At 35.6% G+C, this 70,463-nt stretch overlaps 7 protein-coding genes across 13 annotated transcripts; 3 read left to right on the forward strand and 4 right to left on the reverse strand.

The window, feature by feature from the left end:
- Positions 1–6,734: 6,734 nt before the first annotated feature.
- LOC110624264 (probable serine/threonine-protein kinase PIX13) lies at positions 6,735–8,344 on the forward strand. The gene is made up of 4 exons (XM_043960703.1): positions 6,735–6,867; positions 6,985–7,166; positions 7,342–7,474; positions 8,331–8,344. Exons 1-4 carry the CDS (start codon positions 6,735–6,737, stop codon positions 8,342–8,344), a joined length of 462 nt encoding a protein of 153 aa, XP_043816638.1.
- A 331-nt stretch (positions 8,345–8,675) lies between these two features.
- On the forward strand, positions 8,676–15,507 carry LOC110624265 (serine/threonine-protein kinase PBL13). The gene is made up of 4 exons (XM_021769373.1): positions 8,676–8,828; positions 8,954–9,056; positions 12,859–13,152; positions 14,990–15,507. The coding sequence occupies exons 1-4, from the start codon at positions 8,676–8,678 to the stop codon at positions 15,505–15,507; spliced, it is 1,068 nt and encodes a 355-aa protein (XP_021625065.1).
- Positions 15,508–21,529: 6,022 nt separating this feature from the next.
- On the forward strand, positions 21,530–31,835 carry LOC110625381 (dynamin-related protein 3A). Of its 2 annotated transcripts, none has more exons than XM_021771012.2 (20): positions 21,530–22,218; positions 23,886–24,168; positions 24,245–24,273; positions 24,388–24,489; positions 25,445–25,513; positions 25,608–25,667; positions 25,926–26,039; positions 26,532–26,580; positions 26,696–26,805; positions 27,896–27,988; positions 28,095–28,187; positions 28,270–28,407; positions 29,077–29,148; positions 29,280–29,375; positions 29,503–29,545; positions 29,720–29,880; positions 30,024–30,170; positions 30,476–30,528; positions 30,638–30,737; positions 31,251–31,835. In XM_021771012.2, the coding sequence occupies exons 1-20, from the start codon at positions 21,826–21,828 to the stop codon at positions 31,524–31,526; spliced, it is 2,481 nt and encodes an 826-aa protein (XP_021626704.1). In that variant the 5' UTR covers positions 21,530–21,825; the 3' UTR covers positions 31,527–31,835. The 2 variants fall into 2 exon arrangements, with proteins under 2 accessions (XP_021626704.1, XP_021626703.1); XM_021771011.2 differs by having other exon boundaries at positions 21,531–22,218; positions 29,077–29,190.
- A 466-nt stretch (positions 31,836–32,301) lies between these two features.
- LOC110625382 (GATA transcription factor 28) lies at positions 32,302–39,046 on the reverse strand. Of its 3 annotated transcripts, XM_021771014.2 has the most exons (8): positions 38,765–39,044; positions 38,060–38,322; positions 36,971–37,048; positions 36,739–36,872; positions 35,620–35,742; positions 34,608–34,713; positions 34,438–34,509; positions 32,302–32,721 (listed from the first exon to the last, which is right to left on the reverse strand). In XM_021771014.2, the coding sequence occupies exons 2-8, from the start codon at positions 38,315–38,317 to the stop codon at positions 32,623–32,625; spliced, it is 870 nt and encodes a 289-aa protein (XP_021626706.1). In that variant the 5' UTR covers positions 38,318–38,322; positions 38,765–39,044; the 3' UTR covers positions 32,302–32,622. The 3 variants fall into 3 exon arrangements, with proteins under 3 accessions (XP_021626706.1, XP_043816480.1, XP_021626705.1); XM_043960545.1 differs by having other exon boundaries at positions 36,971–36,987; positions 38,065–39,046; XM_021771013.2 differs by having other exon boundaries at positions 38,060–39,044.
- A 1,393-nt stretch (positions 39,047–40,439) lies between these two features.
- LOC110625091 (KH domain-containing protein HEN4) lies at positions 40,440–49,911 on the reverse strand. Of its 3 annotated transcripts, none has more exons than XM_021770623.2 (7): positions 49,010–49,911; positions 47,301–47,744; positions 46,914–47,189; positions 45,956–46,426; positions 45,801–45,883; positions 45,411–45,522; positions 40,440–41,523 (listed from the first exon to the last, which is right to left on the reverse strand). In XM_021770623.2, exons 1-7 carry the CDS (start codon positions 49,652–49,654, stop codon positions 41,485–41,487), a joined length of 2,070 nt encoding a protein of 689 aa, XP_021626315.1. In that variant the 5' UTR covers positions 49,655–49,911; the 3' UTR covers positions 40,440–41,484. The 3 variants fall into 3 exon arrangements, with proteins under 3 accessions (XP_021626315.1, XP_021626314.1, XP_021626313.1); XM_021770622.2 differs by having other exon boundaries at positions 40,440–43,697; XM_021770621.2 differs by having other exon boundaries at positions 40,440–44,368.
- Positions 49,912–52,676: 2,765 nt separating this feature from the next.
- On the reverse strand, positions 52,677–57,314 carry LOC110625135 (fructose-1,6-bisphosphatase, chloroplastic). 2 transcript variants are annotated; one of them, XM_043960633.1, is made up of 4 exons: positions 56,608–57,314; positions 55,245–55,641; positions 53,135–53,488; positions 52,677–52,702 (listed from the first exon to the last, which is right to left on the reverse strand). In XM_043960633.1, exons 1-4 carry the CDS (start codon positions 57,016–57,018, stop codon positions 52,692–52,694), a joined length of 1,173 nt encoding a protein of 390 aa, XP_043816568.1. In that variant the 5' UTR covers positions 57,019–57,314; the 3' UTR covers positions 52,677–52,691. The 2 variants fall into 2 exon arrangements, with proteins under 2 accessions (XP_043816568.1, XP_021626370.1); XM_021770678.2 differs by lacking the exon at positions 52,677–52,702 and having other exon boundaries at positions 52,857–53,488.
- A 1,118-nt stretch (positions 57,315–58,432) lies between these two features.
- On the reverse strand, positions 58,433–66,533 carry LOC110625134 (protein EXECUTER 1, chloroplastic). The gene is made up of 12 exons (XM_021770677.2): positions 65,883–66,533; positions 65,103–65,219; positions 64,918–64,983; positions 64,258–64,364; positions 63,821–63,902; positions 62,266–62,985; positions 62,023–62,146; positions 60,693–60,862; positions 60,192–60,266; positions 60,026–60,118; positions 59,767–59,909; positions 58,433–58,930 (listed from the first exon to the last, which is right to left on the reverse strand). The coding sequence occupies exons 1-11, from the start codon at positions 66,321–66,323 to the stop codon at positions 59,820–59,822; spliced, it is 2,085 nt and encodes a 694-aa protein (XP_021626369.1). The 5' UTR covers positions 66,324–66,533; the 3' UTR covers positions 58,433–58,930; positions 59,767–59,819.
- Positions 66,534–70,463: the final 3,930 nt, after the last annotated feature.

Genomic DNA, 70,463 nt, shown 5'->3' on the forward strand with positions numbered 1-70,463 from the left:
GCCTCTTTAGCTGTCTAGAAGCATAAGCGATCACCCTACCATTCTGCATCAACACACAACCCAAGCCTACTCTGGATGCATCACAGAATACTGTGAAGTCCTCATTGCTGGTTGGCAGAGCTAACACCGGTGCTGAAGTCAACCTCTTCTTGAGCTCCTCAAAGCTTTCTTCACATCGATCGGTCCACTCGAACCTCTGATTCTTTCTGGTCAATCTGGTTAAAGGAGCTGCAATTTTGGAGAAGTCCTGTACGAACCTCCTGTAATAACCAGCCAAACCCAAGAAACTTCTGATCTCTGTCACTGAGGTGGGTCTGGGCCAGTTAGTCACAGCCTCTACTTTCTTGGGGTCTACCTCTATTCCATTCTCTGACACTATATGCCCCAAGAATGAGATGCTCCTTAACCAGAACTCACACTTGGAGAACTTGGCATACAAGCCATGTTCCCTCAAGGTCTGCAAAACTATCTTCAGATGATGGGCATGCTCCTCTGCATTCCTGGAATACACTAGGATATCATCTATGAAGACAATAACGAAGTGATCCAGGTATGGTCTGAATATTCTGTTCATGAGGTCCATGAATGCTGCAGGGGCGTTGGTTAACCCAAACGGCATTACAAGGAACTCATAGTGCCCATATCTGGTCCTGAAGGCCGTCTTTGGCACGTCCTCCTCTCTGATTCTCAACTGATGGTACCCGGATCTCAGATCTATTTTGGAGAAACAACCCGCTCCTGCTAGCTGGTCGAATAGATCGTCGATCCTTGGCAATGGGTACTTATTCTTGATGGTGACTTTGTTCAACTGCCTGTAGTCGATACAAAGCCTGAGGGATCCATCCTTTTTCTTCACGAAGAGTACTGGAGCACCCCAAGGTGAGGTACTCGGTCGGATGAAACCCTTGTCCACCAGTTCTTGCAACTGTTCCTTCAACTCTTTCATCTCGGCTGGTGCCATCCTGTAGGGAGGGATAGAGATCGGTCTGGTACCAGGCATTAACTCAATTTCGAACTCTATCTCCCTAGCAGGTGGTAACCCTGGCAGCTCGTCTGGGAAAACGTCTAAGAACTCACTCACCACAGGCACTGAGGCGGGCTCTCTAACATGACTATCCAACTCCCTCACATGAGCTAGAAACCCCTGACATCCCCTCCTAAGCAACCTACGAGCCTGAAGAGCGGAAATTAGACCTCTAGGTGTACCCCTATTGTCTCCTCTGAAGACGACCTCTGACCCATCCTGACATCTGAACTTAACTACTTTGTCCCTGCAGTCCAAGGTAGCACCATGGGTAGATAGCCAATCCATCCCTAGAATGACGTCAAAGTCTGTCAAATCTAGAACCACAAGGTCGGCGGACAAGCATCTTCCCTCTATAAAAACTGGACTACACTGGCAGACTGACTCTGCAACTGACGGGTCACACTTGGGTCCACTGACCCATAGGGGACACTCTAACCCAGAGACCATCAATCCTAACCTCTGAACGGCTCTCGGTGCAATAAAAGAGTGAGATGCACCCGGGTCCATTAATGCATACACATCAGAACACCCAATGATGAGATTACCTGACACCACGGTGTTGGATGTGTTAGCCTCCTGCTGTGTCATGGTGAAGATCCTGGCTGGAGCTGATGGACCTTCACCTCTGAATCCTGCTGAGGAAGAAGCTGACCCTCTCCCTCTGCCTCTGCCACTGGCCTGTGTAGCAGCTAGAGCTACTGGCTGTGCCACACTTCCTGAAGCTGTCTGCTGTGTCTGTGCCGTAGGAACTGCTTTAGGGCATTGCCATGACATATGCCCCTCTTGCCCACATCTGTAGCAGGTCGTTGTCCCATACCGGCATAAACCCCTGTGTGGCCTACCACACTTCGCACAAGCTGCATTATCCGCCCCAGAACTAGAACCACTGCCAAACCCCAGACTAGACTTGACCTTGTTCCAGAACTTATTCTTCTTACCCTTGGGCTTACCCCATCTCTTACTGCCTGAAGCTGCTGCACTCAAGGTAGAGGGATCTAACCTTCCCCCTCCCGGAGTTTTAGAACCAGAAGCTTGTGCCACTGTCTGTTTGACTGTCCCCTGAACGATGGCACTAGCCTCCATTCTCCTAGCCATGTCTACTATGGCGTGAAAACTCTCTCTATCTGCTGACTGTACCAAGGAGGAATACCTAGGATGGAGCTTCATGATATACCTCCTCGACTTCTTCTGGTCTGTGCTAAGGTCTTGCCCAGCAAAAGGCAGCAACTCCATAAACCTGTCAGTATACTCGTCTACACCCATGTCATCGGTTTGCCTCAACTGCTCGAATTCTATCATCTTCAATTCCCTTGAACTATCAGGGAAAGCCCATCCTGCAAATTCATTAGCGAACTCCTCCCACGATAGGCTATCCACCCTCGGCTTCACATAGTTTTTGAACCACTCACGGGCCTTTTTGCATTTCAAGGTGAAACCAGCCATCTGAATGGCTCTACTATCATCAGCTCCGATCTCCTCTGTGATCATCTTGACCTTCTCCAAATACACAAACGGGTCATCACCTGACTCAAACTGGGGAGCACCCAACTTCATGTAATCTGTCATTTTAGCCTTACTTCTCCCAGATGAGCTAGGCTGAGGTATCTGGGTATCTGGGCATGTAGGTGCTGGTGGTGGTGGAGGTACAGCATCCCCTGAGGTAGGGTTTGCTGGATTTGGATAGTATGGTGGAGGTGGGTACACTGGGTACTGTGGATATGGTGGGTAGTATGGTGGGTATGGCATCTGTGTGGGGTAGGGGTTAAAACTAGGGTAATCCGATGTACCTCCCATCGAATACCCGGGATTTTGGGTGTAGGGCGGATAGTGAGGTGGCTGAACAAATCCCGAGGCCTGAGTGCCTCCTTGGGATTCTCCCATACCCTCTTCTGACATACTGACGCCCAAACTGCCATCCCTCCTTTGATCAACATCCATCTGATCCCCCATATCCTCTGACATACCTCCCTGCACTGTTCCTCTGACTGATCTGCTTCTTCCCAGATCTAAAGACCTTCTAGGGTCTCTCACTGCTCGGTCCCTGTTGGACCTACTCGACATTGCCCTAGGCAATGTTGAAGGACGGGCATCAATGCCCTCGTCCTGAGGTGGTATTCCAGTCAATCGTGCAGATCGACGGGTTCCTCTCATCCTGTTTTCTGAGAAACAGTAAACATCACATAAACATTAGCATTAAATGGTTCATGTCGGCAAGCATGAACCTCACAGCTACATTACACACATAGCATATCATCATGGCATATCATACAATCATAGCAAGACAGGACTCTACATCCTATCCTAGTGGACATGATTTTTGCCTATTGTGCTTGACCTTCTATAACATCTATGAGCCCGACACTCTAGGTCCGACCATATGAACCTAGGGCTCTGATACCACTCTGTAACGCCCCGGAAATCCGGACCGTTACCGGCGCTAGGATTCAGGTCGGCTTAAGGCCGCCGGAACCCGTAGCAAGCCTACATACATCCTGTTCACCTGTTTAATCCCATACATGATCATCAAACATACATAAGAATTAAAAACTTTTCTTTTCTTCATTCACCAAACTCAACCTGTGCATGCACTATATTCATCATATACATAAACATTAATCCCTCTGTGGGATTTCATCAAAGCCTCAAGGGCTATACATCATATGGTGAGTTGGTTTACATCAATATCAAAACACAAGATCATGTACATACCAAGGGATTAACATATACTATGGTCAAGCACAACTCTATCCTCAATAACATAATTACATTACATTCTTATCATTTTTCATGTCCACATACTCTAGCTATTACATACATATGACTTTTCTCTTCTTTTCTTCTCTATCAATCCCGTACCTGCAAACCTGGGGTTAGGGGAGAGGGGTGAGCTAAAAGCCCAGTGAGCAGAAACTAAAAACATTATATTAAGGTTCATGCTTTCATGAAATGCATCATATCACAGACAATCCACATCAAGGGTGAACCTGTCACCAATTAGTCCCAACATAGTCTCATGCCAGGCCGTAGCATGGGGTCCTGGTCTTCCTGTCATAACATACATAAAGTCTCGTGCCAGGCCGTAGCATGGGGTCCTGGTCTTCCTGTCATATCATATATAAAGCCTCGTGCCAGGCCGTAGCATGGGGTCCTGGTCTTCCTGTCATATCATATATAAAGCCTCGTGCCAGGCCGTAGCATGGGGTCCTGGTCTTCCTGTCATAACATACATAAAGTCTCGTGCCAGGCCGTAGCATGGGGTCCTGGTCTTCCTGTCATAACATACATAAAGTCTCGTGGACTAATTGGATCATACAGCATTCACCCACAACCACAAAATAAAATGCAGTGCGACATATTCGTGAACTAATGCAATCAGCCTATTACATGTCATTATGATGCATGAAACATGCTCAAAACATTTAATTGCTTGATTTAAAACATTAAGCTTGTTTCCACTCACCTCTGGTTAGCTCTGACCAGACACTGAAGCAGCTCACTCACTGCTGGGGTCCTCGGTTCCTCGGGTCCGAACCTACACAGGTGGACTCCAATGAGGGACCAAACATATATAAACACAACTCTAATACATCCCCCAAAAACCCCCTAAAACATCATGAAAACATCACAGAAAATATGCATGAAACGGCTGAACAGGGCACCTTCGGCGGCACCTTCGGCGGCCGAAAGTCCTGGACAGAGACGAAACTCAGCTAGGTTCGGCGGCACCTTCGGCGGCCGAAAGTGCCAGACAGAGACGAAAGTCTCTTTTCGGGGGCACCTTCGGCAGCCGAAAGCTGCCTTCACAAGAGGGGTTCGGCGGCCGAAACTCCCTTCGGCTGCCGAACCTGGGTTCTGCCAAACGGCAGAAACTTGGTTCAAATGAACCTCCTGCCTCCCAAAACCATAGATCATGCATATTTCTCAACCAAAACACACATACAAGTTCCTAGGGGTCTCAAACATGCATATACCCCATCTACAACACTTCATTCACACATAATCAAGCTACATTGCTCAAACATCATCAAAACCCCATAAACTCAACATATGTCCTAACATGCATTTCTACCCATAGATCTTACTTAAAACTTGTTTAAAACATAAAAAGGGTTCAAGATCGACCCTTACCTCTTGAAGAAACGAGAGGAAAGCGATCCTAGCTTGGAGATGGAGAGATTAAGCTCTTTGAACCTCCAAGCACTCAAAGCTTGCTCAAAGCTCACAAATCTTCAAAACAAGGTTATAAACTTGTTAAAACCATGAAAGATCTAGAGGAAACACTCAAGATCGAGGGAGGAACGGTGGAGACTCACCTTGGCCGACAATGGGAGAGAAAAAGCTCGCCCGTGCGGACCAAGGGGACCCTTTTATAGTGGCTGGCCAGGCCACGTTCGGGGGCCGAATGTGCCTCCGCATCCATGCAATGTTCGGCGGCCGAACATAAGGTTCGGCGGCCGAACCTGCACTTCCCTCACTTAGACTTTCGGGGGCCTAACGTGCCTCCCAAAGTCCATGCATGTTCGGCGGCCGAAAGTGAGTTTCGGCGGCCGAACCTGAGTTTTTCCTTAAAGAATTTTCATGCAAAAATTTATTTAAAATCATACTTAAAACATTAAAATACATGAAAACATTTTATAAAAACATGCTTTTACCCTTCTAGAGGTATCCGACACCCAAATTCCACCGGACGGTAGGAATTCCGATACCGGAGTCTAGCCGGGTATTACAAGTGACTTGTTATTACTCATATAAACCTTTTTCATGGGATCTCCAATCACAAAGGTAGGGTTTCTATTAGCTCAAGTCTCATTCTCCTCGATATTTCATCTATCCGTTTTCTCCCTAAAGATTTAGTCAGAAGATCAGCCAAATTCACTTCTGATTTCACATAATCAATGGAAATAATTCAATCTTTGAGTAGCTACTTAATGATATTATGTCTTAGACGAATATGTCTATTATTACAATTGAAAGTTTTATTTTTTATAATGGCTATTGCCACTTGGCAATCACAATGCATTAATACAGATAGTATTGGATTTATTTCTAACAAAATATTTGTTAAGAAGTTTCTTAGCCATTCAGTTTCAGTTCCAGCTAATTCTAGAGCAATAAACTTTGAATCTATAGCGGATTTAGCAATAATATTTTGTTTGGTTGATTTCCGTGTAATTGCATTATTCCTAGAGTAAATATATAATCACTGGTGGATTTTATTTTATCTGAATTTGAAATTCAGTTAATATTACTATATTTTTCTAATACAATGAAAAATCTACTATATAAAATACCATAATTCATGATATCTCTCAAATATTTCATTAATCTAATTAATCTAGTACAATAATCGTTATTATTGAAATTATGCATATACTTACTCCACCTCCACCTACATACGTAAGCTATGACAGACCGCTTTCTCTAAAATGTCATTTTCCTTCCTCCCAATGCTCCACAGCACTTTCTTTATATAAAATAAACTAATTTTTCGATTTCTGGACCCCACACTCACTTTTCTTCTTCCGTCCGCTTGGAGAGAATCGTCCACCAAAGTCGCGAATATCAATCTTGTGGGGCCTGGTTTTTTCTTGTTCTGACCACTAAAATCCGGAGCCATAGTGCTTTACTGAACTCATACATAGATATCCCTGGTAAAATTTTGGCTTCACACAAATTCTTGTACACTTAATGACAAAACAGCAACGCTATGAAACGGCAGTTTCCTTACAGACAACCTTCATTCTTTAGCTTTTACACTTCTACTTCAATGCTTTGCTCTGCCACTGTGAGCTATTCTGAAGCTGTCAAAGAGGAGAACTTTACCTTTTTGCTAGAAATGGGTAATTACTTGTGTTGTTGCTTTGGACATGAACAGGGTAATATTTCATTGTTCATATTGTTCTGCAGATGTCTGAGATGAATACAATACTAGTTGAATACTCGATGTTTTTTTACAGATTCTTCTGCTGTGATATCGTTTAGCTCGTCGGAGTTAAGTGCATACACTGATGGGTTTAGTGCAAGAAATTTTCTTGGAAATGGAGGATTTGGCAGTGTTTATCTTGGAACCATTAATGGTGAACAAGTAGCTGTCAAGGTCTCTCGCAGAATAGATTCAAAAACCAGGCTTCAATGGCAGGTGAGATGTTTCTGTTTGATCATCAGCAACTCCCTTTCAAAATCATGCATTTTATGTCCATTGAAGAATGGTCTCTTAGTAGTTTCTTGGACTACAAGGAATTCATTTTTTCTTGCAATTGAAGAGAATTCTGATCCTCTGCTCACTTCAATTCTTAATTTTATGCAATTTTCAGGCTGAGATTAATTACTTAGCCAATATGATGCATCAAAATATCATCAAGTTGATTGGCTATTGTAACACTCCAGAGAAATTGTATCTGGTTTACCCATTTATGCAACATGGAAATGTCAAGAATAAATTATTAGGTAATCTTTAAAACTTACACTAGAAAATTTATGATACAACTATTGTATATATAATAATTATATTATAGTTATTTAACGACGCTCGTCTTATAATTTTTATTTATCTTTCATTTTATTATTATTTTAAGATTATTGTCCATTTTCTTTTTTTAGATTATAATAACATATAAATTAACTATTATAATCCTATTTAATTTTATTTCATTTTCAAGAAATCTCTAAAATCATCTTTTCGTGTGATATCCTGAAATAGAATAGAGGGTGGGCTCAAAATGTATTTTGATAAATTTGGTGTGGTTGACTCATGCCTTTCTTCTTTTATTATTTTTTGTTTTGTTCTCTACTGATATATAACCATCTGTCGTACGTCCTATTATTATCACGTGGGACCGTACCTACGATATACTGTATTTTTTTCTATCGTTAAATGATCATTTAATTACTTTCGAAACCATGTAGACATGATTCCAGATGTCTAGGATTCTACTGCTTTATAAATCTATTAAGTCAATTGGGTTGGACCTCCTTTACTTGGACCTGAATTCTGTCATGTCCTGTTTCTCCGAGCGTGACCTAAACTGTGTATTGGAGGACAGAACTATGTATTGAATAGTTATGGTATAGCCTTTCAGCATGGACTCTCAATTATAGTCTGAGTGTATAATCAATCATAGTATTTAATAAAATGGATATAATTAAAAATTTAATAAAAAATTATATTTTTTAATACATATAAAAAGTAAAATAAAATAAGATAATAAAAATAATTATATGTAGATCCCATCGTAATCAATCACTTAACTCATAATCATTGTGCAATTGCATTGAATAATTTACCTTTGTTTTTGTGAAATAGGGACTGGGGATTGAAGAGTAGAGCTAAAATCTCTCGAATTTATTTAAATACACTTACTATCAAATTAAATCTGTGAATGTAATAATTTACCATTTATATACTATGTTTGTTCCTTTTTTGCATATCTAATCACTCAATCACTTTTATTGATCTATTTTTATTTTTCAGTTTTCATCTTCATTACTATATTTTCAACATTTAGATCATTAATTTTATAAAAATTTAATTTTATTATATTTTTTAAAAATTTTATATCTCAAATACAAGAATTCAAATTTTTTATTTAAAACAATTAAAAATCTCGTGTAATTTATATAAAAATATATTTGAATTCTTTTATTAAGAATGAATTTCGTAAAATCTTCTGGTACAAGACTAAACTGGAACAAAACCCTAAAAATTATAAGGGGAGCAGCACGTGCAATACAAGAGCTGCATAGTCATTCACCTCCACTCGTCTATCGCGATTTAAAGCTCGACAATATTTTATTGGATAAGGTTTGATTAGAAGACCACCTAAATTATGAATTTAATATAATTAAAATCCATAATTTATTTTTGCATTAATTTGTTTTTTTTTTCAATTTCATGCATAATTTTTTTTTTCTAATGAATGGCCACAGAATTTTACCCCTATACTGGCTGATTTTGGGGCAGTCACACCTGAGGGAGAAACTTTGAGACTTGGTACCTCTGGTTACACGGATCCATCAATTATGAACAATGGTAATTCAAAACTTTAATTTTTTTTTTATTTACTAGAGTAAGGGAGAGTCAAATCGAATATAATTATTAATGTATGAATATTGTTCAAACTCTTTTTTAAAATAAAGAGATATGGAGATGGAGAACTTGAGAGTTTTATATAAAAAGTGTTTGTTGAATCTCACATCGGTTTGGAATAGGAGTAATGTACCTCTTATAAGTGGTTTTGACACTTCTCCCCTTGAGCTATCTTTTGGAATGAATTAAGTCTGATTCAAATTTAACATAATATTAAATTGGATTAGAGTTTCTACCATGTCCCTGTTCTCTCCTTTCTCTTCAAAAATCAACTGACCTTGGTATAGCTCTATCTTGGTATGGAATTCATAGAAGAAGACACTGTGAATGTAATGGAACTATGATCTATGAATTACGTAGAAAGATCTCCTTAATATCTCAAGACAATGCATTTGAGTATGTGAGAGACTAGATTTTTGGTATGGATCTGTTACCCTCTATAGATAAGACCCATTCCATAGTACTCAAGTTTGAGTTTTAAAAGCAGATATTAGGGAGTATGGGCAGGAACATTGAGCCCCTTGTCTTGCTTAATAGAACACGGGGACAATACAAAGGACAAAAAGGGAGGCGGAAGAAGTTTGACTCTAAAAAAGAATTGCTCCTATTGCAATAAGGATGGCCATGTTAGGAATAGTTGTTTTAAACTTATAGGATACCCTGAATGGTATAAAACCAAAATCAAGACTAGTGGACAATCTTTCAAAACAATCAGGAACATAAGGCATGAGAAAAATGTGGTAGCTGCTATTGAGCGTCTTCTGATAGAACTACTAAAATAGATGAACTCAATGCTATGCTAAGCTCCTCATTAACTTTAAAAATATCTCTTATGCACATTCTGCAAGTACATTAACTGGATTTTGGATACTGGTGCTACTGGCCACATGTCTTCAAATAAATTCCTTTTTAAATCTTTAAATTTACAGAGTAAACAAGTTTCACTTTACTTACCTGATGGTAATGCTGTGAAAGTTTGTTATGCTAGTTTAATTATGCTTTTCAGAATGTATGCATCATGATAATGTTCTGTATGTTCCAAAGTTTAATTACAATATTCTTTCTGTTAGCAAGTTCATCAAAGATTCTAAATTAAACTTTAATTTCTCTTCCTCCCTACTTGTTGCATCTAGGGGTGAGCATTCGGTCGGTTCGGTTCAAAATCGAATCGAACCGAATAAACCAAATATCAAAATTTTAGTGTTTATGAAAATTGAACCGAATCGATTTTGGTCAGAAATCGAATCGAACCGAATCGGTTCGGTTTGATCGGTTTCGATTTTTAATAATTTTTTTATTTTTTACACTTTATTTTTAGTATTTAAAAATTTAATTAAAATATTTTAATCATAATATAATTTAATTTCTCTATATTATTGAAAAAACATATTATTATCACTAATCGGTTCGGTTCGGTTTTTTCGGTTTTTTCTGATCAAAATCAAATCGAACCGAAATAACCAAAATTTATGAAATTAAAAACCGAACTGAACTGAAATGTATAAAAAACCGAACCAATCAAACCGAAATAACCAAAATTTATGAAATTAAAAACCGAACTGAACCGAAATGTATAAAAAACCAAACCAAAATTTTAAATCGGTTCGGTTCGATCGATTTTTTCGGTTTGAACTGAATACTGCACACCCCTAGTTGCATCATTCAGGATCCTCTAACTAAGAGAGTAGTTATTGTAGGAAAGGAAGAGGCAAGTTTATACAAATTAAACCAGATGAGTTTTCTACTTGCTGAGATTGACAAATAATTACTTGAAACTGTAAATATCATGTCTAGCATACAATCCTTTATGAATGCTATGCTTTCTGCATCTTTTGTTAATAAAGAAAGTCTTACTTTTAATGTTGAATCATCTATGCCTACTATTGACATTATTGACTTACATGATAGACTAGGACATGTATCCCTTGGGAAAATAAAATACATTGAAGGGATTAAATACGCTGAGGGTGCCTAACTACAATATCAAACAGTCCTCAGGCCAAACAGATCAGGTTGTCTTTCTCCATTAGTCACACTATTGCCAAGCAGGCCTTTGACCTACTACATATAGACATATGGAGACCTTATAAGATAGAGAGCATTACAAGAGTCAAATATTTTCTTACTATAGTTGATAATCATACTAGAGATACCTGGACCTTCTTGATGCACCTTAAGAGCCAAACAATTCATGTCATGTCTACTTTCCTGAATATGGTACAAACTAAATTTAATACTCATGTTAAGGCAATCAGAATAGATAATGGATGTGAATTTCTCAGTGATGACTGCTCTAAATTGTTAAATGAAAAAGGTATAATCCATCAATGTTCTTATCTTCACACTCCTTAATAAAATGAGGTGGTTGAGAGGAAACACAGACATATTCTAGATATGGTAAGAGCTTTCAAAATTCATTATAATGTCCCCAAAGCCTTTTAGTCTGAATGCATTCTCACTGCTACCTACTTGATTAATAGGCTTCCCATGGATCAATTTGGGTGGTAGAGTCCTTATCAGTGACTCTATGAGAGAGTTCCTTATTACTTCCACCTTAGAAAGTTTGGGTACATTTGTTTTGCCACAAAAACAAATATTCAGAAAGACAAGTTTGGCACTAAATCCATTCGGACAACTCTAATCGGCTATGCCAACAATCATAAGGCCTATAAGCTCTATGATTTAGCTACTGGAAATATTTTTGTTGGTAGAGATATTGTGTTCTATGAACATGTCTTTCCTTTTACAACATTTCAAGTTGTTCCAAATATTGTGATATCATAATTACCCTTAGTTTCTCTTGAACTAGTTTTTAGGGTGAGTTAAGCCTAATCCAAATTTAATATGGTATTAGAGCCTTCACTGATATTGGACTTCCCATAAATATGTCACGCTCTAGTATAATTCTGTGTGTGAAGGAATGCGTTAAATCCCATCTTGATTTGGGATAGAGGTAATGTGCTTCTTATAAGAGTTTTAGATACTCATTCCCCTAAAAATTAGAATTAAACCTGACCCAAATTTAATAATATTTAAAAGTTTATTTGTAGAGGAAAAGGTAGAAGACGTTATTTGTATAATAGTGATGAAATTTTATATTTAGAAGAGAATGAAAAAGATGATTTTTTTTTCCTTGCTAGAAAAGAATTTTTTACTCTGATTTTGTTATCTATCAATTGGACATCCATTGTTGACGGGCAAATTCCACTTTTATTTTATAAATAATTTTTTCTATTTCTCTCCAAAATTATGAATTACTCAGATATATGTGGGTGAGACTTATTTGGGTCATGTTATAAATGGCCTAACTAAACCTATTAATGATTGAGGTGAAATTTCAACTTCTAAATTTCGATTAATTGAATCTCCTGCTCCAAGTATTATTTTGAAATGTTATGTGTGAACCTCTTCAAACGATACTTATTGCTATTGATTCAATGATTCTCATAGGACAAATAATTTTTTTAATGAAAGTCCTGAGAATTTGAACGTCACACTACCAATTTGAATTTAACTTTTTTGTAAGGGTTCGATTACGATTTAAATGCTAGTGACGCGGTCATCACAATTAATAAGTTTTTATATATTATAAAGATTAAATAATAAATTTTTAATTGTGAAAAATTCTAAGTGTATAAAATACACTATTATTTATTTAAATTTGAATATATTTTAGTTAAAATCACTTATTTATTAAGGGAATGTATATATAAGAATTTCCACTGCTAAATTAAGCAATTTGCAGGAGCTGGAAGCAGAGCGAATGACATATACAGCTTGGGAGTGATGATACTGCAGCTAATTATGAAGGAAAAGATAGTTTCATTTCCAGGCTGCAGCGTGACTTGGCATATTGCTGATCTGGCAAGCAGAGTCCACTCTAGCAAAGGACATGCTGTTCATCCAAAATTAACAACCACTGGCTGCTCCAAATTGGCTGCAATTGCTATTACACAGCTTGGATTGGACTGTCTCCATCCTAAAATGTCTCATCGTCCCAATATTACTCAAGTCCTATCTAGAATTCAAGATTTAGAAAGTTATCAGAAAATAATTAAAAAGTTAAATTTAAAAAGGTTATGAATTATTTAATTCTTATTAAAAAGGTATTAAATGTGTACTAGTAATGATTTTTTTTTTTTTTTTACAACGAGACAGATATGAAAATAAATCACAACTTCATCAGTCCAATACAGTGAATCTCCCTCCATCTCGCTCCCTCTCTTTTTCCCTCCTCTCTTGATATCTTTCCCACTTTATCTCTCTCTTCCATGCCTTTTTCCCCCTAGTTGTGTCACTTATCATCCCTTCTTTCTATTTCAAAAAATTTTCCTCATATATTTAAAATTTAGTTTTTAGTTGTAACTTTATTTTATTTATATGTATATAATTTAATAACATATAAAAAATAGAACCCGTTAAGATTATGACATGTTTACATGAAATTTAAATGAGACGTACAAATATTTTCATCTGGTTCGATCACAAACGGTATGAAGATCAGACTAACAACACTCCTGACTTTATTAATATCTGGAATGAATAGACCAACCACTTCAAGACTTAGTACCACAAACGGAAATTAAATATGGAGACTACTGATCTCAGTAAAGGCCGAGGCAGGCCAAGCACGATTTGATACAATCTGGAAATAAATACAAACTTTGACCGGTCTCTTCAAAACCCGAAGCGGACGGACAAATATCTTCAAAGCTCGTATTACAATGAAGTATTGAATGCAGATGCACCGACCTCAGTAACCGGAAGGAAATCACCTCTATATAGGTCGGATGAGCCATGCATGACTTGATGAAATCAGGGTAAGGTACTGATGTCTAACACGATGGTCATCTCCACGGTACATCACCGGGATCATAAAATGCATGTGCGATAAAATTGATTGATGTGACGTACACGATAGACAGGGTATGGGCTAACCGATTGCCAACCATTAATGAGCCGCCAGACATACCTACTACAGGATGTCCCTATCCAATTTGACGAGACGTAAGACAAAGAATACCAGAACGATTGGGGTATAAATACATCTGAACCAACCATACTTGGAGACTCTCTCTCATTACCTCTCCTGACCGGGATCTCTCTCTTAGGCTCTCTCTCCTCTCACTCTCATGCATGCCCTCCGGAATTTCGTCTTTCTCTTCAATGCTCCATTATTATCATTTATTTTCTCTTTGTATTAACGCATCTCTCAAATAATCCTAGATCTAACTTGAGCGTCAGAGGGTCTCCATTGGGGCATCTCCGATAGACCTCTGACCGTCCTCTCATATTTTGTAAGTCTCATTCCTCAAGATCGAGTATGGAGGGACCTATACGAGATCTCTAAAGCATCCACTCCTCATCAAACCAATCATGGATCAATGATCAATCCATCGAATCAAGCCACTGTCTAGGTATCAGCATCTGGCCACCCTACAAGATCTCAATTCATCAAGTGGCACTGTCTGTGAGAAATGAAGGAAGATTATGCAATCATTGGAGTTTTCTAAACAAAACCCACTGAAATCCATATAGCTAACTAAGAAAACAACCCACTAGCACCCGTTGGAAACAAAAACCCAATCCTAGAAACTCCCAGTCCTCAAGGATTCCTTATGACATTATTCCCACTCTTCTCCGCCCAAACAATGTCCAACATACCTTCTATCAGCAACTCCACTCCAACAAATGTCATTCCTCAAACTCCCCTATCAAATCAAGACTACAAACCATGTCAATGAAACTACAATAAATCATGATGTAAATGAACCAAATCATACTGCAAAACGGCCTCACCCCATCAACGGTTATGAACTCGATACCTAACACAACTTCTAGCTAAATACCCACACCTACATTCATCCCAAAAATAGAAAACCGTGAGCAAGCAACCACAGTCCATACAACCAGAAGAAGAAGGGAGGACAAACTAGCCAGGGAACCCACGAATAAGACTAGAAGCTGTGCAGTGAGAAGCCTAATAGAGGAGGAGGATGACGTGAGTAAAAGCGCAACACTAGAAAGATATGAAATGAAGAGTGAGGAAGAAGGAGCCAATTCAAAAACCTTGGCAAATGTCGAAAAAACTTACTTGAAAGATGAAGGAATGGTCGAGAAACTAGAAAAGCTGAAAGAAGAACTACCAGCCGAGCTAAAGAGCCAAGCAGGAGCACATACAAGTCTGAGAATGTCTTCCCTGTTCGTGGCCTGCATTCAAGAAGAAACCATCTCTAAAAAATTTTTGATGTTAACCATGGGAGCATACAATAGTGCAGAAAACCTCAGAGACCATGTAATTAATGACAAGACTTTTATGGAGCTGCAAACCCACTCTGATGCCTTACTCTGCAAGGTATTCCCAACTACTCTAACTGGGGTAGCTTTGACCTAGTTTAGCAACTTGGAAGCATAAAAGCATCAGAACCTTTTATGTCATGGCCAACTCATTTATAGGAAGATTTATAGCAAGTGTTTCGGCTCAAAGAAAAAACAGCTATATGGATATAGTCAGACAAAGGAAAGATGAAACATTGCGAGGATACGTGGCTCATTTTGATGCAAAAGCCCTCCAGATTCTGAACCTTGATGAGTCCAGAGTTGTAGAGGCGATACAGAAGGAAACCACCTCGACTGATTTCTTTGGATCTTTGAGTAGGAAGCCACCGACCACATTAGCAGACCTTATGCAACAGACTGAGAAGTATATTAGGTAGGACAGTGCCATGATGACCAATAGGTTCACTAAGGAGTCCCGGGAAAAGGATCTGACGAGAGGGCGTCCGAAGGACGAGTAAAAGAGAAGGTTAGGGAAAGCTCGCCCCCAAGTGGGAAGGACCATTCAGAACCATTAAAATAGTTAGGCCGGGAGTATTCCATTGAGAAGACTTAAGCGAAAAAAGAGAACCGCATGCATAGAATGTACAACACCTTAAAAGGTACTACATGTAAACTTTATGATTTATATGAAATGAAAGTCTTTTGAATTCTTCCCAAACAAAATAGTTATAAGTCACCAGTATTAATGTGACTGAATATTAACTTGAAAGCATATAGTGCACAAGTCTTATTTTTGCATAATAACTTTGAACAACCCTTGAAATCGCTAGTAAAGCCACGAGCCTGAATCCTTGAGATTGTCAGCAAGGCCACGAGCTTGAATCCCGGAATCACCAGTAAGGCCATGAGCATGAATTTCGAAATTGCCAGTAAGGCCACGTGCCTGAATCCATGAAATCGCCAGTAAGGCCATGAGCCTAAATCTCGAAATCCCCTATAAGGCCAGGAGCTTAAATCCATGAAATCGCCAGTAAGGCCACGAGCCTAAATCTTGAAATCACCAGTAAGGCCATGAGCCTGAATCTCAGAATCGCCAGTAAGGCCACGAGCCTAAATCTTAAAATCGCCAGTAAGGCCATGGCCCGAATCTTGAAATCGCTAGTAAGGCCATGAGCCTGAATCTTAAAATTGCTAGTAAGGGCCACGAGCCTGAATCTCGAAATCGCTAATAAGGCCATGAGCCTGAATATCTGAAATCACCAGTAAGGCCACAAGCCTAAATCTTCAGAAAAAGAATTAGGGCCAAGAGCTCGGAAGCCAACTAGAGAGCTAAGGAGCTGAGATAAAAATCAGGTAGAGAGCCTAGAAGAGGCTTGAGAGCCAAAATGATTGGAAGTAGACTCATGGCTAAGAGCCAGTAACACACCTAAAGAAAAATGCTCAGAAACAGACTCAGGGCAAAGAGCACGAAAGATGACCAGAGAGCGAAAATGCTTGGAAGTAGAATTAGGGCTAGGAGCCTAGAAGATACTTAAGGGCAAAAAGCCTGAAAGATGTTCAAGAGCAAAATGCTCGGACTAAATCCCAAGGCTAAGAGCCTAGAAGATGACAAAAAGCAAAAGAGGTCGAACAAAGAATAAGGGCTAAAGAGTCTAGGAGTCAACCAGAGAGCAAAATGCTCAGACTAAGGTCAAAGGCAAAAAGCCTGGGAAAAGCATAAGAGTGAAAATGCTCGGATGTTGAATCAGGCTAAGAGCATGGAAGGCACTCAAAAGCCCAGGATACGATGGAGGGCAAAGAGCCCGGATGCCAACTAGGAGCCAGAAAGAGCTCGGACAAAGAATCAGGGCTAAAGAGCTCGGAAAACAACAAAAGCAAAAGTGCTCGGATAAAGAATCAGGGTGAATAAGCCTAGAAACCATAAGAATCCTGAGAACTCGGACGAAAGATCAGGGCTAAAAAAGCCCCGTAAAGAGCTCAAATGCTCATAAAAAATGCTCAAGGTTAAGAGCCCGAAAGATGCACAAGAGCCAAAATGCTTGAAATAAAAATCAGGGCTAAGAAGCCTGGAAGATGCATAAAGGCAAAGATCCTGGAAGATAACAGAGCAAGACGCTTAAACTAAGGTCCAGGGCAAAAAGCCCGAAAAACCATTTAGAGCAAAGCGCTCAGATGGAAACCCAAAGCGGAGAGTCAGAAGATAACGGATCAAGATGCTCATACTAAGGTCCAGGGCAAAAATTTTAGAAATTCCTTAAGAGCAAAGCGCTCAGATGGAAACTCAAGGTGGAGAGTCGGAAGATAACAGAGCAAAAGTGCTTCGGACAGAAACCTAGGGCTAAAAGGGCCCGAAAGACAAAGAGCTAAAAGCACTGGGCCAAAGACTCAAAGCTAAGACCTCAAAGAAGGAAAAAGAATAAAAGTGCTCGACTGAGATTCAGGGCTAAAGAGCCCAGAAAATGACCAGTGAAAAAGCGCTCGAATGAGATATAGGGCAAAAAGCTTAGAATACTCTTAAGAGAAAAAGGGCTCGAACAAGAATTAGAGCTAAAAGCCCCGAAAATGACAAGAGCAATAGCGCTTAGATAAAGAATCAACACTAAGAGTCCAGAAGACGTTCATAAGCAAAATGATTGGACTAACTCTCAGGGCTAAGAGCCCAAAAAATTATAAGAGTAGAAGTGTTCGAAAAAAGAATCAGGGCTAAAATTCTAGCAGATGTTGAAGGGCAAAAAGCTCGAAAAATGACCAGATAGCAAAATGCTCATACTAAGGTCCAAGGCAAAAAGCCCCAAAGAAGCACAAGAGCGAAAATGATCAGAAGTAGAATCAAGGCTAAGAGCCCTGAATAATACAGAGAGGCAAAGAGCTTGGATGAAGAATCAAGGCTAAAGAGTCTGAAATAATGCAGAGAGCCAAAAAGATCGGATCAAGAATTAGGGCTAAAGAGCCCGGAATAATATAAAGAGCCAAAAAATTCAGGCGTAAAAATAATCAGGACTAAAGAGCTCAATAAAGAGCTAAAATATTCATAAAAATAATCAGGATTAAAGAGTCAAAAAAAAAATGAAAACGCTCATAAAAAATACTTAGGGCTAAAGAATACCAAAGTTGATATAAGTGCTAAAAGCACGGAAAAACAAATTCAAGCCCTAGAAAACCTAGAAAGTCCCTCCTAAAAGGAATAACTTGCGATAATTTTTATATCTTTGTCAAATAGTATGTCTATTACTCTTTTTGTTTACATGAATCTTAAGTATCGTTATACCGATACACCATCAGGGCTAAAACAAGTCATAAAATAGCCTGCCGACATAATAAGACATTAATGTTTCATCTAAACGACAGGACTGAATACGCTCAATAAGAAAAATCAAAATAGAAGGGCAAGAAATATCAAACATTGAATTGCAATCAAGAAACAAAAGCGATTTCATTAAAATAAAAATGTATATTATAAGGAATTGGAGACCCTTTACCAACAAGGGCAAGGCAAATACAAGTCTGCCACATATTTACAAATAAAAAACCTTTTGAAAGGAGGAATCCTTCAACCCTCCCCGAAAGAAGCAAGGTCACCAATCAGGTTGGGCTCAACTCTAGAGGCAGTCTTTGAAATATCAGCAGCTGCGACAGTCAAACTTGCTACAATATCCCCTTCTAAAGGAGGATCTGTATGGGTATTTGCAGCCTCAAGAATAGGTGGACCATCACCGACTTGACTAGTACCCTAATCAAACTCGATTACCAAATGGGCTAAGGTCCCTTGAGGAGTAAGGGGACGAACTTTGGGGAGAGCTCGGTCGTCAGGGCCATATTGCACCTCCTCGTCATCGTAATCATACTCTACAGCACGGAGAGTATTGACCGATAGGGGTGATCAATATTCAGTTCAAACCAAAAAAATCGACCGAACCAAATTAATTTGAAAATTCAGTTCGGTTTTTTATTCATTTCGGTTCAGTTTTTTATTTATTTCGATTCGGTTCGATTTTTAATTTAAAAAATTTTAGTTATTTCGGTTCTATTCAGTTTTGATAAAAAAAATCAAAAAAATCAAACCAAACCGATTAGTAATAATAGTATATTATTTTCAATAATACAGAGAGATTAGATCATATTAAGGTTAAAATATTCTAATTAAATTTTAAAATACTAAAAATAAATTGTAAAAAATAAAAAATTATTAAAAATTTAAATCGATCAAACCGAATCGAACCAAATTAGACTGGTTCATTTCGGTTTGATTTTTGATCAAAATCAATTTGGTTCGATTTTCATAAATATCAAAATTTTAATTTTCGATTTATTCAGTTCGGTTCGGTTCGGTTCGATTTTGAACCAAACCGACCGAATGCTTACCTCTATTGAGCGAGACAACAGGAGACTCCCAAGATTTTTGAAGGCCGTCATTGAAGCCTGTCGCATAGAAACAAGTAGACTGCTAAAAAACTTTGCCATTGAATTCATCTGACTTTAGATATTTGTTGACATGACTCATGGCCACCAGCTCAGTACTTTCACGAGCATCCACAATCTTTTTCTCATAATCTTTGCATGTAACAGTAAGACTATGGACCTCGCTCTCAAGCTAACTCCTCAAAGTTCTAGAGTTCACATTTGGCAATAAGGCACTGAACACGATTCGCTCCTCTGACTGTCATAAACAACCCTCAGATAAGCGAAAGGGTATCTGATAATATATAAAAAAAAGGACCCGTTAAGATCGTGACACGTGTATACGAAATTTGGAAGGGACGTGCAAACCTTTCCATTCAGTCCTACCGAACGGTAGAAAGCCCGACCTATGGAGTACGAAGATCAGACCACCAGCATCCCTGACTTTACAATTACCCGAAACGGACAGGCCAACCATTTTAAGACTCGTACCACAAACAAGAATCAAATATGGAGACTACCAACCTCAGTAAAGACCGAGCAGGCCGAGCATGATCTAATATAATCTTGAGATAAATACAAACATTGACCAACCTTTTCAAAGCCTGGAGTGGATGGGCAAATTTTTTTCAAAGCTCGTACTACAATGAGGCAATTAATGCAAGCGTGGTCGACCTCAGCAATCGAAAGAAACTCACCTCTATATAAGTCAGGTGAGTTGGGTACGACCTAGTGAAATCAAGGTAAGGTGCCGACCTCTAATACGATGGGCGTCTCCATGGTACATTATCGGAGTCATAAATGCGTGTGTGATAAAACTGACTGACGTGACATATATGATGGACAGGGTATGTGAATTAATGCAGGCATGGCCGATCTCAGTAATCAAAAGGAACTCACCTCTATAAGGTCAGGTGAGCTGGGCATGACTTGATAAAATCAAGGTAAGGTGCCAACCTCCAACACGATGGTCATCTCCATAGTACATTACCGGGGTCATAAATGTGCGTGCAGTAAAACTGACTGACGTAACGTACACGATTAATGAGCCGCCTGACATACCTGCCATAGGATATGCCCATCCAATCTGACGGGACGAAAGATAGAGAACATTAGGATAATCGGGGTATAAATACTCCTGAACTAACCATACTTTGGAGCTCTCTCTCATTCTCTCTCGAGAGTGGGATCTCTCTTTCAGACTATCTCTCCTCTCACTCTCATTCATGCCCTCTCGAGACTGGGATCTCTCTCTCAGACTATCTCTCCTCTCACTCTCATTCATGCCCTCTGAAACTTCCTCTTTCTCTTCGATACTTCATTATTATCATTTATTTTCTCTTTGTATTAATGCATCTCTCAAATAATCCTAAATCTAATTTGAGCGTCGGAGAATCTCCATCGCACATTTTCAGTAGACTCCTGACCATCCTCTTATATTTTGCACATTTCCTTTCTAAAGTCGAACATGGAGAAATCTATATGAGATCTTTAAAACATCCGCCTTATTAAACCAATTATGAATAACTATCCATATATATCGAATCGAATTAGTGTCTAGACATCATAACAGACCATGAGCCATAGATTTACTAAAATGATTCAACCTGCTACGTTATTAATAGATATTATGTTAACATATGTCATCAACTTTAATATGCCATATCAGCGCTGTTTAACGTTATTAACTCTTTCTCTTTTTTTTTTGCCAAATTTTATATAGGAAAAAACCACCTTTGTCCCACCCACCCACAAGCCAAATCTTTTCCAGCACTGTTGCAAAATCAACAATCTTTCCGGGCAAATGAAGCATTTATTTATTTATTTTGTCAAATTTCAAATATACATAAACACCAATTCTGAAAATTCAAACGTGCACGCTGTTTAAACTTTCATCACCCAAACATCAACGACTCAGACCTCAGTCCGTCTCCAATCACCCATTGAAGATCCCCTCTACAAGCATATCTCTCCATTTCTCTCTGAAACAGAGTTCAAAAACGTAAGATAGTTCCAAAACCCCCTAGTGTTTCCAATGGATCCGTCAATGGCAGAGGAACCTGCATCGTCGTCTCTGGCGGCACAATCGCAGCAGCAATCACAGTCTGCGCCGCTTGGTTCCTCAGTCATACCGATGGTGAATAAGTTGCAGGACATATTCGCGCAGCTCGGGAGCCAGTCGACGATCGAGCTGCCGCAGGTGGCGGTCGTTGGAAGCCAGAGCAGTGGGAAATCCAGCGTGCTGGAAGCTCTTGTCGGGAGGGATTTCTTGCCTCGGGGAAAAGATATTTGCACCCGACGGCCGTTGGTTTTGCAGCTGTTGCAGACTAAAAGGAAGGCCGATGCCACAGAGGAGGAGTGGGGCGAGTTCCTGCATCTTCCTGGAAAACGCTTCTATGATTTCTCCGAGATCCGGAAAGAAATTCAGGTACGTGTTGATTGTACAGTAGTGGTTCATTTATTTATTTATTTATTTTGCTTTTATAGAAGTGAAATATTCAGTAGTATGAAATTCTAGCTTATTACAAGTGCTATTCAAGTGACGCTGTCAAAAGAGGTATCTGGAGTACAAATTTTGGTGTTTGGAGTGGGGGTTTGCTCAAGAATTTCTTGTTGTCATGATTACTATGAGTTGAAGTTAGCTTGATTGCTTCTATGAGAGTATTAACTTCCCTGGCTAAGTTCGTTGAAATTTCAGTCAATGAAGTGGGCTAAAGAGGCAAAATTATTGCATGGTTTGATGTGATTTTGATTACATTTATAATTTGTGTTAGAAGTGAAATTGGATTTTATTTGTACAATGTGCTGTGAAGGTCTTAGAAGAGAAGAGACTGATCGTATTCTAATAAAATAAACTAGGAGGTGTAATAGGAAACAGGGGATTTTTTTTCTTTCCCGTTACTTGGAGCTGTTGCTATGATTGATGTAAGGATGAAGATGATGATGATGATGATGATGATTACCTTGATGAAGTTAAACATATTTTGATTGCTGAAAATTCAACAGTATAGCTGGACAGAAGAGCTTGTGATAGCTCACTGAAGAAGGGGGGAGGGGGAAGAAGAAGAAGAAATTATATGCTGTTATTCTCAATAAACTGAACCATTATGGATCACTTGCTTTTGAGTTTTGGAAAAAGCAGAAAAAAGAGAGTATTTTATTGATGGGGTTTAGGCCTCTTCCCTTGTGGTATTTTTATCTTTTTCCTTTTTTGTGGATATCATAATTCCAAGTATTGTTGCCAATAGTCACTTTCCGTCTGACTGCTACTATTTACCATCTCGAGCAAAACAAAGGGTGGACTGAACATGAAATATTGGACAAGGCAGGAACTTAGGGCTTTCTCTTCTTGGTTGCACTGATATATTTATTAGAAGGTGGAGTTCAGGGGCTGTTCAATTCTTTTGAAATTTGAACGAGAGTAGCATATATAGGAGGCTAGGAGCTAATGAACATAGTTTATAATCTTCATGTTAGAATTTTTTATAATAATATTACATTTTTGGTCTAAATTGAGCAACAGATTCTACAGTGTTGGGATTGGTTCAATGATCAGTTGTCTTGGGTTAAGCTGCCTCATCATCAACCTGCAGTGTACCCCATTGCCAATTCCTACAAGTGCTATCACCTTGCTTGGAATTTTTTGTTGTGCAAATTGTACGGGATGACATGTTGCCCAGAGATTATTATTAATTTAATAGCACATAACATTTTTGATAAAAACAAAAGAAATCCAAACTGTCAATCTTTTTGCATCATCAAGTAGAATCAGGACCAATGGCATCCAAACTTCGGTTACATTTTCTATTGTACGTTGTGCGGGTATATAAGAATCAATAAAGTGACTTAAGAGTAAGAATAGTAACATTCTTATCATTCAATATGCCTATGGATTTTCCACCTTCCTGGTTGTCTTGTGATTTATCTGGGATTTTTCTTTAATGTCAGCATCATTCGTCTTATCTTAGGAAGTAGATGATTATATATTCATGTGGGGCCTGCTGGTCTTGTTATGTAAGGTCTATAGACAGTAGAAACTTTTAAGACCAATGATTATTTGTTCTTAAGTGTTTAAAAATTTTGAATTCACTATAGGCTGAGACAGCCAAGGAAGCTGGGAGTAACAAAGGTGTCTCAGACAGGCAGATTCGCTTGAAGATTTTTTCACCAAATGTTCTTGATATCACACTTGTTGATCTACCTGGTATCACAAAGGTTCCTGTGGGTGATCAGCCCTCTGATATTGAAGCGCGTATTAGAACTATGATCATGTCATACATCAAGAAACCAAGCTGTCTGATTATAGCTGTTACACCGGCGAATTCAGATTTAGCAAACTCAGATGCTCTTCAGATTGCTGGAAATGCTGATCCTGATGGTAAGCTTTTGATATCCAATGCTAAGATCTTTTTTTTCTGCCTTCCAACTCTTACTTGCTAGCTTTCTGTTGCTAGGTTATAGAACTATTGGAGTGATTACAAAGGTGAGGCTGCAACTTAAGTATCTTTTTTCTAGTTGGCTATACATTTCCAAGATCTTGGTAGTTTTATTGTTTTTATTTATTTATTTGTAAAATATTTTCCCTATTTGATTTCAGTTGGATATTATGGACAGAGGTACTGATGCCCGCAATTTGTTGCTTGGAAAAGTGATTCCCCTGCGACTTGGTTATGTTGGTGTTGTTAATCGAAGTCAAGAGGTAACAGTATATATTTATGAGAACTATGGTACTTCTTTTGGTCTGATTGTTTCATGGTGTAGGATGACATTTAATTTCCTCTTACTTCTACCTCTTAGGTTATTAATTAGATGAGACTTTGTAGAGGTGAAAGACATTTAGTGTTGTTATTTTTGTTTCAATTTCTCAACATGCTTTTCTTGTTTTGCACAAGTGTTTCTAAGATTTAATTTTGCTTAGGTGATCATTTGTTTTGAAATTTTGTAGAGCGTGTGCTGAAAGTAGTATCTAATGCCAATAACCATTGGGAATACACTTTCTGATGCTACTCCAGACTTTCCATTTAGAATTATGTGGGTTAAAATTCCTTTGGTTACTAGTTCTGCATCATATCCTTATGGCATGCCTGTTTTTGGATATGCCTCAAAGATGTTGGATGACCAAATATGATGAACGAGATTTCCTACGGCATGGATTGTGTTATTTTTGAAATGAAGATAGGAATATGAAGCATCCTTGTGTAGATATTTGGTTACGTGTGGGTAGGCTATTAGGCTTGCAGGTTGTTTTGTTAGAACAAAATATCATTGTTCAGGCTATAAAGCACTTTCCCTTTCCGGGATTGGTTATTTGTCAAATATATGCAAGATCATACTAGAATAAAATGAAAGTGAGCAAAGTTTTAGGTTTACTAGTATTGTATGAGTTAACACATTAATTTCAACTGTTATCTAACTGCATCAATGGTATAAAATAAATGCAAATTCTAGAATTTGTATTAAATTTGTGACAATATTATCCACATGATTTGAGATGGCTTGATTTCTTGCCATAATTGTTTGCTTGTTGGAATGCTTAATTTTGATGGTCCTACTAAGTATCCATAATTATTTCACATTGCCAGGGATGTAGTAATTCTGTTATCATTGGTGAAGAACTTTCTTTTGCTTATTTCTTATTTACTTCCTCAACGCAGGATATAATGCTAAACCGGAGTATTAAGGATGCCCTTGCAGCAGAGGAGAAGTTCTTCCGCAGTCGTCCAGTATGTTTGCGCTGTCTTATAGTTGTCACTCCTAATTAAGTCAAAAAGTAATTGGGCAAGTTTTTGAATTTTTTTAATGTACACTGCTGAGTAGGTATATAATGGCCTAGCTGATCGTTGTGGCATTCCTCAGTTAGCGAAGAAGTTGAACCAGGTAGGACATTTGCAAAGTGGATTACCCTGATTACTTTATGGAACATGTTCAATTATTTTAAAGTAAATGCATCTTGTTCTGCATCAACTGTTGCTGTGCTTCCCTTGCCTCATTCACTACTGCCTCTATCCTATTCCTATGAGCACCTTTTTCTTTTCCTGGAGTCTTGTTTATAGAGTGACATGATTATCTGACGTCTCCTTGTTAATATGTACTGCTACTGTTTTGAGCCTTGTTTTGTTACCTTTTTCCTCTCAGATTCTGGTGCAGCATATCAAAGCCATACTGCCGGGGCTGAAGTCACGCATAAGTTCTGCACTTGTTTCTGTTGCAAAGGAACATGCAAGCTATGGGGAAATCACAGAATCCAAGGTATATATCTATCAAGTACCAAAATATTCGAATAAGGTTACTTGGTCATGAATTTTATAGTTTGGCACTTAAAATAAGCGGGAAAACTATGGAAATTTTGCGAAATGCATATCTGATCTTGGACGTTTTTCTGGATTTGATAATTTTTCCTCAATTTAAGTCACATTCAATTTTAACGTGTTATGTTCTATATTAAACACAAGGATAGGTTTGTACTTGGCATAACAATCAAACTATAGATCATTCCTCCCTCCCTTCATTTCAAGTTTTTATCTGTTCTCGCACTATACTAACTATATGATCATTCCAACTCTATTAACTAGCGACCCGAATTCAGCTTATTCTTTTGGTGAACTGTTGTTGATGTCCATAACTCAATTGCAATGCATTGCTTATTTGTGCTTATTCTACCTATTCAAGGAAGGATTGCTTCCATGCTGATGTTATCTTTATGCTTTTTCTAATCGCTTCTCATATATCTGTAAATGATAGGCCGGTCAGGGAGCTCTTCTCCTTAACATTCTTTCAAAATATTCTGAGGGTAATTCTTCCTGTTCTGCTCTGTTTGGCTAAAATGAAGTACATCTTCAATAAATATATTTTATCATCTTGATATGCAGTTAGATCACTGTTGTGCAATTTCTTGTTGAATACAGCATTTTCTTCAATGGTAGAGGGCAAAAATGAAGAAATGTCAACATCTGAGCTGTCTGGTGGAGCACGTATTCACTATATATTTCAATCTATCTTTGTGAAGAGTTTAGAGGTGAATATTGACATTTTACAAGCACTTGGTGATTGCTGTTTATATCAGATTTGTTGAATGAAGTGAACATGTATGCTTAAAATTTCCAGCTTAGTGAGGTAATGGTCCATTTCGTTGCTTTAGGAAGGATTGAATATACAGATTATAAATCACTCTGAACCTTACTGGTTTAAAGCTTGGCATTTCTAATCTTCACTAATTTCTTAGCAATCAAATAGCATTTTAGATTTACGGATGTAAACATGAGTGTCATGTTTCTTATGGACATGGGTGCTTAAAACATTACAGTCATGTTGACAAGGACATGAGTATTTATAATTTTGTTTGAGAATGTAAATATGTCTATTTCTATTGAGATAAATGATATCAGGTGTAAATATGCAACTTGGTTGTTGGATGTTGGTTTTATATTTGCAGTTTTTGTTATCTTTGTTAAAACTTAAAGATGATAGAGAAAAGCAAATGGGGGGCAGTATCACATGGAAAAGCATCAAGCATAACGAGGGAAGTAGGCCAAATATAAAGAAAATTTACTCTTTCAAAAAATTTCACATCAATAACTCCTTTGATAATGGTCTTACTATTTCTTTGATTTTGAGCCCATTTTTGTGGTATCTATTGTATGTGTAAAAATAGCAGCATGGATCTTACACTATCAATAATTGTTTGAAATGCTAGATGTGACAAAGGAGAGGGGAAGAGAGAGTAGAAGTAGCCTGCATGGATCTTACACTATGAACAATTGTGTGCATGTGTGTGTGTGTGTGAGAGAGAGAGAGAGAGAGAGAGAGAGAGGGAGAGAGAGAGGGAGGGAGTCAAATTCAAAGTGATGGCGAAATGGAAACTTAAACTCTACATGTGGCTGTTTATTTTTCCCTGTTTTTGAACCCTTGAATTGGATGTACTTTTGTTTTTTTAATGTTTTCTCTTTTGTTTTGAGCAATGCGAAGGTTGTGTTGCTCTGGCATTAGCTCAATAGATGAAATTTAGTTGCGTCTTGCTTGTGCAGCTAAGCTAAAACCCTCCGGTAATGTGAGATGGACTTTACATGACTTGTAATATTTTGAATCTGATGTGGAACTTATGATAGGAGGTTGATCCATGTGAGGACCTGACTGATGATGACATTCGAACTGCCATTCAGAATGCAACTGGACCTAGATCTGCACTATTTGTACCAGAAGTGGGTTTTATCCCACGTCCCCTGTTTTAATCAGAATTCTTGTCAAATTTCTTTTAGGCTTCTTTTCCTTAAGAACATTTTTTTTTTCTGATTTGCATTTATATAGGTGCCTTTTGAAGTTCTTGTTCGAAGGCAAATAGCTCGCTTATTGGATCCAAGCCTGCAGTGTGCCAGGTTCATATATAATGAATTAATAAAGGTATGCTTTTATTTGTGGTCCAGGAGCACTATCATTTGCATACTTGCATCACAAGTAAAAATATAAAATCACTTTTCTCCAGATTAGCCATCGCTGTCTGGTAAATGAATTGCAAAGGTTTCCTGTTCTGAGAAAGCGTATGGATGAAGTTATCGGGAACTTTTTGCGAGATGGTCTTGAACCCTCGGAGACGATGATCGGCCACATTATTGAAATGGAGGTAATATTATAAGTTAGCCAAAAATGCTTGGTAATGCTTATAACCTCTTCTTCTCTTCTTTCTCTCCATATTAACCTTTTTTTTTAACTAATATTTTCGTAAGTATTGAATGGTTAGTGTTATAGCATGCAATGAGAGATTACCCTTCTAAATTCTTTTTACGGTTATATTGATGGCTACTGGATGTTGTTTCAGCCTTGGTTTTACTTATGATTATAACTTGGTATGGGCTTTAGTGGCTGTTTCTGTATCTTCTTTGCTATCCTTTCATCATCATCATCATCATCATCAGTCATGTCAATGTTTAACATTAATTCAGTACTCTTGCCTATTGTTACAGCTTGAAAGTTTGAAATAGCCTGTTTTTTTAAGCAAACTGCTAAAGAGGTCATTGTCAAGTTACAGTCATGTCAAAACATGATGTTTGGAAGGTATGGGCATGATCCTACTTGTAATGCTTTCAGGCATTCAGGGTTCAACCAACTTTATGTCAAGCGCCATATGATGACCATCTAAGCAAACTAGTTCCATAAAAAATATTTACTTGATTCCTATTGATATCCCCTTGTAATTTCAGATATTCTTCCTTTTCCCTGTTTTCCCTGGATTGTGTACCTGTTCTGGACTGCTTATATGAAAAAAGAAAAATCCTTGTAAATGCTTTTGCAGATGGATTATATAAATACCTCACACCCCAATTTTGTTGGCGGGAGCAAGGCTGTGCAAATTGCATTGCAACAGGTAGAGTCTTCTAGACCTGTTGCACTGGCAATGAGACAAAAGGTGTTTGTGCGACTCTACAAAATATATTACTACTGTAATCTATTTTTGGCGTTCATGTTTTGATCTCTTGTGTGGCCTCTTTTAAGTAGGATGGTATAGAGCAGGATAAGGCATCAGCATCAGAGAGGACCCAAAAGTCTCGGGCAATTTTGGCAAGACAAGTAAATGGAGTGGTGGCTGACCAGGCATGAATATTTTGCTTGCACACTTTGTTCTACCCATTATTATTTTTCTTATTTTTGGTTTAGTCATTGCTGCAACTGATCTAGTTTATTTACCATTACTTTTTGCATTTTAATTTGTATTATGCAGGGAGTTCGTCCTGCAGCAGATGTTGAAAAGGTTGCACCCCATGGTAATTTTCTGTTTAAGAAGAATTTCAAGAAATACTCCTAAGTCTCCCCCCACCCCCTCTTTCATGTGGTGGTATCAACTGGCAATGGTGTTGGATGATTGCTCTTGCAAGTAGTTTTGTATGTTATCATACTTTAAGGTACTCTAAGTTTTTGAGGAATTCTTGACCATTCAGGGAATGCAAGTGTTGCAAGTTGGGGTATTTCATCAATTTTTGGGGGCAGTGATAATTCCCGAATGTCTACCAAGGAAAGCTCAACATTCAAGTCACATGGTGAACCTGTACATAATATGGATGCTTTGGAGCAAAGCTTTTCTACGATCCATTTAAGAGAGGTATTAATTAGAGTTCCAGATTCCATATCTTGAAGTCATTGCTGTCTAACCAGGCTGCATCCATTTGATTTTTTTTAATTTCATTTATTATCCTTCTATATATACATTCTAATTTCTAACTAAATGTTTTTATGTTTTCTAAGCCTCCAACTATCTTGAGACCGTTAGAAAGTCATTCAGAGGAAGAGAATATTGAAATTGCTGTCACTAAATTGCTATTGAGGTCATACTATGACATTGTGCGGAAGAATATTGAGGACTCTGTACCAAAAGCAATTATGCACTTTCTGGTAATGATCTTTTTGTTGTCTGATTTTCTATTGTTGAGTGTCTGACATGCAGAAATTTTGATATCTTATAGATGCCAAATTGTTTCTCCATCTTGATGTTGCAATATTTTATACTTAATTTAACTTAGAATTTTAATGTTGACTAAATTATATCAATAAAGTTACTTGGTCCCTTATTGTTTCATTGAGGTCACTATTAGTGAAAGCATTTCTTGTGTTGTGGTTTGTGTTAGATCTTCTGAGGTATATGGTCCTCGTTATTATTCTGTCATAGTTCTGATCTTGCCTGTTTTATAATTATGTAGGTAAACCATACAAAGCGTGAACTGCATAATGTCTTCATTAAAAAGCTATACAGGTGACCTGGGATGATATGTTTAGTCTGATTATATCTGCACTTATGGTTTATGCTGTATGCTTTTTTCCTACGATGACTCTGGGCTGTGCAATCTGTCTTATCCAAACAGAGAAAATCTGTTTGAAGAGATGCTGCAGGAACCTGAGGAGATAGCCATGAAAAGAAAACGGACTCGAGAAACACTTCGAGTTCTTCAACAGGCTTTTAGGGTGAGTTTCTCCTGCTTTAATTAGCATAGATGTTTTTGATATGGATTTCCAATCTCTATTTTGATTTCTTTAGTTATACTCAACTTCGGTTATAATTTTTGTGGTTTAGGGACTTGTAAATAGAAACCACCGTATGTGCTTTTACATGCTCATACATGTACTGTGCATGCACACTTAACCACCTTAATATTAATGAGTACGCAAAGAACATAAAAGTTTGGTCATACAAAAGTGATATTAGGAACCTCAGTCCTCACTCCATCCTTTTTGAACTGGTAATCTTGTTACGAATGATAGAGGCTTCCTTTTCTTCTCGGCATCCTTTTTTGAATCCTTTTTGGACGTTTATTTATTAACCAAAAGAGAGCACTGAGCATGACTCTAGAATTATGTTCAGTTAGATGTAGATATGCTCTTCGATTGTTTACTATTTTTTCCATGTTCCTGGAATTGCAAAGGTAAAATTAGGGTGAAGGACAATTGATATATTTTTTCTGATTCTTTTCTTAATAGACATTGGACGAATTGCCATTGGAAGCTGAAACAGTTGAAAGGGGATACAGTTTGGGGTCTGATCCAACCGGCTTGCCAAAGATACATGGATTGCCAACTTCATCAATGTATTCTGCTAGCAGTGGTTCCGGTGATTACTCAGCTTCCCCTATGAACCATAAAACCCGCAAGTCATCTCACTCGGGGGAGCTTCAGTCTCATTTTTATGCTAATGCAGAATCTAATGGAAGTGGACGGCTTTACATGCCTGGTCTCAATCCGACAGTTGATTTCTAAGCCATTTGAATAATGAGCATACGGGTCAAATTTTTCTGAAGCCTCCAGGTATACAATATATTCTTTGATTGTGAAGCATACTCAGACTGGTGAAATTCAACTAGCAGAGTTGGCCCAGGGGTGTGATTCACATGTGTTGACTAGAACAAGTGCAGTACTGCTGTGTCTTCTAGTTTTTCAGATGTAGCATAGGGTTATGATTGCATTTTTTTTTACGAGGCTTCAGCAATAATAATAGCAACAATAATCCACCTTTTTTTTTTATAAATTAGAAGCAGCAAGAGCTCTTATATATGTATTTTTGATCAAGTTCTTTATGTTTATTTATTTATTTTTATTTTTTAAGATTTGTTTTACTGGGGTGTTTTTCCAATACCTGATGAGATCAATGGTTATTGTCCTCCTCATCATCCCCTGATATTTACCTTGAAGTGAGTGGTGCTGGTTTCTTTTTTACCTCGTCTGGTTTTATCGGAGTCGCAACATTCACACACTGAGCTGTTGCATTTCAACCGTTGTAAGCGTGTTTTGTTTTATTTATTTATTTATTTTTTTTCCCGTGTCCTATAGCGTTCAGTATGTTCTATTCAAATTGAATTAAGTCGGTATTGAATAGCTTCCTATAACTAAGTGAATCAAACTGAATAACGAGATAGAATTAAAGTTAAATCGAAAATTTCAATTTGGTTTGATTTCTTGATCATGCTGTTTCGAACTGAATATAACCCACCAAACAACTTATGCAAGTACATGCTACAATTATAAGAAAATCCCAAAAAAAAAAATACATCACATTTACAGATTGATCTTCTATTTGAAGCTTATTGCACAAATGTTTCTAAACGTTTTACATATGTATAAATGACAAGACTGGAGGCTCCTAATTACATTTACAGTTGGTTGAAGCACAGCACAAAGCTATTACAGAGGCTGTGAATCTGTTTTCTAATGTCTGAATGTCGATTTCTGCATGGCAACCAATCTCTACCTGTTTATCTATCTATCTATCCAACTTACATTTTCAAACGCCAACATTAATCTGGGATGTGAACCACATGCTCTCTGACTTCGAAGCTCAATCCCTGCAACTCTCGATTCATGTCTCAGCAGTCACTGTTGAATTATCGCCATTAGAAGATGAGACTATATCTGCTGCCATGGTTACAATATCCAGCCCGTTAGCTTCACCTTCACCCTGTGCAGAGAAATAATACATTCATACAGCCATACATGAATCACATACAAAGATAGTAAAGCAAAAATACAAATAAGAAAATAATGGATTCAATTAAAATGCTGTGCATCTTCCCACGGAGAAACATCAGAGGATTCTTAAGATTCAACCTCGCAACGCATGATATGACGATAATCCCAGCTTCCTAGTGAATTAGAACCTGCAACTTTCACTTCTGTTGCAGTTTGAGGTTCCCCATCAAGAATCACTTGGTGAAAAGAATGGCGTGATTAAGGAGAAGATGATTGCTCAAACCCAACAACCCTCACATAAGCATCATCATCTGATGGAAAATCAGTTAATGGCCTACCAATATTTGTCAAATTGACACTGAAATTTCCATTTTGTGAATTGAGAACCGACCATTGGAAAAAAAATTTCCCAAAATTAATTAGAAGTTATTTATGTACTGAAAATACCTTTAAAATGAGGAAAGAAATAGCCAAGTGAAAGTCCTAGGTGAACTTTTCACATTAAAAATGAGGTGAAATCTTAAATTTTGAAGTTGTAGGATCAAATAACCTTTTAGAAAATGAATTTGATTCAGTATCAATTCAATCAACTCACTATTGATTCTTCCACTTCGACCATGGTTCAGGTAAAAAATCCAGCATACAGATCTCTCTCAAAGAAAAATTCAGCCAAATGCATAGCTAGTACAACTCTTTACGCCTGTGGTAAATCCACCATGGTCAAATCCCGCCCTGCTTTTCTAACTACAAGTTTTCTCCCAAAACCAAATTCCACTCTATCCAACTTGTTCATTTAATGAAGCAGGGCAACAGGAAGTAGGGCAAGGTTTTTTGTTCATGTAATAGTATCCGTATTGGACATGTAAATTAAATTATGGTTTTAGAATTGTGCTATGCTTTTAGTATTAATTCTATACTCCAAACTCTTATCCAATTTTTTATGCTAAGTTAACTAGTCTAATATCCAATTTTTGGTGGGATAGTGATGATGTGACTTGGAAATATAGTTGGTTTTAGTTGGCAAAGTTCTTGGCAGCCTAAATTTAGAGGTCTTGGTTTTAAGGATTTTGAGAAATTAAATTTAACACATTTATCTAAGTATATTAGCGACTTCTTCTAAATTCTTTTAGCTTGTGGGCAAGGGTCTTAAAAGGTTTGTATTTTCCACATGACTCTTTCTGGAAAGCTAAGATAAAACAATGAAGTTGTTGGGTTAAGCTGAGTGGGAATTTTTTTTTTTAGTTAGACTACATATAAATTGCTCTGCTGCTGTCATTTTCATCTGGTTCAAAGATTCTAAGATAGTTCGTTTCACAGCCACATGAAAGAAAATTGCCATCTGATTTAAATATATAAACAATTATATTTAAAGAGAATTACAAGACAATGAAGAAAGTGAAATGAAATGATACAGGAAAAGAAGATCAGAGAGAAGGCAAGAGCTTGATAGTGAATCTGTTCAGATAGATGGGTGGCTCAGAGGGTAAAGTGAGAGATCCACCAATATTATTATATTTAGTGCAAGTGTGCTACTGTCATTCAACTGCAAATGTGCTCCTGTGTACAGCAACTAATAACAGCCAGGTATTACAAAGCAAATAAAACTCAAAAGCCTGAATATTAACTTATTATATTTGCGAATATAAGAAAGCTCAAGACAACTCAATAAAAACAAAATATATTATTATCTTCACAAGGCATGTACCTGTTCAGTTGGCTTTGCAGGGGGACCTTTAATCCTCATGCTTGAGGCCTTGGAAAGGTCTCTCAAGATTCCCTGCAACATGCAAACAATCCCAAGGAGATGACTTGAACAAGTTCAGCCAATGATTTATTTGGAACAGAAGTTACTACCAGATTCATAATTCTACCAACCTTGTTAGCCCACTTGAGACCACATGCATTACAAAGGGTTCTTGGACCAGCTGGTCCACGACGCATCATTGGAGTTGAGTTTGAGCTGGTTCCACAATGAGTACATCTGCATAAAATCACCAGAAGAAGTCTTATAAGGAAGGATATTCGTCATTCTGGCTGAAGGATGTGGCTATCTCTACAGCTAGAATATCAAATGCCACTGCCTCATAAACATGCTACTGTAAGACTAGACCTAAACATGTTGAAGCCCTCTCTCTCCCACATATTTCCCCCCATGTTCACATTGTCCTCATAACCAAAGAGAAGAAGCAGAAGACAAGAATTTAGAGGATGTTTAACATGAATTGTACGATTCAAATTTTCCTTAATCATGTCAACGTGTAGTCATTATTATGATAATCACTCCTGAAGACAAAACTACAGCAAATAGCAAACTGGGGAATCAAAATCTGTCCTGAAATAAGCCCCCATTTGATGTACTGGGCACAGCACTTGTACACTCCCATATCAATATGGTTTTTTCAACCTTCATTATCTAAGAATCTCTTGATTTCATATTGATTTTTCTTTTCCATCCACCACTTTTATACTGCTTTCTTGGGATAAAACCACTTTCATACTGCTTATTGGAGGCTAATGATTTTTTTTTTTTGGTAAAATAAAAAAAAGCCAGTAGATTTGTTTTTCCCAAAAGTTAAAAACAAGGCAGCAACCAAGAGTTGGGGTGGGGGTAGACAAAATTGGCAAACAATTCAAAGAATTGGGAAAAGGGCGATATTTGATGGGAGTTTTCACTATTCAGTGTAAACTAACAGCAATACGAGGTTGTGACATTCAACATATGGGTTGCAAATAGTCCCACTCTCTGTTGAAATGACAAAATGGGTAGTTCTGCAAAAACATTTTCAACTATGATATAGCAGCATAAAGTACTGTCATGTCACCTTTATGAGACAGCAATAGAAAGAGTCATAGAGATTGAAATTTGAAGAAACGAATTGACACTCACAAAGTTTCTACAATGCTGTCATCTTGTCCAGAACCCTGTGTTGCACTCCATCCAGAAGAAGCTAAGCCTGCTTCATCAGAACTAGCCTTGGATGAAGTAAATTGGCCCTTCTTACGCTGCATCCTGAAAATAGCCACACAGGACATATTAAAATATAGGATATTGACGAGCAGTTGGGAAAAGCACACTAGATTAGTAAATGAAGTGAAAGATATTAAGAAATATATGGCATGGCAGCCTTAATTGGTATTTTCAAGCTAAGATGCTGTCCGATTGATAACTGGTATCCCATCTTTAGCAATTTCTCTTCACGAACTGAACTTTCTTTCTACCTTAACAATTAACAAAAGATATTCATGGAAAATGCCCATGCTCCAAAATCTCTAAGAAAAAGAAAGGACGCAGAGAGTGGTGGAGATTAAACTCTAGATAATAGCCATACCATATAGAAAACAACTTGGGGCAAAAATCTTTGCCTTCTGATAAACTAAAGCAGCAAAATAATCAGGTACCATTCTTAGAAAAGGTTCCAAAAAATGCAACTCCTTCACAGCCTTGAAATCTCAAAAAATCTTGTTATATTTGTAGCATTTCATTTATGTTCAGACGTTGAAGAAAATCATGGGAAAAATTATCATCCTAAACTCATACAATTTGCTATTTTCTGTATTCAAAAGGCTATAGCAATTTCTGCTGATAATATGTGCAACTATTAAAGGAAAAAGCACCAAGGATTAGAAAAATTGCTAAATTTTACAACAGATGCAGTTAGCCCTCTGACTATATGCATACAGCTTTTGTGGAGAACTAACCATTAAACAATCCCATCCAAACTTCTTTTCCAAACATATAAATGATACTTCCCAGAAGACACACCTCAACCTCATTGATCTCAAATTGTAAAATACTTAAGAAAAGGAATATGCAAGCACAAGTTTTAATCACCTTTCAAAAAAAAAGCCGCAATGGTATTTTTATTGTATAAAGGATAGTAAGAGAAAGTTGAAGCATTATATATTGGTGAAACCATGTGTACCAATCATAAATACTCTTAAGAACAAGCAAGCCACTCACATTCATGCAGAAAGAAAAATAAAAGTAAATGAATTTTTAGAATACCTAAGTGCAACTTCTTTTCGAACACTGTAACGGATTTTCTTATCAAAACAGCGCTCCTTTCTCTTTTCCCTGAACCTACGTAAAGAAGCAGCTCTCTGAGGCTGAATTGACCTTCCAGACAAGTCACTTGGACCCTAGGAGAAATGAATCATAGCTAGTTAATGTATGAAGATAGGATCGACACACAAAGATATCATTGTAAGAAAATTTACATGAATATAATGAAACATACCCTCAGGTTAAGAGGCACTGGGGCAGGAATGCCAGAAGGGATTTCATATCCACCTAGAAGTAACAGCACTGCCTGCACCTGCCAAAGAATCATGAAACAAAGTACTTAGAATCATTATACAGTTTACTTAGAATAACAGAACTACTTGAAATCAGGAGGACAGATTTTCGATGAAAAACTATTCTCGTTCTGAAATAATGACTTAAATGCAACACCCACTAAACATTATAACACACTTACAGAAACATAAAATCAAAACTTTCATACTCATGATTATCCAACATGCACACAACTCCTTCAAAAGTGACCAACATGAACATGAAATTTCACAACTAACAGACAGTTCTTGAAGAAAAGAAATGCTAAATAGTAAATCACACACAAATTTATCAGAAGACAGGGAAAATTCATTTTCAGTAGAAACAATTAGCCAGAATGAAACAAATTGGTACAAACTGAACTGTCTGGTAGTTATTCATGAAGCTGAGGAAACATGATAGTAGGAATAAACAACCAAAATTCATACAGTTAAACAGCATCAAGTACTCTTCAGCTAAAAAAAAAAAAGAAAAAACATCAAGTACTCAATTTTTTGTTGAAAAAATACTACTGAAATATAAAAAATTAAGAATAATGCCCACATGAGATCTTGAACCAAAACTACTAAACTGAGGTGGATAACCAGAACTCTTCAGGAATGTCATTGAATAACAAAAACAGCTTGAGGAAATAACTCAAGAAAAAGAAGGAAACCTAAAGCACTTTCAGTTTCAGGTGAATAACAAGTACAGGTATGATTCAAAACGCTAACCGAAACTATGTTTACCACCACACGTAAAACAACTGGGCAAACATTGCTTAGTAAGACAATTCCATGCAAACCTTCACTAAGCAAGAATGAACACGTGAAAACAATTCAGGCTAAACAAGCTGACACGAAGTCCCAATGATTAACAAGCAATAAGAAGGAAAACACAGAATAATTCATAAAATTAACCACAACCCGGGAGCAAATCCAGCACTCTTCAGCTACACTAGCAGCATAAAAATAAAATAAAATAAAAACAATTCGACCAACACCACACTTACCTTATCTGGGGAAACAGCATCAAACACATATACCTCACCCTGAAAAGATAGGGTGAGCTGGTCAGCATCGCCACCATTTCCAGCGACCAAAGGATAATCTGGTCCAGCAGTAACATGAATGGCGCTAGGGGGAACATCATCTACACCACCTCCGGTTCCAGTCCCGTTTTCATAATGGATATTAGGGTTGTCTATGGATTCCTCCCCACCACCAGCTATATCTTCATCTTCTTCTTCCAACTGGGTCCGTGTATTCATTGGTTCTGGAGGATACATTGATGGTTGTATATTTGAACTGGGCATTTTTCATTACACTAACAGCAATAATAAAATGGTACAAAAGGATCCAAAAAAAAACAAGAAGTGCTAAAACTGCCCCCGAAAAAAAAAACCAAGAAGGAAAAAAAACCCAAAAACAAAGAGATTAAAATCTTACACCAGCATGAACAATGAACAATCTTTAAAGTGTCCCAGAATTCAAAAGCTCAAAACTTTTTCAACTTAGAAACAAGATAACAAAAATCCCAGAAAAGAAAAAAGAGAAAGAAAGCGAAAACATTAAAAAGAAAGCCAATAAAAAAATTCAACAGAAGATGATTAATAACTATTAAATTAACAAAACAGAATGTCAGACATAATAATAATTTAATTTTCCTGGTTCTTCAGTGTGAAACATAGAAGAAAATAACGTGGGCAGAGAGAGACCTAAATTTGGGAAGAGAACGGGATTTCCACGATGGGTCAAAAGAGAGAAAAGGGGAAAGAAGCGGCGGTGAAAATGGGGACGAAGAGGGTTAGGAGATAAGCCCTGGAAATGGACATCAATTACGGATTGTGCCACGGAATTAGTTGCCAGGCCTCTGCAACAAAGGACACCAACGGCGGAATTTCAGGCGACAGAGGTAGAATCTTCCAAAATTACCATGCGGGCCTTCATTCTTTGTGGTGTGATTGGATTTCCTATGAAGCTTGGGAAGATATGATTGGAGGTGCTCCAAATATAGATAAAATAATATTTGTATTTATTTATTTATTTTATTGTGGCAGGCAAGTTATCAAATTTCAAATATTTATCATTGTTTTTTAGAGAAATTTTAAATTTTCAGAATGATTATTAAGGTAGAGGGCGTTGGGTTGAAATTATAAAAAACTCATAATTTGAACTTGATTTTATTAGAAAAATTATAAAAGCGGAATTGATTAATTAATAATATTATATTATTTTAATAATATAAAATAAAAGTGAAATATTTTGAATAATTTTAAAACATTAAAAATAAAATATAAAAAATAAAAAATATATTTTTATTGAGAGAATTTCCTTTTTCTAACTTGTATGTTATAATTAATGGAACTCTCTCTATTTAATTTTCAATCTACTTATGCTTAATATATTTAATATTGTTATTAAAATTATTTAAAAAAAAATACTTGTTTTTAGCCAAAAAGAACTTTTAAGATAATAACATTTTCCTATTGCATCTATATAATTTTTTTAGAGAAATATTTTTTCACAATCTCAATGTCATAAATTGTTGTGAATTTCTATGAAAGAAGAATAAAAGGATCCTTTTGATTTGTAACAAAAGGCTCATATAATTTTCTTTAAGGAACTTCTGAATTTTAAATTCTTGTAAAACCATTTAAAATTTCAATTTGTTTTGTTTTGTTTTAAAATAAAAAATTTTTCAATTAAAAAAATTTAAATAAGAGAATTATTAAAAAAAAATCAATTAAATTCAATTTTTATATAAAGTTTCAAATAGAGGATACAAACCTATAAGTTCTCCTGCCAATCCATGGCCTCTTTAATTCCAACAAATATGTCCTATGATTTGTATATCAATAGTACAATTTACCCATTTTATAATTTTCAATTAAATTCATATAACAAACCTTTTTATATTTGGACTAAGATTTTTATTACATATTCAAAGTGGACCGCAACAAAACGCAAAAATGTTTCTAATATGAAAAGTGTGAAAAAGAGAAAAAAAGAAAAAGATATTGTTTTGAGGAGGCAAGGAAAAGGAAAAGAAAACAATAAACGCAGAGAAAGAAATCAATCAATTCGAAGAAACAGATATATACATTTGGCAGGGTATATAACTTAAAAATAAAAATAAAAAATACAAATTATCCCACTTGGCATAAAAAATTCAAATAAATTCTAACAAAATCATGTATAAAAAAAAATTAAATTGAATTCAAATAAAATTTTTTAATTTCAAATTAGTTTACTGTGGCTTCCCCTCCCGTTCCATTCATATTTGATTTGGCCAAGAACACCAACTAGAAAAGAAAAGAAAAAGAAAACAGTAGGATAATTTCTTTTCCGTTCCCTGTATAGATGAAAATATGAATAAAAGGGACCAAGAAATGTACAAAAGTTGATTATTTACAGGAGGAATCAACAAAATATACATCAATAGAATCAATTGAAACTGTCCATTGTAACAAAAACTTTGGTTCTTAAACGAGCCATCTGCAGGAGTACAGAGATTTGAATCTTCAAACGCAGTGAAAGCATCGACTGAGCCTACAGTTCTCCAACCAGAAATCTTTTGTTGTATTGAGCTTGCTTTGGGACATTTCTATAAATGAAACTGCCTCATTGTAGTAGAAGTGATGTCTGTTCCGGTGTCACTTCTGCAAGGGTCCTCTTCCCCTCTAGAAGTTGTTGTTGTCAAAATCCTTAGCTAGTTAGGTAGGTATCTTTGGAAGGTATAGGCATCTTCCTTTACTTCTCTCTAGTTCCCCTTCACAATCTCCCTAGTCTCTACCAATATTCCAAGATTGGCACTTGCATGTTAAACCTACATTTATCTCCTATTCTTATCCTGACCCACAAGTAGAGAAGATATCTACCTCCCCATGTTGGGTTTCCTTCACAAGGGGTACAATCTAAGATCAACCTTCTCAAAGATATCTGCAAACAAGGACTCATCAAAGCATCCTTCCTTGCTGGCACAAACAGGTTAGGAAGGTAGTCTCAGGGAGAGAGAAACAGCTCACAGTCATCACAACAAAAGAAAAAAGAGAATCAACATTACCACCAATCAACACACATGAAAAGAGAAGGAACCTCCTACTCATTTCTAGTAAATATCCATTGCCTCCTTGCCATCTGCTCCACTCTTCCTCTCACTTCTCAGTCATCCTTCCAGATAATCTAAGCCATATTTAGCCAAATAAGGCCCATAACAGTCCTCCATATAAACCCTCCCTACTAAAATCATCCTCCATATATCCTCTACCATAATCCCTTAAGAAGTGGTTAAAAATCAGAAAACAATTCATAGTTTGTGATTTCGCACCTTATTTAGGATATCCTTCCCTGCTGTCTTGCCCCAATTTTAGTTGGTTTTAAATATAAGAACTTTGAGATCTTTTAAGTTTGCACTTCATATCGTAACCAATAAAAATTAACTGACCTTGGAAGAATTTGCATGAGCATGCTGCACCTTGACCAGACAATGCAAATCAAAGAGAAAATAAAGTGGCATGTCATGCTTGTTTAACAGTCATTCGACAACCAGACAAATTTCTGATGCATTAGAATAGTAGCACAGAGAGGAACAAGAAAGGGTGAGAATAATACAGGTTCAATCTAATGAAAGCAGAAGTTGCACAATATTTAAGGAATAGCTATTAGAAGCTTCTGAGAGGAAGGTGTCACTAAAAAGGACATTATGATCCCCATATAAAAAAAAGTTTTGGGAGTCCCAAATCACAGTAAATTTTGGTGGATTATAGAATTAGGAATTGAATAAAATTCTACAAATATAATTAATTTTTTTTATCACGATATCTTTATACTTGTATAATTTGAAATTGATGCTGAATAATTTCCTGTTTTAAGTATGATTTTTATAAAAGGTATCGTTAAATATATTTAATTATTTGAAGTTAAATTTGGATAAAGCTCTTGAAAACTAGACATCCATTTTCAAGACAAACAGAACATGCTGTAACAGTGAAAATAATGCTATCTACAAGCCATTTGAAGACTGTGGTCCTTTCTCCCGTTGCCAGTGCTACATTTGTTTGTACTTTTATGAAGAGGAAAATTACTATGTACAGATTATGTAGAATTCATAATTTATAATTCAAACCTTCAGGATGTTTCTTAGGAAAAAAGTGCCTTGTTTATTCATGATTGAGTTCCAGAATTCCCTATTAAAATGTGGGTTGACATTTATTTCACTTGCTGAGCTTTCCAAGGTGTCACTAATTTCTTGCCCATTTTATATGTTTGTTAGTTTAGCCATAAAATGACCTTTCTACAATTCATTACAAGTCATTGGAAAAGCAATGTTCACATTGTAGAAGACAGTTATCTCAAGGCTTTTTCCTTGACAACTGACCAATAATGCTTGGTCATTCGTTTGGGTCTCAAAATCCTCATGTAGTTTCAGAACTTTAATTGTTTGATCAAGAATTGTAGGTAATAAGCATATATGATGTATCCAGGAAATTCAGGTGACTTGATAGATAGTTTCTAGTCCATCGTTAACAAAATAGAGATTGCTTCAAAGATGGATAAAGATTTGACACAGAATTGAAACGGCTTCTTTACTCCATTGCTCTATACGCCTTGTCAACACTAAAAGATGATTAACTCGAAGCAGACAAATTATATGGCTATCCAATTTATTTCTGTCTTCTAATCTGGCACTTTGGATATGTCGAGGTTCCACTGGATAATAAATGTTTGACCACTATCAAGAGACTCGATTGTATTCTATTTATTTGTTGTACTTGGAAATTCTGAACAATTCTAAGTGTCGGTGCTTCTCTGATACTACCAAATGAAACGTTAGCTAGGCAAATGTGTTTGGAGAACGCTTGTGAGGTGACTTGCCTTGTTTGCCTATTTTGAATCCCCAATTTTGAGAAGATTTCTTCATGTCAAGCAGTTACACATATAGGACAAAGGGTTTTGTTTTCCATCTCACAGTCGCAGGAGTTTGGCTTGCAATTTAAAACGTGGAACCAATATGCAGCTCTGGTAGGAGCTAAGAGCAGCAAGAAGCTAAAGTTCCAAGATCTCAGTCTCAAGTCATGTCCAGCCTGAATCAGGAACAGTAAGGAATTTGGTTCCAAGAAATTTTCCCTTTATTTTTAAAGAATTCTAAGAATTTTAAGTGATGCTGTTTTACTTCCACCAGATCAAATTCTGTCATCCATGAGGTTGTATGATTGCATTGCGTGATTTAGAATGGTTAATTACTATAATCTCCATTAATTTTCATGTGAAGAACACTTGCATTCTTGCACCTTCAGAACTTGTGCAACCATAGTTGTAATTCAAGAGCTTAAGTATAATAAAAAATATAACATTTAGGACTACATATAATTAAATTTATTTAGTTCTATTCTTTGAATTGAACTTGACAATGAATTTGAATATCGTTATCTAATTTCAATTTGCACATAAAAAATAATTAAACTTTAAAATTTTGTTCCATCAATGTGCTTTGTTTTTCTTGTGAAACCTTTTAAGTGTTATCATAATCAACCACTTAAGATGCCATCTCAATACCTTGTGAACGGTATGTACACCTAGACAAATGTACATTCCTTATTTTTTACCATCGCTTCTGTTTCTGTACTCTTTCTGGTAGTCGTATCTTAGCTGAAACAAATTGGAAATGTAGTTGTTACATGAATCAACTGATTATATTACCTTGTATAGACTCGAAGAAATTTGCACTATTGATGAAACAAAGTAGTGTGTTGATATTATTGACGGTCTGTTGAATTATGGTATTTGTTCATTTTGTCCTTGAGACGGTCAATGCTTCACTGTACATTTCATATGTAAAACTGTAAATCTATTTGAATTCAATGTTTTCTCAATGAAATGGGCAGAAAGATTATGAAGTATTAACAGAAGCACGTTCTTTAGCATTGCAGCTTTTGTCAAACCAGGGAAAGTTGCCAGAGCCATGGCCAGGTCACAGTAAATGGTTATGAGAAGTTGCATCAAGTACCAGAAACAAGAGATGTTCCATCACTAAGACAACATAAATGAATAACTAGGGCTAACTAGGACAGGATTAGTGTACACAGTTTTGTCAAAAGAAAACCAGCCGAAACAGACCGCTAATGGAAATTTTCTTTCTTTTTTTGTGAAACTAATGAATCATAACCAAGCATTTTTTTTTATCATCATTGGCCAGTGAGGATAAATGCTTGAAGGAGACTTTGAGCAGCTTGGGTTTCATCAGGTGTCCCAGATATAACAACAATCCTGTCACTTGTTCCTAGACGAGGTTCATGCAATATAACCTTGGCACCTGAGATCTGATTACACCAGACGATGAGCTGAAGTTGATTTAAAATATATAATGTGTAAAATGGCTTAAGGTGTGAAAAAGTTCTGAATAAATTACCCTTAATTATTATTGAAGAGAAGATTCCGGAATAAATTAAATAAAACAAATGCATATCTTGTCATCAGGAGGACAGGACTTTGTTCTAGTGTCAAATGTTACCCATAAGAGGCTAATCAGTTGCAGAATATTTTAAATTTCATGTTTCTTAACACAAGAACAATCCATAATGTTGAGCTAAAAGTTCCTAAGGTGTGGTTCTCTTTTGCTTTTTCTATGACAATTTACATTTGGAATTGCAAAGGTCTTCTATGATCTCTATTTTTACTTCATATAATTCCAAGAACATATGCAGATACATAATACTATTAATGGTTCCCTGGGCTTTTTTGAAAGATATTCAATTGGTTTTCAGGTACGAGGTTTGTTTGATATACAGATAGTTGAATTGAAGCTGTTTTAGAATTGTAGTTTGCCATGAAGTTGATCAGTTCTAATGGTTTTGGATTTAGGAAGCCTGTCAGATTTATTGTATTACTCATGACAATTTGGCTGCAGATAATGAAAGAATAATTTGTATTGTCTAGACAGTAAATATGATTCAAATTATTCCAAAGTTGCATTTTAATTATATACCAAAATTTACAAAGTTTATAGATGATTTTCCTTGAAGTTTTATGTTGATCATGTGTTTGTTTTCTAACTTAACTGTTAACATAGTATAAATATATAGATATACATGCTATCTATAAAATTCTCGGAGATTTCTTAAACAAATCAAACTAAACTCATAGAAGATAATGCGAAGTCTATATTCATTGTTAGTATCAGATTGAGCAGAAATAAGTTAAGCAAAAACAAAAAAAAGTGTCAGATACTAACAGCAGAATTATCAGTAGCTATAGGATGTCAAATAATATCATGAGTTCACTATGAACTTGTTGAACTATTTAGGTCAGCACAAATAAAAAAGAAGCAAAACTACATGAAAAAATCAGAAATCAAGTAGGTACCTGTCGTAAACGAGCCAGATTGCTACCATTCTCCCCATATACAGCGCCAATAACATTTTCCGGGACTACAATCTCCACAGTTGTATTTGTCACAAAAGCAGACTTGCTTCCACTACAGAGATTGACAAGAGAATATAATTCATGACATTATACAATTCAAGTAACCAGCTGTTTCAGAAGGTACCAGGAAGAATATTTAAGCAAACTTAAAATTCTAGAAATGACTTTGCAGCTTTTTAGTTTTTACGGTAAAATTTGGGCCCCAGTCTCAAATTTTAGGATGGTTTTGACACCACTTAATCATGATTTTAGCAATTAACTACTTTCTAGTTTAGATCCCAGTAATATCAGAGCGAATTCTCATTTTTTTAACCTGCATATGACACTAACCTGCCAAGTTCTAAGCCACCTCTAAAAGAAGCCGATCCTCTACTTGTATCTGGAATGGCCCTTGGATTTACTCCAGCTATTGTCTGCAATCAACCCCAGTCATAAGAAATAGATAAGCTTAATCCTTTTTATTCCTGAGAGAGAGAGATTTTTACCTGTGATGCCCATAGCCTTGGTGAAGGAGGGCGATCTAAACTATGGGAAAGTCCAAGATGATCCATACTTTGAGAAATGTTAGTGTGTCGACTCAGACTATGAGAAAGACCAATAGATGAATGCAAATTAACAGGGGCAGGACCCCTCAGCTGCTCCTTCAGTGTGCCCCTCAATGGATCCCTCAACGTATCCCTTAATGGATCCCTCAAGGTATCCCTTGTTGGAAGCCCCAGCGTATCCCTTGATGGATCCCTAAATGAATCCCCCAAGGGATCTCTCAATGGATCCCTCAACACATCCCTTACTGTATCTCTCAACGGCTCCCTCAGCCTTCCATAGGGAATAGCCTCAGTTATTACAGAGGAGCTCCTCGTTCCAGGAGTACTCAATGTACTGGAGAAAAGGTTATCTCGGAGTCTGCCAGTTACATGGTATATTGCATCTTTCACGTTAATAAGCTCTCCTGAAATCTGTCAAAAATAAATATGAAGGGAAAAAATATATTTAAAAAAAAAAAAGGAAAAACAAACCACAAGAAGGAATAATGAATATTTCAGCTAGATCAAGAATTTGTAGCTCCAAAAAGATATCAATATCAGAGAAACCATGTCCTACAAGCTTTGCTGGGAAAAAATGGTGCCATAACAATAATTGAGGTACATCCCTATTCAGTTCAGCAATTGAGGTAATGGGCTCATTTCCATCTTAACATACACAAAGGAGAGAGAAGAGCACTAAATTATGATGGTTCCCACCTATTCAGTGTCAAAATAAAATACACCCCAGAATCAGACCAACATCCTCTTGAGCTCAACTGACTTGTTTACAAAACAGTAAATGTAATCAGTAATAAACTAGCTTCAAATTCAATAAATATACTTTTTAATTTACCACATGTAAAAGGATATCTTCAGAACGTAAGCAATGAACTAGCAGAAAATAAATCAATGATCATACCTGCACCACTTGATCATTCTCTGGCACACACTTAGGAACCTGATCTCCTCCTAAAACTCTTATGCTAGTACCAGTTGTCATCCGCATTTCAGATATTATAATGCCTCCTTTTCCCAACAAACAACCAACATGGTTCGATGGTACTACAAATCTAGCACTAACAGGGAACCCCTCACCAGAGCTTGAATCTAGGCCATTCTCAATACCAGCCTCAACAGACCTGGAGAAAACAAGAACAACAGTCTTTTGTGCTGCTGAATACCGAGACTCTGGATTCTGCAGGAAAGACACAAAAGCCACAGAAATACATATTATCACTCCATAGTCCGTTCACCATAATCCAAGGACAAGTAGAAACATGGACAGAAGATAAACAGAAAGCCCAACCTCTAGTGCAGCAACAGTAATCAGTCGTTCATCACACTCAGCTACAGTAGCTCCAATGGTAATAGAAGCACCTGTTTCATTCTGCAGAGCCTTTATAATGGTGCCTCCCTTTCCAATAACCCCCCCAACCCTATCATTGGAACAAAGAATTCTAAAAACCACTTCCTGTTGTAGTGAATTTGCATCCAGGGAGGGCAGTCGGTCAGACTTCAATGACAAAGACAGAGACCCTGAAGCATAACTAGTAGTGCTACTTGGCATAGTAGGTGGCACCAAATTATGCTGTGAAAGAAAATCTACACGTCCCCCAGGTGCAGGTTCAGCAGGAATTGCCTCAGCAGGTTTGCGGCTGATCATCCTTGTTTTATCAACTGGTTGACAATCTTGAAGGCAGCGAGAAACTGCAACAAGAGCTTTCTTTACAGCCAAAACATCACCCTCAATCTGAAAGTATCAAACAGAAGAAGACATATACAAAAATTGTTTTCCCAATCAAATACAAATACAAATCTTGAAGCATGAACATAGAATGAGAATGTAAATCAGCAGTTTAAAAAAGATACTCTCCACATGAAAACCTTTTTCTGTAAATGTTTTAATGCCAACATGTGACTGAAATCCAGAGAATGCCTTGAAAACACCCAATTATCTCCGCCACCCAAAGAAAAAGAAACAAATATTGCAAAAGGTCTACCTTCCAGTAGTTAATCCAACTAATGAGTAAAGAATATTAACTGCCAAGTGACTGACAAACCATTGCAACAACCATACTTTGAAGATGTGAACCACTCCTTTAATTCCTCCCCAACAAAATTGGTTTTTAAAACGCCATCAGAAAATTCAATTATGAAAATTCAGACCATGCTTCCCTTAAATCAACTTTCAAGCCTTCTTATTAACAAAGAGTGATGTAAATAGCACTGCTGTGTAGCGCAGGATCCAATGTTCAATTTTTGCAACTTACACTAAGGGAAAGAATCAAACTCAAAAATTCAACAAAAGTTAAAACACTTGCTCTACAAAAACAATACTGAATCTAAACAATCCCTGGAAACTAAAAACAACAAAGTAATATGAAGTTTGGGCATAGGCTGAAGCATTTAGCACAATGACATTTAGAATACAACAGATACAAATCAATAGTAACAGATGCAATTATGTTTCAGAAGAAAGGTTCAAACACCAATAGCAACTCTTCAGTGATTGAAACCTAAGGTTCAAACGTCTATATACTCTAGTAACCCTACACCAGTCAACCCTGAATCTAACAACCAAATGGACATACACAAAAAATGGAATAATTAAGCAAGTCCTAGCTAGCTTTCAGAGATCAACATTATTTTCCGAACGGTTGAATTTGACAAGTCAAGTTAGTGATTCAAAATCGATAGTCAAACATCAAACTTACAAAGACCATAAAGCAACTTCTGTAGTGAAGCCAAAAAACTAAACAACTTAAATAAACATACTGGTCTTTTAACATAATTTATAGCTCAAAGCTTGCCCTACATAATCCAAAATCTGAAATTTTTTTACCAATTGCCTAATTTCATTTGAGAAACTCCAATTTCAGAAGTCCAATGCTTATTCTACAAGACAAAAACTCTCTAATCCAGCAAACAGTGCAGCCCAAAAAAAAAAAAAACCATTATATCCCAAAGTCGAATTTGGTATACCAAATAGAGACTCCAATTCAACATTCTCCTTACCTCGACCATCTCCTCCGTTGGCCAAGCACAGACAGGCAGCTTATCGATCAAAACCCTAATTTTAACTCCACAATCTTTCCTTATCTTCTCAACAACCTTCCCTCCTTTCCCAATAACCGACCCTACCTGTTTAGCCTCAGCCAACAGTCTACACGAAACCACGCCACCCACTACACCAATCCCATCACTCTCCGCCGCCACCTCCAAAATCCTCTCAAAAACCTTAACCAAAGCCTCCTGCGCCTTGGACACATCAAGCTCCTCCTGCTCACCAACATCCACATTACTAACGGCACCATCACTCCCATCATTCTCACTAGAAACCGACAGTTTCGAAACAATAGCATTCTGCGCAATAATGGTAATAACACGATCAGGTGAATCAGCAGGGGCATCCTCAATACGGATCTTAGCACCCGTCAGCTGCTGAAGCTGCTTAATTACGTTGCCGGACTTCCCAATAACACCACCGATGCGGGAGGCATGGCAGAGGAGGCGGAAGGAGACGTGACCCGGAGGAACCGGCAAGGGAGGTGGAGGTGGTTTAGATCGCTTTTTGGAAGACCCATTGACAGAGGTGGAGTCAGCCATAGTAACGTACTGTATAGGGCGTTTCGACGGAGGGGAGAGGAAGGTACTGCCCATAATCACCGGAGAATAAATTCAGAGGAAAATGGTAAGATTTATAGATATATATATGTATAGTTCAAGTGCGTGCGAAGATGTGTTTCTTCGTCTTCTCTGCGTGGACCGCGGTAGGGGTTACGCCGCGGAAGAGCCGAAGAGAGAGAGAGAGAAGAAGGATGTGGAAGAGAATAGGGCAACGAAGATTCCAGAGGCAACGGTGCGAAAGTGCGCCGAGGGTGCGTGGGGTTTGGTGACTAGCGAAGTGTGAGTTTCGATGGGTTTGCTTTTGTGCACGTGAGGAATACGTCGCCAACAAGAGAGTTTTATTTTAAGTGAGATCGTGACCGTTGAATTGTTTGAGGATGAGGCTGATGAACGGTTGTGATGTGTATCTGATGATGGTCAATGATTCGTCATTCTTTTGCGTACGTTTAACTTCCGAAACTATTCAGATTTCACTTTTTTTTTTTTTTTTCAATGCATTTTTCAGTTCATCATCACTAAATCAGCCATATTTATTGAAGATATTTAATTTAATTTAATTTAATTTATTTTAAATTTTTATTTAAATCAATTTAAATTTTTAGTTTAAATTATAATTAAATATTTTATCTTCAATTTCTTAATTTTTTTATTTAACTTAAAATTAAAAAGCTTAATTCGTTGATGTTTGAGTTTATTTTTTTTTCTTCTTTTATCATTCTAACTTTTGAGACTTTTCCTTCTCTTCTTGTTCATTTAGGGGATGAGTCTCTCTTTTCATGCTGTGGTCAAGAGCTTTCTCTTTTCATGATATTTTTTGAATTAAAACTGTATTATATTTTTAAATTTTTATCAATAAAATTTTATCTTTTGCAAAAAAATAAAAGAGTTTATTTTTTTTTTTGTTTTTGAATTAAATTGAGTTTTCAATTGAATTTTTTAAATAATATCAAACTAAAACATCAAAATTAACTAAATTAAACATCTTCAGAAGCGAAAAACATTAAAACCTCTTATTACCTCTTATAATAATATAAAATTTTTAAAGAATAATGTTTAAGAAATAATATATTATTTATATGTATATAAAAAATATTATATAATTTTTCTCTTAAAAGATATTAATTTATATATACATTGAGCAATTTAATTATTAATATAGTGCTAACATCTTGAAATTATTTATTAATGCAAAAAAAAAAAACTCTTTCGTGCATGCTCCACTTGGCTCGAAAATATAGTTTAATAGAGTTTCGCTTCGTGTATTCTCCACTTAGCTCGAAGGATATAACTCAGTTGTAAAGTATGTAGTTTAATTCGAAACAAAACATAAAAATTTTACTAGAGCTTGACATGCTGTGAATCTTATTAAAAAAGAGGGTGCTTTCGATAATACGGACACATGTAATACATGGCTGTCGTCGGCTCTTATCATAAAGTGTTGGAGTATTCAACTAATATTAAAAATATTTTATACTAACCGAATATTCATAGGAGTATTTTACTAAACATACCACGAATCTTATTAAAAGAGAGGATGCTTTCAGAAATACGGACACATACAGTTTATGGCCGTCATCAACTCGTACCATAAAGTGTTGAAGTATTCAAAATGTCTCATACCAACGAAATATTTACAGAAATATTACAAAACATGTACGAGCTCTAAAATATCAAATTTAATAAGGATTTGATTCATTCCATTCGTATTCACATTACTAAAAAATCGATCCTTGTTTATATACATAATTAAAGCTTATATTAAAAGGACATCAAATGATCCTTATTTTTTATATTTTTTATATAAAAAATTAAGTTATATTTTACTTGAATATTATATCATGTAAACATTAATTATTTAAAATTATTTTTATTATATTTATTAATAAATTTAAAATTAGTATTTTAAAAGTCTTTTTTTTTGCCATGGTATTATAAAAGTCACGTCATGTTGTATATATCCAAAAAATAAATGATAAATTTACTAAAGACAATGATTAAATTATACTTTTTTTTTCAATCTAGTTTTACAATTACAAAAATTATATAAATTAAGAAATTTTATTATGAATAATTTTTTTTCGTATTTAAAGAAGTTAACATTAAATATATTGTTAAAATAAACAGTAAATAGAGAGTGTGTAGGATCAAATGGCTAGTTAAATATGAAATTAAGAGATTAAGAATCTTCTTTAAAAGAAATAATATCTCAAATACTATTTCAAATAATTTTAAATATATTTAAATATTTAATTTTATAATTAATTATATTAAATTTAACTTAAACAATTTTTAATTTATATTAATTAATATAATTTATATTAATTAATATAATTGATTATAAATTTTCTCCATAATCATTATAATATCCGACAACTTCTGATATAATTAATTAAAATAAATAATTGACTGTTCATCAGAAAAAAGAAATTTAAAATGATTATCGGATTATTGACATCCAGAAGACGGCAAGCAACCCACCTTATTTTAATTTTATTGATTTTTGATCTTTTTCATTTCATTTTATTTATTTTTTGAATTGAAAAAATTTTCATTCTTTCTATTTATGATTCTATTCAATTTGTAAAATAAAAAAAAGTGTATAAACAGAACTTTTATCTATACAAAAGTTATTTTGGTTATTCGAGCGCACCAACTATAAAAATTTGTAATTCTTTTGGTTATTCAGGCGCACCAGTTACGAAATCTCGAAACATTATAATCAAAATTCTCTATGCAATTTGACTCTACCCAGACTGCAGTCGAGCCATTGTAGTTAGAGCTCTCTGGCCCATTAATACACAACGCAGTCTATGATTTAACTCTATCTTTTTTTAGATCTCAAATCATCATACTTAATATGATTTAAGTTAGTGGAAGAAAATAATAAAAGAAAGGAGAAAACAAAAAAGATCATCTTCACCCATCGGTCTTTGAATGTAGAATTTTCAGAGTACCAGAGAACTCCATTTATTACAAAACATACAGACCCATTAACTGATATACGATATTCTCATCATTTATGATCCCACTGTCAATACGACCATAGATACTTCCTTCAAGGCTCAAGAATCTACACCACGCCTTGCGTCACACCTCCGTGATACCTCCAGATCTCACAGTCATCAAATCAATATGTTAAAATTATTTAGTCAAGATTTATATGCTTATCCCTTTATTCTGAAGCTAGAAATTTCCAAAAATATATTCTTTAGCTGTACCACTTGAGATCTGAGTATAGATTTGAAGAATCACTCAATATAACAAAATGGACAAAGACATTACAAAGATAAGACGGCTCATGAGCTTCCAGTTTTTCGCAAAAACTCTCCAAGCTATTATCAGCTGAAAACTCTCCGAGCTATTATTGAGAGCCAAGAATGGTTGGTGAGTATCATGTGCATAGTGTTAGAAATGACTAAATTACGACTACACTTGAAACTTATAGGATCCAAGCAGAAGATCATCATCAGACTTCATATCCAGGATTTACTTTCTGTTGAACATCTCCATAACTCTCTAGCTCTTCCATGTCCTCCAGGCTTCCCAGAAATAAGGAAAGTCTCTGATGCAGCTTCACCGGTTGGAGTGAAAGAATTCTAACTTTACCATCAGACCCTCTTCCTCCGGCCTGCTCCACAAGAAAACTAAGAGGATTCGCCTCGTAAACCAGACGGAGATGGTCCCTTGGGTTCATTGCAACTCCACCATACATCAATGTCCGGTGAAAATCAGCTACAAGAGAACATATATAACGGGCGGAATACTTCTTAGGGTATTTTCCTTTTCCTTGTCGAACAGTGTCAATATATTGCCTTAATCCTTCCGGCCAGTCAAAATATCGCGCATCATTTACAGAATAGATTTGCCCTGACATGAATAGACAGAAGTCAAAAATGGGATTTACTTCTGCACCAACATTTGTAATTCCATTCTCTTCTATTCAAAGAAGTGTAAAAAACATTAATATGGTGGTCAATACTACACAGACAACTTAAATAAGATAGTGAGAATTCAAGCTGCAACCTGGTGAACATATTTGATCCTAGCATAAAGAACAATGATTGTCAATGCCAGTACTTTGATGGAAAATTATAGAGTAAATTACTTTTACGTTTCTCAGTTATGTTAAAATTAATATATGCATCTCTCTATTTTTAAAACTCAACAATTTAATCCTTGCATTTTGATTCCGTGAAATTCGATGTCTCTCCGTCTATTTTTTTATAAATTATCTTAGAAATTACTAGAATATCCTTCAATATATAGTATCTTTTAGTCCCTAGATTATGTTAAAATCAACAGTAGATTTCTAAAAAATAAATAGTTCAGTTCTGTAATCTTAACTTTATCCAACTGAAAGAAAATATTGTTTTATCGGAGTGATCTTTAGTTTCACAAAGTTAACATAGGGACTTAATTGTTGAGTTTTAAAACCAGAGGAACAAATATAGTAATTTTAATTTTTCCAAACTTACACTCCCTGCTTTCCATAATTTTGTTCACTTTATTTTTTCACACATGATGCAAGCATAGGAATGACATGATTCCTCCATAATAAATTATGCATTGAAGTCTTCATATTTTTTAAAAAATTAATATGGCAAGCTTTAAATCACGAGAAATCAAAGAGAATTCGAGTCACTCGTTCTGAATACAACGTTTGGAAGACAAATAGTCTTATTTTTATTAAAAATTTGTGGATCCAATTCCAACCATAATTTATTTACTTTTGGAAACTCATGTATGAGATATTTTAGTTTATATATGAATTAGAAGTCAAATTAGTAGAATTAGATATATTTTTCCTTATTTAAATAGGATTACATTATATTTTCCTATTTCAACTAGAATTTATCTTATTTTCTAATTTCAATTAGGATTTATTTTGTTTTCCTATTCCAACTAGGATTAGTAGATATTTGACTTTTCACAGTGAGAATTTATTCTTAAAGTTTTTGTTTTTCTCCATTGTTTAGCAATTTTTTTTTATGTTCTCTAGTTGGAATTATTTTTATTAATCACATTGGTTGGTCAAAGGTGTAGTAGAGCAATCTTCTAGAGAATATCTTTGCCTCGTCAAGTTGTATGACGGGGTTTTTATTATGAGTTGATTCTGGATTTCGCATCAACACAGATTAAGAAGACAATTTTTTTTTATTAACTTTCCAATCATACCCATTGGAAAGACATTAAATTTTATTAAACACTAAGAGATGTTTTGAATACTCGTTTAGAAAAATAACAATTAATAAGAGGTTATTTTGGAAATAAAATAAAATTAAATAGGATTATAATAGTCAATTTACATGTTCACTATAATAAAAAAAAATAAGTCGACAATAATATTAAAACAACAAAAAAAAAGAAAGATGGACACAAAATTATGGAATGAAGTATATCACCAACATACGGTAGCATAGAAAAATGTCTATAACTCAGAAACTAGGTGCATCTGGGTTCCTGTTACCTTTTAAAATTCCAATCAACTTAAGAGAATACCAAGCCAAATAATATATTAATTTTATTTTATCATGGAAGAAATCATGAATTTTATAGCTCGAGGTAGTCCTAAGGTAAGATGTTAAAATATTAACAACCATAGCAACAACAACAGATATATTACCTCGAGGAGGAATCTTAATGCCTGGGTGAGTGAGAATGAAGTCTCCTGTTGAATGATCCAGTGTAAATGCATGTGTTCCTGAACCAAAGCTGGCACAGAATATAGTAGCTGATGAATAGAGCACATAACCAGCAGCCACAAGCCTAGTTCCACTCTGCAGTGAATTCAGCATAGCCTTCTCCTCCTGAGGTAGATGATCTAGTTCAACAAGGCGTTTATATACCCCAAAAATTGTTCCTGTAGGAATGGATGCATCAATATTTCGAGAACCATCAAGGGGATCTGTCACCACCACAAATGGACCATTATCATTTATCCAAATTGGAGCATCATCTTCTTCTGAAGCCATGACAGCAACTTTTCCAGAATTCCGAAGAGATGCCAAGATTATTTCATTCTGCACAACAAGATGCATTCACCAATTAAACAATTTAACTTCTTTTTTTCATTTGTTATTTGTTGGTTAAAGACAGGGGGAGGTGCTGAAAGAACAAGAATTCATTTCAACACTATTGAGAACCCTATGCAACAATCAATGATAATGTTATGAGTTCAATCATAAACTTCTCCTAACAGTCTCCATAACCAACTCATTGATAAATAAAGGAAAAGAAAGGGGTAATTAGTGTATTCAATGGATTTTTGTTCTCTCAGATCTTGACATGGACTGTTGAATGTTTGATTTTGTGTCTGAAGATATGTGTGCCCATTATGTATTAATTTCATCTTCTCCATCTCTCTCTGGTGCAATTATTCTTCATGGTTTTTCTTTTCAGCTTTCTCTTGATATAATTCACAACTAATTCCTTTTGCTTCTTAATTTTCCAAACTCCCCACCACAAGCACAAAAGAAAGTATAGGCAACAGAAAATCTAGCAAAAATTGATCTTTACATTTCAGGAACATCTTGGGAAGTTGGCATTATATTAGAAGGCATTTTTGTACATAATATAAATATGCATAAATGCTTGACCACTGGCCTCCACAACTAATATTTTCTTGATCTACTACCAGGTGGAGGTTTCAGGTTTGGGGTAAGTTCACAGTGGAGATTAGTGAAGCCGCTATCAATTGCTTGAAATATAAATAAATGAATAAGTAAACAAAATAAAGTAATGCCTTCAAGCTATTGAGGCTGAGAACCATCCTGTCCAACACTAAAGCTCACAACTTCATCTAACAAAAAGTAGTAAAGGAATACATCTATTAGCTCTAAATAGCCAACAAGAAATCCTCAAATTGAGCATACACTTGAATTTATAAATAAAAAAGTAAACTTGAATTTCATGAGGACAAAAAAAGAACATTCTAAAATCAGGAACCTTAAATGTAAGCTTCAATCAGCAGGGGAAAATGGACAAACCGAGACTATATCGAGTGGCTTTGGTGCATCCCTATCTGAGCTACTGCCATCACCAGCAACATTACCTTGTTTACTGAGACTGGAATTGAAAGGAGACGCTACTAGAGCTGCAATTCTCTTAGAAGCATATTGTAAATGACTAAACAAAACCACCAGATCATCCCCCACGTCAATTCCTCCCTTACCCATATATTCCACCAACGTACAAAACCCATTATCGCCACTTGCAGAAGCACCCATTTTCGATTTTACGGTAAACCCACCAAGAGAAGCCATTCTTGGCCTGCAATTACAACAGCTCCCCGCGAAAACTGGATAGTTTGGCAGGAAAAGGTGGACTTTTGCGTGAAAAGAGTGAGATTTTGGTGGGACAAGAGAAGTTGGGTATATGGGTAGAACAGATGATTGCATATTATAGACGTTATAGCTTGTTGGAGATTGATTAGAAAGGAAACGTTGAAAACATTGAAAATAATCAGAAGTTTTTGAGCTTCCTACAGATATATTCTTTGGAGGAGCAGGGAGATGGATCAAATTTCTTTCTTGGGAACACTCCGATCATTTCAGCGGATAAGAACAGAAATTGAGCAGATAATGAACAAAAAATTTGGAGGAAGAGAAGGAAGGTCGACAACATGGGCCCGAAGCTCTACCCATTAAACTGTGTAAGCCGAGATCATTCTTGGACTGGGTTCCTAGAAATAGTGAGGATAAAAGAACAGAACCGGATTTCTAGACATAAAGAAGGATCTTTTTTTTTTTTTGCTATTTTTTTCTTTTTTCTTAAAAAAAATATATATTAGCAATAAAAAATTAATATAATTACTTGAGATTTGATAAAAGTCACTTAGTTCATATTCGTGTTTTGCTTTGGGTTTGCATGTTCTCATCCTCTTGTTAGGACACCTTGATTAGTCTGCCTAGTAGAGGAAATTAAGCATGCAGAGTTGGTGAATATAACGGCTAGTAACAGGCAAAATGGTGCGTGGAAGTGTTGAATCAAAACAGTGCGTTACAAGCTAAGTAAAACGATGCGTCTAAGAACTAAGCATTGATCATCGTCTTCCCAGGATCGAGGACTAGTTCCCTCAGCTCACTGAAACAAAACTCCCTCCTGCTCATGCATGTGATACCAACCGAAAATGGAAGGAAATATAGGCAGTTTGTTAGTTTGTTTCTAGAATTTTCCAGTAAGATCCAATCAATATATATATATATATATGCAAGTTAAACAATGCATCAATAAGAGTTATGTTGCTTCCGTCTCCAATTTGTGATGGTTATTTCTCTCTTTTCCTAATTTTGTTCATATAAGTTTTAGACAAATGGAGGTCCACATGCTACCTTTCCACAGGGCTACAGGTCCTACAGTGTGAAGTGAATTGGGTCACTGAATATGGTGTCTCAAACAGCTGGTCTTACGAAAAAAATGAGCTTCCCCTTGAGCAGGAGACTGGTTTTTGCCGAGGACGGGGTGATTGTAGATATCATTAATGGATTTTGCACTGCCTCGTAACTTAGTAAAAATTCTTGTGGAACAACAAATTCACATGCTTGATTTGGTCTTTTATGCTCCAAGAGAATCCCACATGAAGGCTCAGGAATGATCAATGAATCAGCAAGCTGGCCAGAGTTTTCTTGAGAAAAAATTGGTCATGCGGGTTCTCGATTCTCTTCAGCCTAACAAGCCTGAGGACCCTTATCCTCCTCGCAGGCAGTCATGAATCCAGCTTAGTTCCTATGCAACCGCATGTTGACTTCAACATTTGCTTCTTAATATGCAGCAAGCGAAAGAAGCAACCGAAAAAATAACTAAAAACAGCAATTTTACAAAATAATAGGTTAGGCCTGCATTTTTCATTCAAGTATTATAACGAATGGTGGAAAATTACAAAGCACTTAATTGTAAATGAGCTCATTCGACTAATGCTTCTCTGAAATAAGCCTTTCCACATTGTCTCGATGGCAGTAGTCGGTACATAAAGATTGCACATGCCCAGCCACATCTATCGTCAAGTATGAAAGTATGAAAAACAATTCTAGAACCTACTCTCCCGTTGTATGATAAGTTGGAAAGTTCTAATACAGTTAGAAATTGATAAATACTACTACTAGATTATCCAATGAGAAATTTAACCGCATAAGCAGCTGGAAATGGCTGCTCATAATTCATGCATAGAAAAGCTGAATACCTACTGCGTCCTTCTGGGTTAGTTTCAGTAGGTCACTATGTTTACATATGCAAAAATTAGTTGAGTGAGCATTGGACATGTGGCCATCTCAATACCTAAGATGCTCTCAAGTTGATGAACAAACTGGCAGACTGCAAAACAGAAGTTATCATAGAAACTGTTAATAGGCTGCGCTGCACCTGGTAAGTGTTAAAATCAGTGCACCTCATAATATATCTGGCTTCTATCACCTAAGAAATAAAATTCCCAATAATATCTTTATTTGTAAAAATCTACTAGAAACATGAACACGTGCAGATGTTCCAAAGGTGATTCCTTTTTCTAATCAATCATACTAGGGGCCAAAAAACTAATCAAGATGTCATTGTCACATACTATATCACTTCCTTCAGAATTTACACATGCAAAAAATAGATATTAAAAGAAGTAAAACAAACACAAACAATTAAATGTAGATAACATTTTAAAAATATTATCCATCTCCAACAAAAATATAACAAGAGTCCCAACAGACAGAGCATCAAAACATTGCGGATATGGTATATAGATAAACAGCGCGAGACGTATATATAATTGCAAAATCTTATCTCATTCTATAGCATTTATGGATGCATAATACACATCACAAAATCTCAACATTAATAAGTACCAATAATGTCTCATATTGGTCTGCAATTGCAATAATGAATGATCTAATCCAATCAAAACAAATGTACAAAAAAAGATGGTTTCAAAATGTACCTCTCAAAATGCAAATCAATTGCCCTAGAACATTCACCAGAATTTCTACAACTAAATACCAATAGTTCAAATCCTCCAGCTTTGGACTTGTACCCATGCAGAGGGCTACAATACTACTATAGCATGAGCATAGCAAAATGTAGCAACAATTTGAGGAACATAGGTATCACAAATTCAGTTAAACAATTTACCATAGTTGACCTATTTTCAGTTAGAAAGTACTCACCTAGTAAAATACAAAGAAAGAACAGACAAGCTTGAACATTATATACATGGGCATCATTGAAGCCTCAGACGGTTGAAAAACACCAAGAAGTGATATTCAGGAGCCCAATATACAAACCCAACAACAGGGCCCCCTTTGATGTACTGCACAAAATGAAAAAATGAAACCTATTAATATCTTTCTGAGAGAAGGCACAAATAAGTTACTGTTTCATGAGAATGCCTAACATCTGTCATAAGAGGATATAAGAGCTGAAAACCTTTCCATCAAGAATAACAAGTTCACCATCAACCCATCGAGGATTCTGAAAACCAGGCTCAGCAAGCCTCCCTTGTCCTCTGTACCGAGCAATCTGAGTTTCAAATAAGCCCTTCAGCAAAGAGGAAGAGGAAACATAAAAAAAGAATACAGGCTTACAAACATACCACTCCAAATTCTTCAGGAATGATGCCTTTATGAGGAAGCTGATACCTTTTTCCAACCTTAGCACGAAATGCCACCTACAGGAATCAGTAATGTAAACCTGTTATTGCTTATGGAGACAAACTAACTGTGAATATCAGAAAATTGGCACAGTTAAGGGCCAACCAAAAGAACTTGCTGGTTTTCCTCAGGGCTATCCCAACAAGGCAAATTATCCAGTGAAGCACAATACAATGCTAGTTATATAAAATAATTCAGGAATGTAATTGCAAAATAAATGGATAAATAAATATGAAAAAAAAATCTAAGAACTGGAGCACGTATTGTTCATAATAGCAAAATCAAGTGCCTGAAATTGTAAACTTTATATGGCCAAAAACGGTTTTGTCAGTAAAAACTGACGAAACACATTCCACATTGCAAAAGAGAATGACAAATGACTAAGATTACACACATGAACTCTCTCCAGCTTTTATAAACAAATGCTAAATATGTGAAATTACCTGTCCAGCAGGTACATATGGATCTCCAGTTAATTTTACAGCTTCAACATATTCATAAAACTCTAGACTAGAAGGTTCCTTGGTCCCACGTTCATCTTGCCATTGACCAAATTTACGTTGTAGGTGTATGACTTCTGAGGTGTACAGTCCATGAGCCCCGATATAAAGTCCTGACAAAATCATATAGTATGAAAATTTTAGATTCACCCTAAGTTTAAGATTAATGATAAAAAAATAACAGACTAATGGAAGGTCCTAAACATGTCAAAGCAGAGAACTACAAGGAGAAACTACACCCCTCATAATAACATCACAAGCACAGAGTTCTACCTAAACCTTGATGAACTTTAGCAATGTAATCTTAGGACAATAAATTAAATATAATGAACTACTCAAAGTCTTAAGCAAAAAAATTGTAACAATTTATAACTTGTGACCATATGAGCTATTTTCTGGTGCCAAGTCAGAATTGAGGTGGAATTATTTACTCAACATATAGGATGAACTGTCAGAAAAGACAAAAAGATCCTAGTTAATGTCCATTAACATATTAGATAAGAAGAGCCTCTAATACTCTGACTCTTCATCTTGCTATGCCTCACCTGTGTCAACATGACATTTTATTAGGATACGACGTAGAATATGTGTCCAATACATATTTGCGCACTCAGACACTTGAGAGTGACATATTCATGCATAGTTAATAGAGCATTCTTTTCTCCCAAGATGAAGTGCATGTATTTAGATAAAAATAGTTATTTGGTTGTATTTTGGACAATGTATTTGGTTGTATTAACTATAATTATTCCTATATAACTTTATATATATTTTTTATTCTAGTTTATTTTATATAACATAAAGTATCCAAGCACTCGCATATAAACTTAGATCCATATCCCCGTATTTTCTAATTATAAAGTTAACAAGTCAGACATAGAAATATGCACCCATTTATGACACATTCGAGTCCAAGTAACATAGAGAAGAGCTACACATACAGCAGATCCAACAATAGCTGATTAGAGATAAACCTATAGAAACCAATTACTAGTGATGTGCATATTTACTTCAATCATGAGCTAGTATCTTTTTATTCTATGCTTGAGCACATGTAATAAATAGTTCCAAATCAACCCTGAATCAGCACCAAAGGCAAAAATCAATTTTAGGTGTCAGCATGTGTAAATTGCCATAATTTTTATTGCTTTTTGGGTAATTCCTTGCGTGGAATTTGAGTTCAGGGACCATATTCAAAAATGTATATAAAGTTTCAAGGTAACAAGTTGGACTTATGCCCTTGATAACTTAACAATGAACAGATTCAAATCACCATTTAGAGGGTCTGGAGATGTTGATATTTCAATCCGATGGAAAGTTGTTGATCCGGACAGTGGTTGACGGTTTTGAGCTTGACTAAGGGTAAAATTTATTAAGTCCCCAACATCTTTCAGTACCTGCACAGACGAAATAAAAGAACTCAAACATACCATCCATTGTAATAATTTTGACAAAAAGTCAGCATCTTATTTACCAAAGGTACACAAAGATATACCCTGCAGAAAATTGAACCAACCTTTAATGGTATCTTCTCCCTACCAATGAATTTAGCGAGATCCAACATAATACTGTCCACACTGCGTTGACCTTGAAACTTTGCTTTTTTGTCCAACGACCCTGCTTCCTTGGCACCAGAATCTTGTTGGTTCACATCTTTCTCAATAGAAAAGCAAAATGACCTCCGTCCCTTTTTCTCTAGCTTAGCAGGCACTCTGAGTGAGTGTTTCATAGGCATGCTTCCTGAAAGTTTCTGAGTGAGACCTCCAACTACAACTTTAACTGAAATTTCACTTGGCCCTTCGTTATCAATGATGCCATGAGTGGCATCCATTTCAATCTCATCTCTTTCTTGGTCACTTTCACCTCTAACTTCATCTTCTGAGTCTATGCTTTCTAACTCAATATCCTTCTCATCATCTTCTTCATCCATTATCTGTTCTATCACCTTAGATATGAAATCCCTATCTACCTTTGCGGGTGCCGTCACCTTCAAAACCTTGACCTTCACCCCAGGAATCATATCTCGCAAAATATTCTGAAAACCAGGCAATCCATCATTGAGGTCAGAACCATCTTCATTATCATCACCATCCTCAGCGTCCTCAGTGCTGACAACAAGTAGATCACTTTTATCTTCAACTGTCCCTGGCTGATTTAAGTGGTTGGTGGCACCTGGTGATTTAGAGGACACTGTTGAAGAGTCTTGGGAAAATCCTTTTCTTTTCAAGTACACTGCCTAAAAAAGTACATGAATTCCATCAGAGAATGTTTCTGACACAGATTGAACCAGAAGCATTAATGCAATAAGGCCACAACTAGAAAGGATACAAGCAAGACAAGTAAATGCATCTACAGAAGAATATGTTCACACACTGCATACAACTAAGCATGTCTGCAGCTGTCCATGCTTGCAAGCATGAACATATGTATACAATTCTATAATACACCAATATGCACATAATGATTGATGCACATGATGAGCAACTAAGCAAGCAAATTTGAAGGTCAATGACCAAGATAGGGCATTTTGCTTCCCTTATGGAACAAGGTTTAAATATCGTGGAGTTCAGAAAAGGGCATCTTGCTCCTCCCATGGGGCAAGGTTTGAGTACACAGGTGTCGGATTGCAATTGCTAAATTGCAGTTACAGGTACAATCCTGGTAACGGTGCAAGTCACCCACAGCATTTGGCTGATTGTAGATTTAATGTAAGCTAGAGATAAATATTATCATACAGAAAATAAAAAGACTAACAGATTTAACTGCAATAAATATTGTTGAATGACAGGAAAACTTTTTGGAGGAATTATCCATCCAAGATCAAAATATAGATGACCAATTAAGTTGGATTTTGGTTCAGTGGAAGCAACTTGGGAATAACCTAGATGTCTTATGCTTCTCTAATCTTTTCTTAGAAAGATTTTTATATTGCATACAGGATGGCACTACTCCTTGGCACCTGGCCTTGGAATGCTCTCTTAGCTTATGAAATAAATAAATTAAATCTCCCAAGTCAAAAATTCACAACTTATTTAATTAATATACAAAATACGGGACTTAGACAAGGATACCTGCTGCTTGTATTCACCTTTCCTGTTCTTTGTAAGAAAGATCTCAAACACTGGGACACCAACTGCAGCTGTAGCAAGCTGTCTGAAAGAAAAAGATAAATGGATATTAGACCTTCCAAAATAATAAAAATCCACGTTATTGAATTGCAGAATTTGATTTTTTGACCAAGAAGGTGTTTACTTTTGCTGAGTACCAATGCATCACCACCCACAAGGTCAGATAAACTCACATTTTATTTTTTACACTTTTACACATCAATCAAATTGCATTTCAGTTTGAACTTGGGCATGCTACCAGCGGTGCAAGAATGGCTAATAAGATCACAGTTACTCTTCAATCAAAAATCGTGTGAAAGAAAAGCCTACAAGGTGTTGTGCATATCAATTTAAGAATGAGAAACTGAAATGAACTCTTCAACAAGCAAGTAAATAATTACCGAGGACTATAACTCCTTGCAACGTATCTTCCATGCTCTGCAGTAATTCGTATAATTAGACCATAAGGATCATGTACATCTTCTGAGATGCCAGACCACCATCCAACCTGGACATCAATAAAAAGAAAAGAAAACATGAAGTATATTTATATGGTAACAACACAATCTTATTCTTAGATATGCCTTGGTCCTAAGTAGAAAATATCAAGCAGGAAACTAAAAAGACAGATTTATTTAATCCCAGATGATGATAGACCATCATTAGTACTATGAAAAAACAACTAAACTTTTTCACAAGAATCAACTCCCACCTGCAAATTTAAAAAGGTGTAGAGACAGAGAACTGCCCTATTATGCTATTACTCTAACAATCTGCCATTTACATCATGAACATACAGAATTGAAATGAATACCAGTCACAGAAAAAATATGCACTTGAAACGTTTTCAGTAACACTCCCCAAAATTAAGATGTTTGCAGTTGACATAAAGCCCAAAAAAATTGGTAAAAGGCAACTCCTCACATAAATAGGACAAACTTAGCAGGGAATGCTTCAAGCGGAGCAAATATCCAAAGCAATACCACGCAGAGTCCATCTCGCCAAAAGCTAATTATCTGAAAAAACAACTAATAAGAAGGGAAAGTCGAGCATTAACTCACCAATCCAGTCCCAGCATAATCTCGCAACAAAGCTGCATCTCGGTAACGCTCTTCTGCTACTGCTCTCTGAAGAGTCCAAAAAATAAAGGGTTAGCAGAACAATGGCACTACTAATGACTCATAAGTCATGACCCTCTGCCCTTTCCCAACCTGGCAAAACCGAAGCAATAAGTCAAATTACATACATTCAGCTGAGACATAACTCTGCCAACAGCATCATTTGTTGCTGCAGCTGCAATTGCCACCTTTAGCCTAGCTGCATCGTCATAATCCTCTCTTTTTACAGCGTGATCCAACTGCGACTGCAGGGAAGGAAATTTCAACGTATCAGGAGAAAGGTGTGTCATGCAGCTACATAAGTTCAGCATTCCTTCTAGCGTGTGATGTCAGCACTTTCTAATACAATTAACTAAGTTAGTACCATCTGACCTTTTAAATAGTTCTACCTTCAAGAGCAGATAGAGTAAGTTTTTTTAGTACAACACAAAATTGCAGTTGGAAAGCAACCTTCTATCTTCATTTATCAGCTCAGTAACACTTTTCCTAAAACTAATAATGACCAGTGGTGAGTCTTTCTTCATCCAAATAATTTGTAGCGATGATCAAACAATTCAGAGCTTATAAGATGAGGGAACATTTGGTTGATAAAAGTGTATATATATATATATATATAGACATGGCTTTTACAAATAGCATTGAAATAGAAGTCCATCTTTCTAAGGCCATTTTTCTGCAATTTATAAATGAAGAAGTCCCAGTTCCCAATCAAGAGAAATTCCTTCAAATTTAGGTTCCCAATTCCCCCAAGTTGCACTTCCCAGATTCTTATTCCCTTTTTTCAAGAAACAGAAAGCAGTTCTTGTCCAAAAAAAAAGGGTAATCTTCAAGGTAATCAATTACTTCGAAACTCTGCATGCGTATTGTAGAATATATGATTGAAAAAGATAGAAAGTCGGGGAAAATACCTTCAGAACGGAGACAACACGCTCCTGCTCATCTACTTCTTCGAAATGCCTTCTCCATCGATTCCAATCCCACTCTTTTTCACCCTTCCCATCATCCCTCTCCACATCCATAACATTCCCCAATTCCTTATCCTCTTTCCTCCGGGGACTGATAAACGAATTAATCCGTTTCATCGCACTTCCGATGAAACCTTGAAGAGCAGCATCCCATCGCCACTCACTGGAAGAACTATCAGAAGAAGACGAATTAGTGCAGCGACAGCGAGAAGTACCACCACCAACAGCAGCAGAAGAAGAAGAATCCGAAGAATCCCAAGAGAAGGAGTGAGAAGGAAATGGAGAAGGAGAAGGAGAAGGGTAGGATGGCCTTTTGGGAAGAAACCTGCGGTGGGTTCTGAAGGAGAGTTTGTGAGGAGGAGTTGGAGGTGAAATTGAAGCCATGATTGGATTGTAGAGGGAGAAGAAAAAGGTAAGTGGTGGATTTGTATGAAAGTATGAAAATTTTGAAGAGCAGATGTTGAATTGAAGGTGTGGAGGAGAGTAAAAATGGAGAAGTATCAGGCGACACGAAACTACAAGACAGAGGAAAGCTGTTTTGATTTTGAAGGGGAAAGGTAGGGTGGTGGTGGTGCTGTTGTCTGCCGGGAGATAAGCATCAGTAGAAATAAAAATAAATAAATAAATAAGAAATAAAATATCATTTCTGAATAAGAAAAAAAATATTTGTTTTTTACTTTTTTTTTTCAAAGATAAAATTTCATACCTAATTTTTATCTAAATTAAAATCATGATAATTCTATTAAATATTCCAATAGTTTTATAATTTTTTTCTATTTTTTCACATTAATTAAAAAATATATTTTTTATTAATTTTTTAATTATAATAATTTAACATTTAATTTTTATTAAATATAAAAAAATATTCTTAAAAATTCACTTAAAAAATAAATAAAAATTTATATTTAAAATAAAATTATAACAATTAATTTATATATTATTATAATATAAAAATAAAATAAATAATAATTTTGAGATAATAAAAAAATATATACAAAAATTATGAGATAAAAAAAATATATATATAAATTCACTCGTATGAAATCTCAAAAGTGTCACGCTTTGAAAGATTTTAATCCAAAAATTATAATATTTTTCATTTTATTATAATTTTTTGTTAAATTTTTTTTTTATGAATGATCTCACATTAAATTTAATATTATTTTATAATTTCAAAAATATTTTTAATTCCATTTTAACTAATTTTTTTTGTAAATAATTAAATTTTATTGGTATTTAAATTCTTGTTCTAATTTTGCATTAAAATTACTAGTTTTTTTTTTTTTACTGGTTGTATATGACTTTAATTTATTTTGTTATATCTTTTTTTTTGTTAGTTTTTGTACATGATATAAAATAGTTAATTAAAATTTAATCCACTCACCAGATTATTAAAATATGTATTTATTTCTAATTAGAGTTAATATAAAAAAGAAATAAAATTAATAAACACATTAATTTAGTAAATTAGATCTTATTGAAAAAATTATGTTAACTAATTAAAATATTATTAAAACTAACAACAAAGATTATGTATTTATAAATATACTTAATGCTTAAATAAATTGTTTTTAAAATTTTATTAGTATCATAAATAATTATTAATTTATATTATATCCCCGATATTGTACTGTCTATAATATATTATAAAAAAATTAATATGACAATTTTAATATAAATTGAATTATAAATTTTAAAATAAATATTTTTATATTTTTTAATTAATAATTATATTTTATTTATAATATTAGTATTTTATAATGACATATAAAAATTATTAATATTTATAAATAATGTGATATTATAAATACTATTTTAAAATAAATTAAATTAGAGTTAATATTATTTTAAAATAAATTAAATTTGAAATTTTAAATTAAAAATAAGTGAAACAAAACGATATTTTTTATTTTTTTTTAATTTTAAAAATATTTTTTATATTTTTTAACATTTGAGGCATTTGAAAAAATATTTTTTACTTGAATAAAAAATTAAATTATTATGAAAATAAATAATTTATTTTTTTAAAAAAAGTATTAGAATATCTATATATAAATTTATTAATATTTTTTATTTTTTAAATTAAAATTACATATTAAAAAATAAATTATTTTGTTAGAAAATCTTTTTCATAAAAATATTTTATATTCTCTTAAAAAAAATTTTAAATATAAATTATTTTCTGTAAATAAATAAATTTAAATAAAAATTTAAATTTAAAAAAAAAAAAAGCTAAGCTTATTTAAGATGGTTTTTTTTTCACATATAAAAAATTAAAAATTTTTGTTGTATTATTATTGACTAAAATTTAATAATTTTTTTATTTTAAATGTCTTATTAATATTGCAAACCAAATCATAATAAAGTTAAAATTTTATTGATATTATAATAAAATTATAAAAATGACTATCTTAATGTTTTTCTTATATGAACTTTTCAAGTTAAATTAATATTATAGTAGAAAATTTAAGAGCCTAATAAAATAAATAAATTGTAGTAGAAAATTTAACAACCTAATATAATAAATAATAAATTCACTATTTATTTTAAAATTTTTTTGTGTATATAAAAAAATTAAATATTTTATTTTATTACAAATAAATAAGCTTCAAATTTATTAATTTTTCTATTTCAAACATCTTCTAAATATTATAACTGATACGATATTTGTCTAAAATATATCATGAAATGTAAGATCCTAGTAAACTGTGACATTTGATTACGGAAGTTTCACCTGAAAAAAAGAAAACTCAAACATCATAATAGTTGATAGTTGAAATGATAGAAGACATACCTTCTCATGAACTGGTCGAACCTTTCATGACATAAGTTACTGTTAAAAGATAGTATCCAGTAAATCCTCATTACTCCTATAATCGTGAAATCTTTTATTCACTAACTGGTACTAATCAGATTTCTAGAAAATTTACTAACTAACTCCATCTTCTTATAGTATAAAAGGAAAAGAATACACAGAGTTCAAGATACGTATTCTTACACACTTATTCTTAAGCTCAAACTGCTTTCTTACACTCACCCTTGTCATAAATTACTGATTTGAGCGTTGGAGTGACTGTCCATATGCGCCAACTATTTCACATTCTATCTTTTGCAGATTGACCAATCATTCTTCAACTTATTTTCTGCCACATCGTTTGGTTCCATTATCGAGATCCCCATTGAGCTTTTCTTAATTTATTTGGAATAAATCCGACTTAATTTTTTGTTCATTTTTTCACTCAAAGTACTCTCCATTTCCATCACTTTATCCTTAAAAATGGCTGAAAACTCACGAGCTGTTGCTTAGTTTACTACTAATAGGGGAGTCATCGTCTCCTCCACCCCTGACAGTGGACAAAACACTTTTTCTATGGTCAATGAGGTAGATCTCAACAATCTAAATAATGAGTAGATGGTACAGTATATTAAAAAGCTATAGACAACTCTCAAGTAATATAAAGCTTGAAAGGAGCCCTCATTCATGGCTCTCAGAGTAAGAGAGGAAGCTTCCTTCAAAACCCCGAAAACTCAGATGTAGGCAATTCAAATGCAGTCTAAAGGGAAGGCCAAGTTTGAGGATGATAAATCATCAGACAAGGCCTTAAAAGACTTTTATTGGAAGTTGGTTCGTGCTATATAAAGGTACCAAAAGGAGCAAGAGAAAGACTATGGTTTGGATGACGCTTCACCCCTGTCGGAGGATATTCTTGCAGAAACCTTTCCTACTAAGTTCAAGCTGTATAGTTTGGACAAACACGATGGGATGGCAGACCCTAGGAGCCATCTGACTATCTTTCAAACTACAATGTAGCTCCAGGACGTCAATAACTTCGTATTGTGCCAAGTCTTCTCCTCCACACTCACAGGTTTGGCTCAGAAATAGTACTAGCATCTGAGTCTAGATTTTATCCATGATTTTATATAGCTTGCTATGTTATTTAAATTTAAGTTTATTACCTATATACCTCCTAAAAAACTCTCCTCAGACTTGTAAAAAATTTGACAAGGAGAGGGCGAGTCTTTAAGGAGTTTTATCTCACGTTTTTAATACTGAAGTGATACAAATTGAATAATTAAATCACGAGATAGCATGTGAGACATTAAAGAAAGGGACTCACAATAAAAAGTTTATGAACTCACTAATCAAGAATCCAGCAGCCACTTATCAGCAGCTGATGGATAAGGTGGTCCAAAAGTACATATGGTTAGATGATGAAGTCCAGACGCTGAGGGAGGATAAGAAGACAAGTCAAAGTAAAACCCAAAAGCTAGAAAGGCGAGGCTATAAGGGAGATTGAAAAAATTATCTCATGTCTCGAGAGAGGGATGACCGAGATAAGTATAAGAACTATATTCCGTTAAATGACTCATAAATGCATATTCTGATGTAGATCAGAAAAATGACAAAGATAGCAGATGACCCTCCAAACTCAACCCTAACAAAGCTAGCAGGCGAGATAGAATAAAATACTGCCGATTCTATGAAGATCACGATCACACAAGGGAGGAATGCTGACATCTAAA

This window comes from Manihot esculenta, chromosome 10, assembly GCF_001659605.2.
Source record: "Manihot esculenta cultivar AM560-2 chromosome 10, M.esculenta_v8, whole genome shotgun sequence".
NCBI classification, from domain to species: Eukaryota; Viridiplantae; Streptophyta; class Magnoliopsida; order Malpighiales; family Euphorbiaceae; genus Manihot; species Manihot esculenta.

Coding starts and splice junctions, on each gene's coding strand:
- LOC110624264 (XM_043960703.1), top strand. CDS start 6,735: ATGAAACGGCAGTTTCCTTACAGACAACCTTCATTCTTTAGCTTTTAC. Junction 6,868..6,984: donor TACCTTTTTGCTAGAAATGG/GTAATTACTTGT, acceptor GTTTTTTTACAG/ATTCTTCTGCTGTGATATCG. Junction 7,167..7,341: donor AAACCAGGCTTCAATGGCAG/GTGAGATGTTTC, acceptor TGCAATTTTCAG/GCTGAGATTAATTACTTAGC.
- LOC110625091 (XM_021770621.2), bottom strand. CDS start 49,654: ATGGGCAGTACCTTCCTCTCCCCTCCGTCGAAACGCCCTATACAGTAC. Junction 46,427..46,913: donor AGAATGATCAAGTGGTGCAG/GTATGATCATTG, acceptor TATTTTTGACAG/ATTTCAGGAGAGCTTATTAA. Junction 45,884..45,955: donor CAAGGCTATGGGCATCACAG/GTAAAAATCTCT, acceptor GGTTGATTGCAG/ACAATAGCTGGAGTAAATCC.
- LOC110624265 (XM_021769373.1), top strand. CDS start 8,676: ATGAATTTCGTAAAATCTTCTGGTACAAGACTAAACTGGAACAAAACC. Junction 8,829..8,953: donor ACAATATTTTATTGGATAAG/GTTTGATTAGAA, acceptor GAATGGCCACAG/AATTTTACCCCTATACTGGC. Junction 13,153..14,989: donor TAGAATTCAAGATTTAGAAA/GTTATCAGAAAA, acceptor TCCCAAAAATAG/AAAACCGTGAGCAAGCAACC.
- LOC110625135 (XM_021770678.2), bottom strand. CDS start 57,018: ATGCAATCATCTGTTCTACCCATATACCCAACTTCTCTTGTCCCACCA. Junction 55,642..56,607: donor AGCCACTCGATATAGTCTCG/GTTTGTCCATTT, acceptor CTTGTTGTGCAG/AATGAAATAATCTTGGCATC. Junction 53,489..55,244: donor CATTAAGATTCCTCCTCGAG/GTAATATATCTG, acceptor TATTCATGTCAG/GGCAAATCTATTCTGTAAAT.
- LOC110625134 (XM_021770677.2), bottom strand. CDS start 66,323: ATGGCTTCAATTTCACCTCCAACTCCTCCTCACAAACTCTCCTTCAGA. Junction 63,903..64,257: donor GCAAGGAGTTATAGTCCTCG/GTAATTATTTAC, acceptor TTTTTCTTTCAG/ACAGCTTGCTACAGCTGCAG. Junction 59,910..60,025: donor TTGTTATTCTTGATGGAAAG/GTTTTCAGCTCT, acceptor CATTTTGTGCAG/TACATCAAAGGGGGCCCTGT.
- LOC110625381 (XM_021771011.2), top strand. CDS start 21,826: ATGGATCCGTCAATGGCAGAGGAACCTGCATCGTCGTCTCTGGCGGCA. Junction 25,514..25,607: donor AGTTCTTCCGCAGTCGTCCA/GTATGTTTGCGC, acceptor ACTGCTGAGTAG/GTATATAATGGCCTAGCTGA. Junction 28,408..29,076: donor GCCACATTATTGAAATGGAG/GTAATATTATAA, acceptor ATGCTTTTGCAG/ATGGATTATATAAATACCTC.
- LOC110625382 (XM_021771013.2), bottom strand. CDS start 38,362: ATGCCCAGTTCAAATATACAACCATCAATGTATCCTCCAGAACCAATG. Junction 37,049..38,059: donor ATGCTGTTTCCCCAGATAAG/GTAAGTGTGGTG, acceptor ATTCTTTGGCAG/GTGCAGGCAGTGCTGTTACT. Junction 35,743..36,738: donor CGAAAAGAAGTTGCACTTAG/GTATTCTAAAAA, acceptor GGCTATTTTCAG/GATGCAGCGTAAGAAGGGCC.